The sequence below is a fragment of the Glycine soja genome, chromosome 11 (genome assembly GCF_004193775.1).
Source record: "Glycine soja cultivar W05 chromosome 11, ASM419377v2, whole genome shotgun sequence".
NCBI classification, from domain to species: Eukaryota; Viridiplantae; Streptophyta; class Magnoliopsida; order Fabales; family Fabaceae; genus Glycine; species Glycine soja.
This window is the reverse complement of record NC_041012.1, coordinates 40,794,882-40,866,258: the sequence shown is the minus strand read 5'-3', so window position 1 is coordinate 40,866,258 and position 71,377 is coordinate 40,794,882. Positions and strand designations below refer to the sequence as shown.

Below are 71,377 nucleotides of genomic sequence, written 5' to 3'. Positions count from 1 at the left end.
TGAGTCTCTTATTCCCTCTAATAGAATATGTTATGGAAGTGTATTCATAAAAATAAAAAGGGAATGACATCTTATTACCTTTCTTAGTGAAGGTAGCTGTGTTTACTCCAACAACATGGCCATACGAGTCAATCAATGGTCCACCTGAATTTCCTGTTCACATTCGTACACATATAAGATCATATACCTACACAGTCTTGTGAGAATGCAAGTTAGGAAAATACTAAATCCAAAATCATTTGGAGATTCCTAAGAAATGTAAACAAACAATGTTATTTCAAAATTGGCACTTCAGTGAACAGCAAAGTCATGATTTATGTATGACATTTTGACAGAAACATGATTAGATCTACTGATTTCTATTAACTAAAATGGTCTAACCAAGATTATTTTCAAGACATGATACCTATTTCCCTCATTTAGGTAAAATGAAATGAAGTGAATCTGACAGGTTTGATCTCACCAGGCAGTGTCTTTGCCAGGAATGATGCAGCCATCTAGACTAGATGTAGAGATAATTGGCTGGCATTGTGGATGTCCATGTCATATTTTTGCCAACATACTATATTTTCTCGTGTAGATTTCTACAAATTAACCTATAACCATTGTGTAATAAAATCAATTTTGTTGCAGCTGCTATGGTGCCTCTAAAATGAATTTAGCTTAACTGGTGAAATCGCATCAACAGCAGATAATACATGGACAAACCATATTTTAACAGGTGAAATGTTAATATTACCTAGTCTAAATCAATTCCCAAAAAGTTGTAGAGTACAGTTGAAAAGGTAGAAGTGATCATTTTTGTTAATGTGCGATTAGTCAGGGTATTTGTTAATGTGCGATTAGTCAGGGTACAGACTATGGTTTCCCCACATTATTATAGTTCTTTAATTTTTCTTAAAGGAGGAACAAATATTTGGGGTTGAAGTCCAAACATAATGAACCTCAATTAAGAGTATAGCTTACCTGCATTAATTGCTGCATCAGTTTGAATAGCTCCTCTAATGGCCCCTCCATTTGGTGAAGGTATCTCGCGGCCTAAACCACTGACCACCTGCATAGTTTTCCCATCAAATTATACAACTATCTTACATGATTGGATAGAGTTCATAGCAGATTCAGTGTTTTCTCATCAAATCCTACCATGTTAAGATACAAATTATTAAAAATTACCCCTGTTGTGAGAGTATTCTCGTATCCATAAGGATTCCCAATGGCAAAGCAACTCTGGCCAACACGTAAATCGTTAGACTGACCAAGAACAACTGGCTTTATTTCATATCCATCAACATCAACCTGCAAATAGAACACGTGTTATGCATTTCTGACAGCGGCCTATAGCAAAAGAAAAATGCAGAAGTTAAATGTAACATAGATTACCTTGTATTAAATGTAACACACTATTTTATTAGTTGAAATTTATTAGAAATCACAAAAAAATTGAGGGTCCTATATCTTATTTAATAAACCTCTCGTTTTTAATAAATTTTAACTAATAGTAGAGAATGTGTTAGAAATATTGTGTTAAAGAGTATGTTGCTATCACTCCTTTTAAGACAGTTAAATTATATGCTTAGGCAACTTGCCAAACTTGACTACACAAGGCACTATGGTGGACAACAGTTTAAAAAAAAATGCTGGTGTTTAAGTACCAAATGGAGGATGTGTCATGATAATGGATTGAAAGAGGAAAAGGGAAGGATGTATTTATGGGGGAGAGCATAGAGAAGATCTTGCAGAAGTGGCAGAGAAATCATATAGTTAAAACATATATGTCCTAACTCCTAAGTCCTAACATAGCTTTTAACACATGTTCTGAAAAGGAATAAAACGGAGAAAAAAGAAGAGGATTGGAATGTGTACCTTCAGAACAGCTAGATCATACGCTGGATCAAACCCAATTATCTTCCCTTCCCTGTCAAAGCTATTCCCTTTGGCATCAACTAGGAACACCTGTAGACAGTAGTATGAACGTGCGATACTATTACTACCCACATAAATGCTAATAAGACTAAATGATGGAAAAATGTGGGAAAACAGAATCATATTTTTCCCATCTAAAATATTATAAAAATTAAGGAGTTTAACGGAATTAACAGCATAAGGGAAAACCTTACAACGTTGTAAACCACTTGTGTCAGTAGCCAGTTTAGCAACAACATGATAATTGGTAACCTGTCCACCAGCAAAAACACATGACTACTATGAACTATTGATAACCTGTGCAATCAAAGACAATATCTATAGCATGCGACTATGCGAGAGTCTACAATTCCTTATTAAGATATCATGTCAAACTATGCATACATGTATTATTCACCGTCAAATTATTTTGATAATGATAAAAGGAATTTCAAACTCAATGAAACAGCATACCATTGTGACATTTTGCAACTTGCAAGTAATAATTTGTCCTATAAGCTACTCCCTCTGTTCTCATTGATAAGAAGAAGAAAAAACTATTTTACCCCATTAAGAAAATTAGTTAATTTAATTAAATTGTGCCAATCCCAATTAAAAAACAAACTTTTTTTCTAAACTACTCTTCATTGGAACTTGATATCAAGCATGGACCCCTTAGAAATGAAGGGTATTTTGAAGGTAGTCTTGTTAAATGAGTCAAAAGTAATTGAGATTTGCTTATTTAGAACAAAAAAACATTGAATTTTTTTGCTTATAAAAGAAAACAAAGGGAGTAACTATCTTCATAAATTTAAAACAAAAAACGCTCCACCATACAAGACTGACAAGAGTAAAATAAGATAAACAAGTAGAATAAAATCTAAGTGGGGCGAACAAAATCCACATTCTGATTTAATCATTTAACTTTTCTTACTATGTGACCAAATTTATCCCAAATGAAGCCCGAGCCAGTGCCTTCCACTTTTGCATCTTCATCATCATTCAACATGGCTCCCTTAGAAGAGGACTTGGGAACTTTGGTCAATTCAAGGTCTTTAATGAAAACAACCGACAGTGAAGCATCCTGCGATAAATCCCAAGTTCAATAAAAAAAGAACAAAAGGAAAGAAAGAAAAAAAAAAGAATCACCATTTGATAATGTTACTGAACAAATATAGGTATAAAACATGAGCATTTAACCAAAGAGTGTGTTAGTATTTAACCTGAAAGAGTTGCACAAGGTGGTCTTCTTGTTGCTGAAGCTCATCATGATCATTTGGCAGCTGCTGTGCAAGTGTGGGTGGTGTTGAGTTGAGAAGAACGAGGCTGGAACCAAAGATTGTGGCTCGACGCGTCGTAACAGAGGGAAAGCTCTTCGTTGAGGAAGGAGTAGTTGGCAATGGAAGTGGAAAGAGGTTGTTTTGGAGAGAAAACAGTGCCATGTATCAGAGACACGAGATACGATAAGAAAATTCCCTGGGATTTCTCGATTCCAATTTCCAGCTACTTTTATTTTCATTTGTCTATACTGCATTTTATCTCTATATATTTGTAACTAATAACAAAAAATAAATATTCACATAAATTATCTATATAAATAGAAATAAATACAATCTTTTGTTATATTTTTTTTAATAAGTGAAAGGTTTAAATAAGTTTTTGGTTTTTATAAGATGGATTTATTTTTTATTTTAGTTCTTTTAAAAAATTGTTTTGATTTTAGTCTTTTAAAGATTATTTTTTTATTCCTTGTTGTAAAAAAACAGGGTTATTTTGCATGTTAGTATTTTCACTCCTGTAATTTTTAAATTAGTGGGAAAATATAAGAATACTAAGTTTAAAACTTAAAGAAGTGTGAATACTAGCTTGCATAAATGAGACTATTGGCATGCACATGATGATAATTTTGTAATTAGGTCTGTGAATCATTTTCATTTATAAATAAGTCTCTGAATTATTATTTTTTTGAATTAGGTTCCTTAATTTGTAACATTTATTCTTAGTTAGGTCCAATAGAGATTAAAAAAAATACAAGTTAAAAAATTCAATTAAAAAAAGAAAACAAGTTCAGGAATATAACTAAAACATTGATAAAAGTTTATAGACCCACAAAATAATTAAACTAAAAAAAGTATATTAAAGAATAAGTTTCTAACATCAACTTATCACCTATTAATTGAGTCAAATGAAAATAGCCTAAAATAATGGGTCAACATTGTTTTAACTTTTTTAGTCTTGCAAGACAGTAATAACCTTTTTTTTAATGGCAATACATATTAACAAGTCCTAATTAAAGCCGTCTCACAGTGTACATGGTACATGCAAATCTTAATTGTTGGTTCAACCGTTGCTTTCACCTTTTACACGAATGCACAATAAAGATGCTCACCAATACAGATTAAGGCCCACAAAACTTCAATCAATAATAATTTCTGAATATGATATTATATGTTAATATATTGCTGATTTGGCACAATTCCAATAACAAATATCGATCTGTGTGGTCACAATTCGATCGCTGTAAATAGAAGGTTTATCAATTATCAGTTTTATTCTCCATTTTTCTGCTAATAACTTTTTTAGGCTATATATTTAATACAAAAAATGATAAAAGGAATGGTGATGGGAAGAAATTAAAGGTGTACACATTCCAAAGTAAATAGACGATACGAATATGTAAATACTACTTATATATCATAAGAGAAAATATAAGACTAGGCTATTCAACATATATATAAAACAAGTACAGAAGATACAAGACAAAATTTTTGGAATATTATAGTCTATAGATTCTAAAACTTGGTAGATCTTCTAATTTTGATAGACATTAATTTCTAGTTGCTTGAGATCTAAATTTCTGAATAAAGTCCTCTATCCTCCTATTAAGATCCTCATTTGACATCATAGAAAACTCATTTTCTTCTTCAACAACATTTGCTTCTACCTTCTTAGTCTCTGACCTTTGCACCTTGTTCACCCTCTCCTCACTCACCACATGCTTGGCTCTATTGGGTCTATCAGATTTACTTCGCCGGTAAATTCTAGTAGGCACTGCTTTGATCTCCTCAAATTTTTCACTGCCATCATCTACTTGCAAGTGAAGTGTTGGCTTTTTCTCATTGGAGCACTCACTAGGTTTATTAGGTTGATTGAGTACTGTCACAATTCCAAGTACACGTTCTGGGATGATATCTTGATCAGAAATAGTTTCTTTCTTTTTCTCTATCAGCTCACTACCTTGCTCTTGTTTGGGATAAATGCATTCTTTATCAAATTGTTCATGATCATATTTGGGCACGTATGATGACGAGACACAGTTTCTTGCTTGACTATGTTGCACATACTCTTCATAGAGATCTTGTTTATGTTTGTTTGAAGAGGATGCTCCATAGTCAGCAGCAATGATGAGAATGAGGGTATTGGACATGAAAAACCAAAAGATGTTGTTGTTGAGGAGAGAATAGGGAGATAGGTTGAAGGTATAGAAGACACATATGTAGATGAAAAGGGAAAAAATAGAGGCAAAGAAGGATAGACTTTTGGCTTTAGGGGTATAATCTTTTGGTTTGTAATCTTCCTCTAGATATAGTGGTTTGGCCATGCAGGAGTGTAGGGAAGTGACAGGAGTGAGTGTGTGAATCTTGTGCTGAGGCTTATTCTAGAGTGTTTATAAATTGAGGTTTGGTGGGAGTTCAAATGAGAAGTGTAGAACTTATATATATAATGTTTTAGAGTCATGATTAAGTATCAAATGATTGATCCCCTACAAATACAAATATACCCTCCTCTCGATCATTTGAATGATGATCCAATAAAATATCGAACAAAAATGTGCCAGCTAATTTGGCGAATAATTTAACCTATGTGTTTGAGTTGAATATTGGCTTCATCTGTATTTGTTGACAACTTGATAAACATGAATTATCTTATTAATGATCTTAGTTCTGTTAACTAGACAAATATACGTACGCACTAAATTCACGGAGAGCTGAATATGATTATTGATAGGGTGTTTATGTCGGTCAAATTTAAAATTTAATCTAATTAAATTTGATTAGTTTGGTTTGATTTGATTTTTATAATTTTTTTAAAATTTAATTTAACTAAATCTATTCATGAACGGTTTGATTCGATTCAGATCAACAAATTATTCATTTAAATTTATTTATTTTTCTTAAAATTACTATTTTATATCATATTTCATTCAAATACTCAATACAATTAACACAATATTATTAAATATCTAAAAGTAATAAAATTGATTGATTTAATATCATTAACATAATATTCTAAAATAGACTAATATAAATTAAAATAAAATATTCTTCAACGAGATTTACTATAATAGTTTTAATCACAACTATTTTCTAAACTAATTTATTGCAATAAACCTTGTTGCAATCAAATTTGTTGAAACAAATAAATAAAATATGATCTATTAATATTATAAACATGACAGAAAAAAATAAATATGAATAAAGATAAAACAAATAACAATGCACCTGAAATTAATACTTTAAGAAAATTCAGTACTAGTAGTCCCAACACTTCGAGTAATAATATTAGTAGTATTTAAAGTCAAACCAAATAACTCTAAAAATTTTGATCAGTTTGATTTGATTTTGATCAGATTTATAAATCTAAATACATGATCTAATCCGTATATGAACGGTTTTGATTAGTTCAATTTGGTTTTGACCCAAATACATCAATGATTCAACTCAAACGATTTGAATCGATTTAAGTCAATTCAGGTTCGTGAGTGAACCATATCCATAAACACTCCTAATTATTCAACTATATTTAAATATAAAACTTAATGTATTCACCTTTTGGTACAATTGGCATGATATCTGTAGAGTAGATACGAATATTTGAGTTTAACTATCAAAATGGCTATGATGTACCTTTTGGTCTCTAGTTTTAGGTATTTCGGCTCAGTTTTCTCTCAATTATTTTACATGATAGCTATGCAAACTAAAATTTATTATGCATGAAAATGAAAAGAAATTTGGATACAAGGGGAAGCCAAAATATCGTAACGTCATGCATGATAAGTTAGCATTGATTGTTCAAACGCATAGCAAAGTGTCCGCAAATCAAGTGTTCGTATTCAGCGATTATCAGGTTTGTTTGATAAATAATTAATTTAATAATTCCTCAAAAACATTCAATAAAGCCGAAAAGTTATTTTTATAAGTTATTAAGTTGAGATTAAGTTGCTTGTTTCATAAGGATTGTAAATGGTCTTTATTTATCCCTTTGACCCTTTCCGACCATTAGAGTAAACAGAAGCCTTTATGATGAGCATGCACTATATATAGCTTGAGGAATTCTCTAGAATAATGTATACATGGAAGATTGATGAGCGTATATATTTGTATTTCATTATATAATTCGTTCATATCATATCTATTTGTCTATTATGGAATTCTCTTTGATATTTATTTTCTATTTACATTAAGATTTATAATATGACGACTTTCGTGTGTAGACTTATATGCAAATCTACAGATTGAGCAAGATGCCTGAAAGGCAATTTTTTAAAAAAGATTTGGCGTTACCATCTTAAAAAAATTATTAGAAAGATCTCAGTTAGCCATCTCTTGGCACACCTCGTGTTAAGTTTTTGGTTACAATTATCAATGATAATCTTTTTTTGTCTATTAAAAACATTTTAAAAAGTTATTTACAACTTTTTCTCCTTAGTATTTCCATATGCTTCCATAGTTGTTTGGATCATTTTTGCAATTAATGAGGATTGAATCTAGCTTACGAACTTTAAATTTAAATTAATTAATATGGTTTAATAAGAAAATAACCATCCAATACAACTCAATTAATGATATGTTAAAAATATAGAAATATATTCCCGGTATAATTGTATTACTAGTAACTAGCCGTGATGAAAGTGAAACTAACATATGATTGAACCAAATGTCTGAACGTGTGTGAATATAATAACCCAAATAGACACTTGTGCGATGAAACGAAATTTTAAGATTCATATGAATGATGAATAGGATGACTAGTTATAGATGCTGTCTAGCTAGGTGTATCTTTATCCGCAGGATTGTTGAATTAAAACAAATAAACAAAAACCAAAAGCCAAGCAATCATTTACCAAAGTCTGCGTAACTCTTGCTGAACTTGGGCAATATAATGGTTTTTGTGGGTCCTTTCCAACAACTACTTTCGTTTGTATAAGATTCGAAGCTTAACACATGTAGCATGAAACCTTAAAATGACCAACATGTGGCAAACCCTCCTTGAGCAGCCGCTAGGGTTTGGGTCCCAATGCAATTGACTTAGTCATTTATCGTGTATGGCAAACAACTTTGCTTGATGAGTTTAAATATAGTTACATCCAACACCAAGATATTAGATTGTGTGGCACGCATATTTTTATTTAAAATTAATTCCAAAAACCATTGGAAAATAAAGGTTCATCAATTTATATATAGCTCGTGTGTTTAATGTTTTTTATACTTCTGCTTTGGTGCTGCTTTTGAAAATCACTACTAGATCTTTTGGACTGATCTGTGATAAACTTGGTTGTCATGTTAATTTATTTACCATAATAGTATAATGTTAGGGAACAAGAATTCGTGGGATACAACTTTGGAAAAAAAAAAAAAAAAGCGCTGTCATTTTAGAATTGGTTAATTATATCTTTCTTCGCGTGATCAAATCATCAAAAAGATTGTGCATTAATTATAAAACTATGCTTAACCGAATTTTGTAGTAACTAGAGGAACACATCTTGGACAGGGAGATAAAGATAGGGTTTCGTCTGTTTCATTAGGTTTAGTCTATTATATCACTGAAAGGGAGGCCATGATTTTGGGTTTGCCTCTCTCTCTATATATGATGGACCTCTGCTCAAGTTCATTAACATGTATTTTTTAAAATTAAAGAATATCAAAATCATATAAAAATGAAATTGATTAGATTTGATTCACAAATAAATTATTGTGTTTAAAATTTAATTAAAAATTATTTTAAAATCATTTTTGTCTTTAAAAGCTAGAAAATTGTGACAAAAAAAGAGAAAGCTAGCTAAATTTGAAGGTTTCATGTTGGCTAGGCTCAAAACTATTTATTATTTCATTATATTAATTCAAATTAACCTATAATATATATTTTTAAAAAGTATAAGTAAATATTGAATACAATATTACACAACAAGTATATGATTTATTTAAAATTTAGTGTGTAGTCATCTAATAATATCAAATATATTTTGTAATTAGATTTTAAAAATATTGAAATATTTGTATAATAATGATGTTATAATATTAATAATTTTTAATTTTTTTTATAGTTATATATAGTATTAAAAAACATTCTTATTTTCTTAATTTATAAAAAATTTAATATAAAAACAAAATGTTTTATTTAACAAAAATATGAGTATAATGGGTTTGGAGTTTAATATTTAAGTACTCATTGACTAAAGATACTAAAGTTTCTATTTCCAAGAGTATAAGGATAAATCTTTTCTGAAACTAAAGTATGAATACGTGTGTTGTATACTTTTTTCATTCCATTATAATAATTTTCTAAGAGAAAAAAATATCTTAAAAGAATTTTTTTTTATTTTTTAATATAATATTAATTATTTTTCATTTATATTTCTTATAATATTAATAATAGACAATAAAATTTATACATATATTAATGATTATATAAGATTAATTTTATAAAATTATTATTATTTATTTATTTATTATTTTTTTATCTTTATAAAATAAGTTAGGATGACAATTACTTTGTAACTAATTTTTTTACTAAGATGAAGAGAGTCAAGAGACCCTAATGGTCACATCATTAAGGCTTTTAACAAATAATTAAAACTCGACCACTAATGAATGTCATAATTTTTTATCATAAGACAGTTAATTGCTTAATTACCTGTTCTCACACGCGCGCATATATATATATATATATATATATATATATATATATATATATATATATATATATATATATATCACCAGGTTCAATATAATTGCTTACGTGTTTTGTTCATGATAATTCATAAGTACTGTTAAATGAACACATAATAAAATAGATCTCCCTGTATATATGATTTGTAAGTTAAGATTATATTGGATGTGAGAATAGAGTGAAGAAGGGACGGGTTTTGTCCTCCTCCTTACCTCCCCGAACCCACCATTATCTTATCTGCATCTTGTCCCATTCCATTGGGGTTAGGAAAACTTGTCTTGTCCTCCTTCTTAGTTTTTTTATTTATTTATCAGCAAATGAAAAACATCATTAAGACGGATACAAGATGTACCTCATTTCTTACAAATACAAAACAAAATGAAACCAATGTAGACCCCAGAAAGAATCCTACAAATGGTTAGTTAATTAATATATATTTAGAGACCTGCGAAATATAAAATAACCACCCATATCATATCCCCTCCCACCATACCCTACGATCCCATGCCCAGCACTAAGTCATATACCTTCAACTCCCCACGATCTAGCTTCAGAAGATATCCGCACCAACCAGAGGGCACATTAAGTTCATGATCAATTATTACTCCGTAGTAATAAGTATTATTGTTATAATTTAATTATAGTTAAAACGAGTTCTTTTATAACTCACACACATACTTAATCAATTTAGCTGAATTCATTGATGGAACGCGAATTTAATTGGTTTAAGATTTGATATGCATTATTTTAAAATTATCATGTTACTTGTTTATTGTTTAATCTCATCTAATACTAATCTCCTTGGTATTGAAATAAGGTCAAGCTAGGTATCAAAACGGGTAACTCACTATAGCATGGAATGATTAGAAATTTAAACCTGTTTGGTTTTAGAATTTGTTGTTATTATTTATTTCTGTTTTCATAAATAATAAAAAATATTTTTTTACTTTATTTTCATGCATTCATTGTTTCTTATTTATATAAATATTTGAATATAGAAAATGATTAGACATAATTGATAGATAACATTATCTATCTAATCATGACTTTCGATGGAGAAATACTTAGTTCATAAAAAAAGAAAATGAATTGAAAATAAGAAAAAAAATTGTATTTATTTATTAAAAAATAAAGACAAAAAACATTCTAATCTAAAATATCTTTTCTTTCTTAATAAATTTTAGAACCACTCCTACTGAGTTTAACTATCTTGTCACTTAAGACGAGAATTTAATTCCTAAAACAATAGTAATATTATCTTAGGAATTTGCCTAAAATATAAATATGATATCCATATAATATCCTCATCACTCGATTCCATGCATATATAATGGGCTTGAAGGGATCCTCTTGCCTTATCAGTTATCAGCATTAATTACCAGCTGATTCATATGACAGTCAAAAGTGGAAGGATGTAATAGAAAGAGGGAGAGGTTTAATATTCATCATAGTTGTACCTGTTTAGAATAAGATTAGTGTCTATTATGATCTTAAAAAAAAAAAAAAACTAGAGTAAAGAGTTGGATAAAATCTTGTGGATTTAGAATCTGTATTTTATAAGAGTGCTGAAACACTTGTGATAAAAACCTATCTTCAGCATCCCGCTAGTAACCAATTTCCAAAAAATGATCAAATAGCGTGTAAATTGTTCATTGAATATCATATTTCGTTTTTTTTTATATAATTAATGTCATTCAGGTTAAATCCGTGTGTGCCTAGATTGATCCCACCTCTTCGTATTTCTTTTTTGGAATTGCCCGAGCTACATGGTCCTTGAGAGTGTAATGTAATTTCGAGTAGTCAAATGATTCGATCGTCAAATAATATCCCATTTTATTAATTTTCTTTAGAATGGAGGTGCATGAAGGTGAATTTAAGCATGAATTATTTTGAAAGTGACTCTCTCAATGTGCATGGACTATGCAAATATTATTGAGTATAAAAGGTTTACCAAGTTTTCATTATTTGTTTTAAATCCTTTTGTGTATTTTTTTTAATGTTAAATGTCATATACCATCAATTTAGAATATGGTCCTACTAAAATTTGCAACGGTGGCCTTCCACGTGGATGGTGAAAAAGCTCAGTCTCCTTTTTTTATAGAATAAATATTTAATTTAATTTGATCTATGAAAAATAAATACTAAAGACATTCTAATCTTTAAAAAACTTTAATCACTTGTTTACTTAAAATTATAAATAGAAACGGAATGTTAACCAAATTGGGTTGATCCTTTGAAGTCACGTGTTCTCTGTATCTCGTCGTGGGAGTAATGTGACTCACGGTTGGAGGAGGGGACAAAGTGGTTCTTAGTCTTGGGCCAATATCCATCATACATTACAGCCCATCCCGCACTAATCGTTTTGAGTGGGAATGCAATTATGCTAACTTATTTTAGGATGTTTTTTTCGCCACTTCTCATGTTGCTCTCCAAATGTTCATTCTAGAAGCAATGTTAAAAATGCAGGAAATAATTGAGAGTGCATAAAACAACTGTCCTTATTTTAATATAAAGTTTCATATTCCTAAAACTATTATAGGATGCATACATATGTGTTTGGCAATAGATTTAATTTTAAAAAATAATCTTTTTAATTCCAGTAATTTTTTTTAAAAAAAATATAGTTTAGTCTCTCCGCCTTAAAGCCCGCTCTCTAAACGTTGTCAAAATGAATATTTTAAAAAGAAAATACACATATTACAACGTGTTTAGCAACAATAATACAAAATCAAAGAGGATTATCTTTTAAGAGATTGCAATTCTTTAGTTAAGTAACCAAAATCTTTAATTGCGTTTGGATAGAATGACTAAAATAAACTTTATTTAAACTACAGATACTAAAAACTCAATTTTAGGACATATTAGCTAATTGTAGAATATCTCTTTCCACTATTCAAAACTCAAGTGAGTTTAGTTAGGAGAGAATTTAATTTTGTTGCTCATAACCTTACAAGAGCATCAAAATTTCATGTTAGCTCTCATTATATTCCAACATGTGTACAAACTATTATCTTGAATGAAATGACATAAATTTTCTTTTTTTATAAAAAAAATTAATTTTATATTTAAAGGATAAAAATAAATTAACTTATCTTAAAAAACTAAAAATATATTTAAGCCAATAAATTAATACAATGATACTGCTACTAAATGTTATTTGCGAATTTGATTATTTGAATTTTGAATGTTATACTGCTACTAAAAGACAAAATTTTCTCTCAGAATTTTAATAAATAAAATTGGTAAATTATGTACTGCAGAACAAGGAAGACAGTAGTTGATCATAGTACACTGAGGAAAGGGTAAAGGATAGCAGTTAACTCGTCAATGAAGTGTTTTATTGACGTGGGTACTTCAGAAACTGAAAAAGGTTTGGCTTTGCATAAGTTGATGGATTGAACAGAGAAAGAATGTAGGTCCTTGCCTCAGTTTGATCATCCCTCCTTTTACTTTACTTTTGTTGCATTGCAGGCTTACACAGTCATGTCTTATCAATGCTATGCATTTATCTGCATATACTGCATTAACCATTAAACTCTTGTGGAAATGTGCATTGCCTTTTATAGTAACCCCTTTGTCTTTCCTCATCTCACTCTCCTTTTTCCATGCAAACTAACACTGTCATACTCACAATTGCAAATTTGGGAACCCAAATGAGACAGCAAGCCTTGTCTTTTTTTTTTCTTTGCAGCCTTCAGTGCTGACTCACACAAAAAATAAATGAGATGCTTAGACTCACCTTTCCATTCTTCTCCTTTGCCATCAACACTATTCAAGAAACCTTATTATATAGAGAAAGTAGTGGATCTTGGCCTTTTCAATTCCCTCCAAACCACTAAATTTTGCAACTCCATTTCGTGAGTAAAAATTTTCCAAGCTTGACCTTCTTCTAGTACTCACACATTGTCTCAAAAACATATGGCTTCTCTCTCTTTTCATCTTGTTGTGTTCCTTTTGTTTGCTTGTGAAATGGTGGGAATGAGAAGCAATATTGTACTTGGGGAAGAAATGGTAATGCAAGAGGAGGAGTTGTTGGGGTTGTTTGAAGTTATGCATACTCTTGTGGATGACCCTGACTGGGCCCAAGCACACCCTCAACCATGTACTGACACTCCATGGCCTGGAATTGAGTGTGAAGTTAGTAATGAACCACAAATTTTTCATGTCACAAAGATCCACATTGGTCCTGATATACTCTCCCCACCTTGCAAGTCTTCTGCTTACCTATCTCAGTCCTTGCTCAAACTCACTTACTTGAAAACACTTTCAATTTTCAACTGTTTTGTTTCTTCACCAGTCAACCTACCCTCAACTCTCTTTGGTCCTTTCTCTACCTTGGAACACCTGGCTTTGCAGTCTAATCCAACACTCTCTGGAGAAATACCTCCAAGTTTGGGTGCTGTTGCTAGTCTTAGAGTCCTGAGCCTGTCCCAGAACAGCTTCCAGGGAAGCATTCCTAGACAGATTGGTGGTTTGGTTTCTTTGGAGCAACTTGATCTGAGTTATAATAACTTCAGTGGTCAAATCCCCAAGGAAATTGGAGGTTTGAAAAGTATTGCCATTTTGGACCTAAGTTGGAATGAAATTGAAGGGAACCTTCCTAGCTCTCTTGGACAACATCAACTTCTTCAGAAGATGGATTTGAGCTCAAACATGCTTACTGGAAAAATACCTCCTGATTTAGGAAACCTCAAGAGGTTAGTCTTGCTTGATCTGAGTCATAATTGTATTGGTGGGCCTATTCCTGAAGCCCTTTCAAATTTAGAACTTTTAGAATATTTTCTCATTGATGACAACCCCATCAAATCAGAGATACCCCACTTCATAGGGAACCTTAGCAAGCTCAAGTCAGTGAGCTTCTCAGGGTGTGGATTGATTGGCTCCATTCCCAATTCTTTCTCCTCCTTGAAGAATCTCACAGCTCTCTCCCTAGATAACAATAGCCTCAGTGGATCAGTTCCTCCAAAGCTAGCTTTGCTCCCAAACTTAGATCAATTGAACATCAGCCACAACATGCTGAATGGAGTTCTTCAGCTCCCTGATGAGTTCATTGGAAAACTTGGTAAAAGGTTGGATGTAAGAGGAAATACGGAACTTTGCATCAGTAATAAGCCAAAGAAGAAGAATTTGTCTTCATATTTGGAAATCTCCTCTTGTGTGAACATGAAGCCAAGAAATGGCAAATCTTATGCTAAAGGACCACCAGAAGATCCAGCAGGAATCAAGCCATCTTTGTACCGAAGCAACATAAGTAATTCAAGTTCATCATCATCATGGCTAGATCTACAAGTCATATTTTTTCCCTTGGTTTTAAATTGTATCTTTAATTTGTTGTTGTGACACTACTGGGAATGTATTTTATAAAATTACTCATATCTACATTTGACTACTGAAATGAAACTCATGACTCTCATTAAAGTGCATTCATAGCTAGTGTGTTCTTGTTGGTGATGTCCATGGAAATTGAATTATTCACATAAAAAAAAAAAAGTTCCATGCAGTGTAAATTGTGTAATATTGGTCACTGCAGGCAGCTTATTAGCGGCTTCAATTAATAGGACAGGTTGCATCTGCATGCAATGGTGAAAGTAAAAGATTCACATTTGGATTTTTGTGTTTGATTTTTGTATGTTTTGGGAAAAAGCTACCTCTTAACTCCTAAGTCCCATCCCCGAGTGTTGTTGTCTGTAGCAGCCTTTAGAAAGAGAGAGTGGCAGGAACGCAGCACTGTCGGTGTCTGATATAAATGAGCATGCTGCAACCACCCTAGTTGCTGCCAACACAAAAAAGATGTACACCTCAGAGCTTGTTTTGGTAGAGAGAATCTTGTAAGAAATTCCCAATCTTTACCTGCAACTTGCAAAGTTTTAACACAATGAGTACTGGTGTAGAATACAACAGAGGAAAAAATAAAAAATAAAAGTGCATCCCATTGTGTTGGGGAGCTTTCTTTTATATAATTTTGTAAATTAATTTCTAGTTTGTGCTAGACTTTTATCATACCATGCTTACCTTAAGAGCCTTCAATTCAAAATATATTTTGTATTTTCAAACATGTATTTAGTACGTGTTTAGTTTGACAATGGAGAATTAATTATGATTTTAAAATTAATTTTGAATATATTTTAATATATTTGATTTTATGTTAAAAAAGAATTTAAAATTGATTTTTGATCGAACAAATAACTTTTAATAATTTTTGCGTTGAATTTAAAATTTTATACTGAATTTTATTTCTAATTTAATTTTATAATAAAACATTCAAATATAAATTACATTATTTCAAAATTAATTTTATTAAGGTGAATCTTAGTGTGTTAAATTTCATGTTTGAGGTATAATTTTCCACATTTAAAGTATGATTTTAAGAACAAATGCTATAGTTTTCACATCTCAGATATGATACCACCTTATTTTTGAACAAGTTTCTATACACAATCAATCTACTTTTTGGGGTCAACTATCCACTCTCCATGTATAGTATGTAACTTGGATGAGCCCCTAGATGTGTGTTGGCCTAATAATCAAAACCTACCAAGCCATGGTAGAAGTAGATGAATATGTTCCCGAGTACCATGAGAAGAATAGAGTTGTCATTGTCATCGTTGTACGCATGCAAGTTTTGTCTGAACCTAGATAGCTATTAAGGTGGGGACGCCTTTAGATTTGTGAGAAACGGGCACCAATCCTTGTCTCCTGTTGTTTTCTTTGTTTTTAACTGAGTCCATCCATTCATCTTATAGTACGTTAGGATTAATTTTCAAGAAAACAAATAAGTTTACAGTATAATTTTGCTTAAAAGATATTTTTAATTTTGATAAGAAAAACAACAATACAACAATATTGTTTTGGATATATTTAATATATATTTTATAAATTAAAAAGTACTTTTTCTTTATAAAAAAAACACTAACAAGTTGCCCTTTAATTAGTGTATGTTTAGCTTTCATTGTTTTTTAAGGAATTTAGAAAAAAAAATTGATAAGCTTTTTCCTTTGTAATTTCTTTTAATAAAGTTTTAATTGTAAACTATTTTGGAAATGAAAAAAGTTGCAGGTATACACTATAAAATTTTAATGTTTACAAGCAAGCACTGCAAAATTTTCACTTAATTTTAAAGATAAATACTGATTTTGATTCTCTAAAAGTATACTTACTTTTTTTTTTGTTACTTACTAATATCATACTTGATTTTCTCTCTCTTAATATCATACTTTATAATATATATATATATATATATATATATATATATATATATATATATATATATATCATACTTGATAGTACTACTTAGTAGAGCATAATTATGGCATCATTTTACTTAAAGTAGCATAAAAAAAGTTGTAGATAGATGTACTTATATTAAGATCATTTAAATATGTATTTACACTTGATTTGTCATATTTGCTATAAATTAATTTAATAAAACATTAGAGCCATTTTACTTGGGCTGATTGAGTTCGCATTTCGCAATACTTAATGAGGTGCTTGTCAGCGTTTGACTACAATTTTCCACAGAAGCACAGGCACAGTCATGGACGGGATTTTTTTTTATACATACTGGAATGGAAATTCATCAATTGCATATTTCTAAAGGATTTTAAACCCAACACTTTTTGAAATATTCTAAAATTACTCCTGTTAGTTTCTTCTTCCTTCCTTTCTTTATTTTTTTCATACACCATTTATTTCATTTTCGTTTTCTTTTGCCGGAGTTCCTCCTTTCTTATTGTAGCTGGTTTGATGGAGGTGTATTGTTGCGATGGTTTGTTGGTGGTTGTCATCGTGATTGATGTTGCGGTGTAACGGCTGAAGCATAATTTTTTTCTGCAACTTTGGTCTATCTATGCTAATAAACATATGAATTTGTAATTCGTATGAATCATATTGACAATTCATAAGATTGATAAGGATATGCTCACTACAGCACCCTACGAGGTCGAAACAACCAATTTGATTCCCCACTCCCAATTCTGTTATGCTTTCTGTTATGAGTGGATCCTTTCCCTTGCGTTCTGCTTTCTTCTTACAGCTGCTTAGTCTGGCTAAGCTTATCCCACTGCTGTATCAGTATAAATACCACCATCAGATGAATAAAAGAGTAGAGAAGAATTATACAATACCTGTTTAGTGTAGTTTAGCATAGTGTAGCTTAGTCATGTTCCAAACAAATTGTTTTAACTGTTATCGAGAAAAATGAAACAAAAACGCACTATATAACATATGGAGGAGAATATGTACCCGCTAGAGCCGCATCATTGCTGACAAAATTATAGCTTGGCTTTCACTCTAATAATGTATTCTTCCCGAGCATAATATATTTGCTTTCCTCGCATCTCTGTACATAATTGACTCTTACATGAAGACAATAAAGGCTTAGGCCTAGCCACCTGTTTCATTTTTTTCTACTAGTTAGGTCTCAACTGTCTGTGTTACAAATATGTTTAACTATTCTTATCTATTACCTAGGTGTACAAAGACAAGAGTTTAGTTAGACAGATTGTCACAACGAACATGGAAGTGTTAAATAATGCACTGTCATCAATGCTTAGTGGAGATATATTTAATAATGTGCTGTCACTTATTGGTATTAATGTTTAGTAGAATATTTAGCCATTAAGTGTGTGTGACTCTTTTATATTGTAACTGTTTTAGTAATGTAGGAATCACTTATCAGTACATAAATACTACATGTGTATGCACTATTGCAGAAAGAGGTGTGAAGAAAACAGAAAATTGTTCAGCCTTTAAACTACATAATTTGTTTTTCTGCATGATGTTGTAGGCTCTATAGCCCAACATATGCTATATTTTCTTGTGTTAGAGACTTTTATACCACCTCTAAAATACCGCCCGCATATAGTAATAGCAGCTATATGTTTAAGGACACCCTCGCAAAGATTAATAGCAGCTATATGTTTAGAGACTTTAAGCAAAGGATTTCATAAAATAAAAGATAATTAGCTTAAGGACAATTCTCAATACAAATAATGTCAAATTAAGTAGCAGCTATATGTTTAAGGACACCCTCCCAAGACCCACTAAACATTGATGTCCTATAACTATACCACCCAGCTAAGTGCATTTTGATGATGTCCATCAGTCACCATGTCAGACACATGTAGGCTGAAGTAGTAACTTGTTTTGTGGAATTGCGCCCCCAGGATTAGACCTCTCCAGAGGAGCATTCCGAAATAATTATTGATCTAGAAAAGGTACTGTGTAGTAATTATTTTTTTAAAAAAAAATCCTGTCAATTGAAGTAGAAATAAATCATATTTTGACTGTCTGATTTAGGTGACAAAATTGATAGGTTTTCTAACTTTTCTTTTCTTATAAACTCGCTGATAATTTAGTTTGTTTAACTAATACTAATGTATTAGAGATGTAATACTTCCAATCTTCCACGGATAAGCATATCAACCCTGATCTTAGATATTTCCTCGGAATTTGAATAGTTTATAGCTTTATATGCCAAGGAAATGTTATGGCTCCCTACTAACTTCAACCTAAGATATATTATTATCCGAAAGACTATTATTAATTTTTTCTCAAATTAAAAAAACCAACTATATGTTATATAAAGATGAAGATTGATATATAATAACTAAAACTTTATCTCTTATTTATACTCTAAGAATCTTTTAATGTAAACTTCATATCAAACTTTAATCTAAAATTTTATACCACACTTTAATTCATAATCTTAATATTCATGTTTATCAATTTTTGTTTCACTTATTGTTTAACCTTTTTGTTTTTATACCATATGGGACATCACCTTATGCTTATAGTCCAACATCTTGATTTCAAACTTTAGATTGCATGACCTGTGGCGTGGCGTTCTCATTCTGGTGATGGAGAGGTTGACCTCAGAAAAGCACTTGAGATGCTTTGGATGAGTTTGAACATAAGACTATGCCACTCACTAAGTGGTTGCCGTTCACTCAAAGAAATAACGAACTTTTGTCCACATTTTAACTTTGATGGCACTGCACAAAATTTGCCGTTCACTCCTTTCTTTTTTTCAACATAATTGGTTAATTATAATTGAAATAGATTTTAATTTCAAATAAATTATGTTCGTAATAATAGGATTTTAAATTCTAAAATTCCCAGTGTTAAATTTTATATACTTATTACCTTCCACTAAAAAATTGCGTGACAGTTGATTTTATTATAAAATAACAAAAAAGAATATTTTATATATATATAAAAATCATGGGCAACTGTATTTCTATTCCTTATAATAAGAATTGCATAGAAACATATGAAAGAAGTAGGAAGAAAGAGTTATGCAAGGGAATGAATCTTCTCATTTTCGAATTGCACATTATTATTTTTTTTTATCTTGACAGGCATTATATAAATAGTGTTTTATGAAAATTATAGAAAGAGAAAGAGAAATACAAAAATTACACATCATTTCTTTTGTGGAAATTCATCATATTACTTCCTCCTCAATTTTCTTTTTATTTCACGTCTTAGGAACTTTTTTTTCATTTTAATTGCTGTTTTATATTACTAGTGAGCGTTTTCCAAAAAGAAAATATATTACTAGTGAACAATTACTTTTTTTTTTAATTTGACTCACAACAATTAATGATGTGTGTTTTGAACAATTTGAAAGATTTTCATTATCAATAATACCAAGAATAAACTATATATAATTGGAAAATTTGGAAATTGTAATTAATAATTTCCATGAAAAAATATTAATTACATGTTCTGTGTAATAAAATTAAGTGGGAAAAATGGAGGGAAGAATTAATCAGAGAATAAAAAATATTATTATTACTAAAATTAATCAGTTTATATATGATTGCTTTTTTTTTTCTCTCCCTTTTTCTAAAGATAATAAAGATGAAACAAATGAGTTTGACTTATTTTTTGTTCATGATATAATTACGCGTCTTATGTATATATACGTACGGAAATTAATGTTAAGAAAAACATTATAAATTATAAATATTTGCTAAAATTAATAATTTGTCGTAATAAATGAAACAATTTTTTAATCGATTTTTTCTTCATTAAAATAAATGGACATATAGAAAATTAAATTAGTTGGAACATCAAAGCAGCCAGCTAAAAATTGGTGGGGCTTTACTTCACAGTTCACACCTTGCAACTTGCAAGTACGTGAATGATTAATGCTTTTAAAAACAAACTGAAATCAAGTTGTCATCGTTTCAAACACGGCCGAACAAATTACACACGTGATAAATCATGCATTATCTAAAAAGACTAGACGAACATCATAGGATATTTCTTAGAATGTGTTTGGATCGGATAATTTTAAATTTTAAGAAATTTTAAATTTTAAATATTTCAATTCAAATTCTTTTTATTTTTAAATTTTTGTGTTTGAATAAAAAAAAATAAAAAGTGTGAGGGTGAAAGAAAAAGAGAAGAATATTGATGCGGCATGAGGAGTCGCAGGGGAACTGGAACACGACGACGTACACTATCATATCCGACCATAGCATTTCAGTCAACAGCACAAGGTATGGCCCAAGCCCTCTGTGCCTGCGAACATCTCCACCGCGTGATAGGCAGCGACAGCTGCTTCCTTGACTAACAAGGTGCAGTTCTACATGTCCCTCTACGTCCGCACTCGATCGACGCTCTGCGAGCTTAGATGATGTTTCTTGAAGAAAAGGATCATTTGTGTGAGGAAAGTGTCGCGAGTTTGAGAACAGAATTTCAGGAACTTTCAGGTGAAAGAGAAGATGAAGGTTACAAAGGAAATACACAAACTTTTTTTAGGGTTCTTATACCAAAAAGAGAATTTTAATTTCTCACCTTTTAGAAGGAAATTAAAATTCTACATTCTTAATTGTTTAAAATCATGTTTTAAAATTTCAAAAATTTAAATTCTTTATAAAATAACATTCAAACAATGAATTTTAGATTAAAGAAACTTAAATTATCTGTTAAATTATTTTTCTCAATTAAAATTTTTTATCCAAACATATTCTTAAGTAATTTTCTTGTAAAGCATCCTTTATGGTTATTATTACTTGATAGTAAATTTGAGTTTTGTTTTTGAATTGGACCCATTAGTTTTATAGCAAAGCAAAACATGACAAACTGCATAGGTATCCGATTAATTCCCAAAAAAAAAAAAAGGGTTAATAAGAGAGAAGTCTAAAATCATTGGAGAAAATTAATTTAACTTGAAATGCTCATCTTTATTTTTTTAAAACTTAGCTATTTTTCTAAAATGAAATAAATTCCAATAATAGCATAGAAGTATATATACACATATGTATGTGTTGATATTATTTAATTTATTATGGTTATTTATGTTAATTTAAAATTGATCTAATTTAACATTTTAATTTTTTATGTTAAGTTACCAATTAATATGTTATATAATATTAAAAATTATTTATTAATCAATAGTTCAATTACCGTTGAACTATTGAGAATCACTACACTTATGCGAGTAACTAATTTTATATATAGGATAAAATTAATAATAAAACTCAGCCTTTAAAAAAAGTTTTTTTTATAAGAAAATCAACAATCAATATACATGCACATGCATAATTAATCATAGATGTAGTAGAATATTAATCACCCTTAATTTGATTTCTCATAAACTGGTGAGATTATTTATTTTAAATTTCTCATTTTAGTGAAGTTTTTGTTTAGAGGATTTTAGTGAAGTTAAATCTTAAGAAATATTCCTCTTATACTATCTAAACTGTCAAACTGAGCATACTATCTTAATATAAGTTTTTTTTTATATCATCAAACTGTAAAAGAAGAAGAAAAATAAAAGAAATTGAGCAAAGAAATAATTGGTGTGGATCTAGCTTAAAAATAAACAAAGTTAAATTAAGTTTTGCATTGTAAAAGAAGTATTTACAGCCTGTAAAAGAAGTACATGATGGTACAAAAATAATATTTCAAAAAAGGTGTGAACTAGTAAACCTAATAATTAAGGATATATTAAAGAAAGAATTTAAAGAACTAATTAATTCTAAATAGACTCTCCTTTCATACAGCAAAACAATTTTCATTTGGTTCCTCCTTTTCATGATCAACTAGTGATGGTATGGCGATGCTTCTTGGACCCGATTCTTTCTCTTCTGAAGGAACCTTTGCAACGATTTTCTCATGGAAAGGCCAGTGCCAGGACTATACAATTGATTGTTAGATTGCATCACTGCTGGTGAAGATGGCTCTGACCCAGTTGGTGTCCTCACTCTTTCCTCCAATTTTCTATTTGCAAGCAATAAAATCGATTTGGCCTGCACGTGATTCACGTAACCCACTAAGTATTATTCTTTGATTCCATGTATAAGTAAAAGAATATGCACCTTATTCTAAGTAACTACAAAGAATTGACGCCATTCACATGAAATTCATCACACAAAATAAACAGTGGTCTATACATTGGGTACTGACAAAATTGACCCATTAATTTAATTGTTTTTTTATCTTTATTAATAGTATAGCTAGATAATAAAGTATAACACAGCGACTTGAAAAAAATAAAAGCAAGCACCAAGAGTATATATATTGGTACCCATGCCACAAGTTGCGCGTGCAATTTTTGAAGTCAAAGAACAAGTCTACGGTGGATTCGAATCATGAAGTGAAGTTTCTAGGAAACTTGACGAGTATCAAATCAAAGTTGGGAGATATTTGCCAACACCAAACATGCCCAGTTTCACATCAAACTCGATTGAACATGTCACGTACCTACCGTTTTTTATCCTTAATTTTCTTCTACTGGTTTAACACCAACTTGTCGGCAACTACCATATCTTTGTAAAAATGTTTATGTCTCTCTCGGGTAAAAATTCCGTGCCACGCGGTTTCAAGTTTCATGTGTGATTAAGGCCCGTGTATTATATATATTTATGATCATTACCATTCTTAACTTTAATAGTGTCTGATTTGAAAGGAGAAACAGGAGTAAAAAAAATTCTAAAATTAGATTTTTCAAAACTTTTTCTTTAAACAATTTATGAGAGAAAGTTATGTTCCTTGTAAGTTTATTAACTTTATAAATAATTATTTTAAAATAATTTAAATAATAATATATGATTGAAGGACTGAATAACAATATAAAATATATAGACATTAAACTTAAAAATTAATCTTTTAAAATTCATTTTACTTAACATTATGTATGATTCAATATCCCTGTTTCTAAAGTAAAGAAAGAAGTCTAAAATAAAACACCATTAATTTTTGGTTATGTGTCTTTTCTTTGGAACTCCCAAGTAAACACTCCTTTGCATCCTTTAAATATAAGTGTCCTTAATTTAATCTCCAAAAAAAATTATTAATTTAATTATAATTAAGTGTCATCGGATTCTTTTTGTTGGACTTAAAGAAAGGAATGTAATTAAGCGACTAAATTGACAACATTTTTACATTGTTGATAGGCTACATCAATACTAAATCTTTTAAATACTAGTAAAGTAAAAATATTTTAAATGGTTGAGAAACAAAATTGATGACAAAATTTTTAGGATAACCAAAATAAATAATAACGATCATATTTTTTGAGATAAAAAATAATATGATGATATTTTACATGATTAAGTGACTAATAGGTAGGTTAAATTAGTACTAAAAATATTTTAAATTCTAAGTTTATACATTATCGAGGAACAAAATTAGTGATTTTAGAAAAACAAAATTTAAATGATGCTTGCATTTTTTATAGAGAACAAAAAAATACTCAAATTACCGGCTGATCTAAAATTTAAACCAAAAATACTTAAAGCTGACTGTGCACCTACTTTGTCGTTAGAATAAACCATTAAGTTCGACACAAAAATAAATGCAATAAATAAATAAACCACTCAGTTGATCCTGGATTTTTACTCCACACCTAGTTGCAGTAAATATTCCCCGAACCTGATTTATTGGTCCGACTAGCGATAAATTTTGCCATCTGTTTTCATTGTTTTGTACGAGGGTCTAATTACTAATTAATGATCACTACTAGAAAAAAAATAAAATTAATAGCAAAATAATTTGTTTACATTTTTAAAAATTTTGCCATTAAAATTTTTTAACCCTAAAATTAGTAAACATAATATTAACAATTTCCATCACTAAATTTTATCACTAATTCTGAGTTTTTATAACGAATCAATGATGGCTATATTATACGTCTCCTTAGGAGTTAGGAGCCAAATCCAATAACAACGACTTTCAATATTGTTTTGAGTAATTGTAGATGAGTAATGGGTTCAGTAATCCATAGTCTCTTACCGAAACATGACAACACATTCTCTATATCTGATTACATTGGAGGAAGAACCAATACTATATACAGATATATAATTAACTACGGTGGCCTAACCCTAGGACTTTTCAGGTAATTATCCAAATGAGTTAGAGTTACTAAAAATAACACATACCAACGTAATAGCTACTTAGTATAACCACAAACAAAGGCCGGCCCACACGAATGATTAAGGGTCAAAAACTAGAAATTAAAAAAAAAATCTACATATATACACATACCTGAAGCTCTGTGACATCCGCAACACAAATATTTCCATCATAGAAAATGGTGAGCGGCTGTTGCTGTTGCTGTTCCTGGCGGTGGTGGTGATGGAAGAAATTTTGGATTGGGCTTATTTCACTAGCTTCTTCAACCCTTCAATGAAGAAAAAAGCCATACCAAAAACAAAGTTAATTAATTTTCAATACCCAGATGGCAGTTATATATATATAGTTATAAACATAGATAAATAGATGAATAAAATGAAATGAAATTAACAAATTAAGTTGCTTACATTGAGTGGTGGTGGCGGGGGCCAGAATCAGAGGGAAGAAAAAGGGCAAGTTCCAAGTTGCAGTTCCTCCTCATACTTACAATCAAAAGGGCTTGAAGGTTTTTGAAAGATATAAAAGCGAAGATAACGTTAAAGGTGATGGAGATCGATTGAGAAGAGCGAAGTGGAGATATGTTTATATATAATGTGTGCGAAACGAGAGAGTTTGGTTTGTATTGAAGAACGAACACGTAAAGCACAAGGAAAACAAATATCGGCGGTGATGGAGCGAGCGACGAAAGGGACTTGGATGGAGGTTGGAGCGGTGTCTTGTGTTATATAGAATTTGAGCACGTGTTCCACGCTTTTTTAACATTCTCACTCACATGTCATGATAGTACTAGTGTGTATGTATGAGTGCCACCGAACACGAAACCGCCACACAACTTGTGATTCGTGTTGTTGACATGCTGTCACCGATTCCAAAATCAATATAATCGTGAATCAAATCCAAACCGCTATATTTTTTTATCACGATAAATAATTATTTTTATTTTTAAATTTATGATTTGTTGATAAATATGTTCTTTGAAAAATAAAAAATATAAAATTTAGTCTTCAAAAATGTAAAAAAATATGATAAATATATCGCTAATTTGAGTCTGTCCTCATTACTAATAAAATAACCAATAAAATAACCTATGTGTCATCTAAAAATGAATTGAAATGATTATCAATGTGATCATTTTTAATTCTGAACATAGAGACATATTTTATATAATATTTTCTGGACATTTTCATCTTCTCATCCCACTGACAAATATAACATATATAACATTAAAAGATGAAAATATAAAATTTAATCTCCAAAAGTATTATTATATTTGTTTTAAATTATGTTTGTCAATATAATTTGTTAAGTGATTATCATTGTTATTATATTTTACCTTTAAATTAAATGAGATTTTAGGTCTAACAAATTAGTCCAATAAAAACATAATGATATTTAGGTCCAATAAAAAATAATTGACATTTTCGTTCAATAATAATAAGTTATATTTTGATCCAATAGAATATACTAATATTTTGATCCAAAATAAATTACTAACATTTTTCTTAAATAAAACATATTGACATTTTTCATAAAAAACACACAAGTGACATTTACGTTCATGAATGATATCTTATTTAAATTTTCATCCAATCTAATTAACATAGTCACATTGACAATCATTTCAATGACAAAATCTTTCATTTGTGTCATGTAGATTATTTTATTAACAGTTATAGACGAAAGTTAATGTCATGATAAATATATTTGTCATATTTTTTATATTTCAAAAACTAAATTTTATATTTTTTTCTTTGCATTTGTTAGTAAATTACGAAAAAAAAATAATTATTTATTATTTTTATTATTACTCGAGGACCACGTACTTAACATTTTAGTTTCCATAAAGTAATTAACGAGAACCACACACTTTTTCTCTTCTTTTTTTCTGTGAAAACGAGAACCGCGCACTTAAAACATGTTAGGTTGATTTTCGTATAATTATAATATTTTTTAATTTATTTTTTTTATTAAAAATTTATTCATCTTTTATAATCTTCGTAGGAGAAAAAAATAATTCATCATATTTTAGTCAAGAAAATAATTAGTACACAAGAAAAGATAAAATAAAATTTTATAATAAAAGATACAAAAATTATTGACAATGTTTTTAAATAGGAACACTATATTATTATTTATTAAAAAACACTTGTACAATAAGACCGGGGTGGACCAAGGTAAGACTTTGAGGAACAATATAAGAAGTTTTGCATGGCAATTATAATTTATTATATATTATAAATTTATTAATTTTTAAAATAATTATTTTAAAAAATTCAAATGATAATTATAATTAAATAATAATATAAAATTATTTTAATACATATTCATTCAAATATATGTATATATATTTAAGGAGTTTTATCATATAAACAATATCATGCAACATAAATAAGTCATTTAAGTGTTATTTATTTTTCCTACTTTTTAACAAAATATTTTTATTTTTTTAATATTTATTGTAGAGATAATTATATTTTTCTTTTTCCAAATAAAATGTTTCAATATCATATATTTTTATTTCTAATAGTTAATATGTTATTACTATTTTAAAAGTTTTAAATAATTAATTTATAATCAAATGTTATTTATTAATCTTTATCAATAAGTAAAACTTACCAACACTATATAACAGATTGGTAAGTTAAATTTTAAAACATAATCTCAGTGTTCTTATTTGTAAGATTGATCCAAGTTTAAAATCATATTTTTTTATAAGACTTAATTTATAATCTTTTTTATATTAATTATTTTTATATTAGAAATACTCTTAATTAAAAAAAAAGAACATATTGAAAATCAATTAAAAAAGAAAAAAATTAATTATAAAGATACTTTTTGAAAAATTATAAATTTAAGACAAATTTATTATTATAAACTAAATTATTTATTTTTCTTAATTTTAATGAATGAGGTGATTAAGTCTTATAAATAAGAAAAGAGACAATATCTACTATTTTATCTTCCCATTATCATTCTTTCTATATGTTCTTTGCTTTTATTATCTCATCTTCGATCACTCACTAAGCAGGATGTTGAAATTTTAAAGGATTTTTATAAAATATTAATAATCACTAAGAACACATTACGTTAGATTATCATGAAGAGGTTTTAGGAATATTTAGATCCATTATGATTGATCAAACAAATGCAGCGGAATCTGAATTCATAAGTGGTTTCTGATCTATATACTCTTCTTAGGATCTATTACGGAACGAAACAGCGTAACCGGTGACTTCATGGTTCTTCCTCAATCACAACCTCTTTATTTTTTAATAGGACTTGATAACTCTTTATATGGAGAGAAGAGAAATTATATGTGATAGCTCGGTACATTGGAAATCATAACCTTTTTATAATGTGTTAACCTAATAGGATTTTCATTATCCCTTAATGGGTCTACTCATTTAAGTTCATATAATCTAATTTGGTGTCGTACTACAGATTCACTTAATTTAATTACATAAAATAAAACTTACTAATAATAAATAACTAATATAATTATTTTATAATATTAACTCACATTAATTAATCATTGAAATAAAAAATTCTCACACACGAGTCTATATACATGTACTGTGTAAATATATGAAATGTGTATTATATATCAAGTTGCATTAAAGTTCAGCCATGTTTTAGTGAGGAGTTTTAGCATTTGTTATGACACAATATTTTTATTTTATTTTTTAACTATTTGAAAGTAAATTATTCTTCAATATTGTTAGCTACTATTGTCGTGAAAGTTAATTTAGTCAGTAATATAAATTGTTCTAATTTAGTAGTTTTTTTAACATAATAAGATTTTTCATAAAAAAATGTTTAACGAAAATACTAATTTTATTATAAATTCATTAGGATTCTTGATAGAATATGAAATTAGTGATTATCATTTGTAATTACGGGTCTTTTTAAAATGCTTAATTTATACGCTATGTAAATATATTATTTATTATAGTTCTTAGATTATTTTGAAAAGATATAATTATGAATATTTTGTATGAATTTCGATGCTAGTTAATATATTTATTAGATTAATTTTAATTTTCATATTTGGTCCTCCCCAATTATTTAATCCTGGGTCTGCTCCTGCAACAAAATTATATGTTAGAAGTACATTTTTAATTGATGAATACCTACATATTTTTTATCGAAAGTTTTTGTCTTGAGTCATAGAAGATTATTGTAAATGAAAAATTATTTGACGGACCTATATTCACAGATCAAAAGTGATTAACTGTTGTAAAAGAACAATTAAATTCATTAACTAGCTCTTTTTCTCTCTTGATCAGGGCTGGCTAGCTAGTTGACTATGGTTATTGATTAGTTAATTGACACAAAGCTCATGTGGCTAAGAGGCCATGCCGACTTGCAATATTGTCAAAGAGGTGTGGCGTAACCATGACAATATGTTTACCCAAAGAAAGAAAAAGATAGTGACTTCAAAAGTAAAGCACGTGTGCCTCTTTCGATTGGAGAGGCTTTGCCAAATAAAACCCTATTTTTTATTTGCAGGAACAGACTACAAGTGGAATGCAGCAGCAACCCATTAACTCAACAGTCGGCTGTTATACGCCAGGAGTGTCAATAAAAAAAACCCAAGCAGAATTATAAAAATTAAACCAAACTGAGTTAGAAAGATTAAACTGTTTTGGAGAAAAAAATAAATAGAACCACTTTTTTAAAATAATTTGATTAACCGAATTATTTTTAAGAAGTCGTTTGGTTCAACTCAATTCAATTTGTTAGAATAACCGATCTATATGGATACAAAAATAATAGTATTATACTGAATTAAATCAAATCAAACCTAAAAAAATTCAAATTATTTTAGAAAAAAAACTGAAGGAACCGAACCAATTTTATAAAGTGGATTGAAAATGAATCGGTTTGAATTTTTACAAATGATTTTCCTTTTGTTTTCTTTTTCTTTTTTCTAACTATTAAAAGTAGGGTTCTTGTTTTTTGTGAGACTCCAAAATAGAACTCATTATAAGACTAATTTTCCTGTCCCAGATTTAGTTACTTACTCGAGGATAGAAATATGTTTGTTACAAAGGAACACTTAAAAAGTGAAAATAAATATTAATAGTATATTTTTCATATTTACAATAGATTTTCAGTAAATTACACTAATACTTTCTAGCTTCTTGAAATTGCTTAGAAACCTCTTGTTTTTTTTTTTTTTAATGTTTACGGCATCTTTCCATGTAGGAGTACATGGTGGTGTAATATTTTTTCAAACAATTAATTAAGAGATTAGTGTAATGTATTAAGGATGTCTATGTAATATTTTTCAAACAATTAAAAAAAGTTGACATGAAGGTAAAAAAATAAAGAAAAATATTGAGAAAAATTAGACAAAACTTCAGTAGTTTTAGTGTAATTTAATCTTTTTTTTTTAAGATGAAATAGATGTGAGCCCATTCAAAATCCAATTGTTGGAAGTGCCTAAAAAAACATACGCATCTATCTTTTTTTTCTCCATGTTCTATTCCTTTTGAATGTGAACCCTTGTTTGGTCGTAATTCCGTCAAACCGTGAGATTTCATTCAGCGTGGCGTGTCATATGCATATATAAATCTAGAAAAAGGAGATAGACAGAATTAAGTAATTAACTACAAACTTTCCCGGATCCTTCGTGCTGGGTTCAACCTAGTTTGGTTTTTTGTTTTTTAATTCCACAAAGTTAGGCCATTTGATTGCTCATGACTTTGCAAGAATTTGAGTTTTTCATTTTGTTTCTTTCCACTTCTTGTATGTTATTGCATGGAAATTATGGGATGCTTACATTTAACATATCATCATTTTATAAAATTAACTATTTATATTTTTAAAACAACTATTTTAGTTGTTACTGATTTAGTTTTAGAATAAAAAATTATATTTCCCTGCTTTGAGTGATGCTTAAATTACACGTATAAATTATATTTCATTATTTTCAATATATATAGTGAATTTTTTTAATGATGATAAATAATTGTGAAAGCATCTCCAAATGATATTTTGTCTTTTTCTTAAACTTTAATTTTCACCAACAAATTCATTTTGCACGTCTTGTTATATTGGTTTTAATGTTTTAAAAGGTGAAATGATAATTTGACTACTTTATATCGACTTTGAAAATTTATCTAAACTCTTTATTCCCTCTTTATGCAAACAAACATTATACAAACACTCCATATTTATAATTGTTATTGTCAAGCTTCTATTCAGTTAGCTAAGGATGCAAGATCTGTCATGGTAATTGTTAGCACCTATATAGCAGCACTCAATCAATCTTGCTTTATCACTTACCAACAATTATCGGAATCCTAGAATGTGTATTTGTATATAAAGTCTTCTCTTATAACTGTCCCTGACCGTAACCACTCAAATTTACCGTTTGTAGTGACTCAATAAAAAGAGGATGAGAAGTTTTATAACTTATAAGGTATATCTGTAAGAGAGAAAGAAGACCGGTGTTTATGTTTATTTCATTTTCTCACGATTTCTTCTTATACATGTGTTAGCATTTATAATATTTTTTGATATAATATTTTATTGATCAATTTTATTAATGATTAACTTACGCTTTGTATTTTTAATATATAAGCAAGAATGTTAAAAATAATATACCTACAACTAACTTCTAACTAAGATAAAAAATTTCACGATGCAGATAATCTTTGCCCGTTGAAAACTTGAAATATTATATAAGTTAAAAAATTATTTACAGTTACAGTTAATAATTTTTTTAAGTATTTCCAACACACTTATTTTCAACACATTTATTTCCAACAAAATTTGATCAATTAGAAATAATAATGGCTTTCCATCATTAAAAAACGATTTTTTTATTTTCATTAGTATCAAGCATTCTTAGTCTTCAGAAAATGGCTAATATAAAAAAAAATCAAAGATATCATTGACATAATTTCATCCATTTTTAAAATAAAAAAAAATTAAAAATTAATTCTATTCATCATAAAATATCAAAACAATGAAATGATAACTTTATTAGTACATTTTGTTTTACTACATTTCTAGCTCTAAAAGGTAACAAGCCAAAATCAAAACAAATAGGGAAAGCATTGACGACTTCGGCTATAGGGAATGAGGATGAAACGTTAGGTAGCTCAAAGTGGAAAGGAGATTAAGCTTTAAAATGAGTAATAATAATTGTCATGATGATCAACATGTTATTAACAAATGAGTAATCCTTATAAATCAAGGTAATAGTAACATATTTCAATTTTCAAGGGCCACAACTTGAACTAGTAATCTAACATATTACTATGACCATGGCCACTTAGCATCTCTCCATCTAAACCACCGGTTCTGGGGACTTAATTCAGCTAAACAACAACCTGGATCGCTTCCTCTTTGTTGCAGATGCTGCCTATTATCATCACTCAATCCACAACACTGCAACTTTTTGTCCCGCATCAAAGCTTCATCCTTATATGTGGGAATGCTATATCTAGGGTGTTGGACAAAACGCACGTTTTTCCACCAGAGTTTTATAGCCTGCAGAAAACAACATTGAGGAAGATTAACATATTGCACACAGTACAATCATAAATCAATTGAAAACATAAAACAGTTCCTAAACGGATTGATGGCGTTCAAAAGGTGACATGCTGATTTAACTAAAGCAAACAGATGCTTTAGTTATAATTGTCGTTTTTTATTAAGGAATCACTTTGTTTTGATGGAAGTAAAGATAGGATGCATTTCCCAATTGAAATGCAAAAATTGATTATGACTTCAGCCAAAACTTGTACATTCTAGTATTTTAATCTCAAGCCAAAAAAAAAAAAAACGTATACTGTTATCCTGGAAGAAAATGATGATGTCATGCCATCAAGTGTGAACAATCCAAACCAGTGGAAAAAAATTAATTGTCAAAGCAATCATTATTCAAATCCAAATCCAACGGAGTAGACAATAATATATTTTTAAGTATCAATTTCATATCTTTTCTATTAATGCACATGTTTTTATCTTTCAGAAGTAAAAAAATACCAGATTATAATTAGGTTGAATATAAAACTGTTAGATTTATAAAAAGAAAAATCATAAACCTTCAAGTACTAGCTTAAGCTTTTGGGAAGTTCATGCATGACATGGTACAAGTCCCAATGATGACATGGTCAACATTTTAGTCCCTATTGTCCCCATTTGTGTTCAGTATGGAAGCCTACCTCTGATTGCAGGGAGCTGGTCTCAGTAAATTTCAGTTCCAATCACACTTCAAATTTCAGTTATTTCAAGTTCAAGCCTCTTAAATTGCTTGCCAAAGAAAACTTATCATAGTCTGACAGCACCACAGCAGTTTCAAAAAATACTTATCATATAAAAACACCGTAAGAGGGAAGTATAGCAAAAAAGGAAGCTTACATGCCAATATATCCATACTGCAACTTTATGAGGCATCAACCAAAAGAAAACTGCATGATCTGACTCTGGGGATGAGCACAGCTTTTTGGCTTTCAGACTGGCAGTAAAATAGTTTCCATGCTCAGGATGATGAACAGAAATTGATATTGTAAGATTCTCTCCAGGATCATTTGCTTTGATATTCCAGCTTCCAAGCATATCCTAGTATAGCTCAAGGAGATGCTTATTAATAAAATGCAGAAAATTTATTGAAACTTATTGTGATTATCTTACAAATTAAATTTAACCATGTAGACAAGTATCTGAGGCAAAACAAGATATCTATTAGACATTGTAGTGTATATAGGAAATGTTCGTTTATTAATCCAGAGTCTTCATTACCATCATTTTGTTCCAGTTTCATTCCCCTAACATAGTGAATAATGCTATATTTACTCTCTGTATTCTGAGAATGACAGTATTTTATTTACATCCTGTTGAAAGAGAGAAAATGCAAGAGATGTTGAAACCTTGTGAATGTTATCCCATAGCAAGTCTGAGAGGTTTCCTCTTAAATATATGGAATTTACACGGCAACCAAACCATCTAAATGATAGTATACAGCAGACTGCCATATAACTTAATCCTTTTCTGGAACTTCCCAGACCTCAACAGGCAACATCATTTCAAGCTACTTTGGGCACATAAATAGGAGAACACGAGGAATCCAAAAACAAACAAGCAAGCTCGCAACTGATCAAACATTGATTAACTACTTGCAGTGCTATGTGAAAATATAATGTTCCATGTTATGCCTCCAAAAATATAGTTTTTCTCCTACCATTTCTATAAACACAAAGAAAGAAAACTTATCTCTTGTTATCTATATAACAGTGCAAATAGACTCAATATTAAGTTCAGGAAGATGAACACCAAACGGAAGTTGCAGAACAGTGTAAACCAATTCTCAAGAACCAGAAGAGGAAGAAAAAAAATTACAAGGGTAGAGTGGAACAGAGGAAGTAACTGTTGTTTTTTCAATCTGGATAGAATACAATAAAATAGAACAGATAATAGTTTTTGTGAACCATAATTTCCTGACCCCTAAATGCCGTAAAGGAAAAGCATAGTTTACATACCATAAAAGGACTAACATGCAAAGCCTTGGCCACTAGATCAGAGTGTGGGTTGAAAACAAAAGATACTCTTTCACCCCATGGTGTATTTGTCACCTGAAAAAAAAAAAAGCAGTACTGTCAGCATATAGCAAAAAATGGTGCAAAACATTGTATCTGATAGTAAGAGTGTAAGACAACAAGAACAAGACAACACTTGCACAAGGTTTCAGCCTAGAATTGGAGAAAGACATGTGATAACTGCGAAATTTGGATTTAACTGAGTCAATTTTTATTAAGAATGATTAAAATTCCTTTACTTTACTATTGTTTGTAATGAAATAATGAGGATTTTAATGTCATTTTAATGTTTTGACAAGCCGGATTCAAAAGAAGAAAATTACAAGTGCTTTTGAGGAAAAAATTGATGCAAAAACTTAAAAAAAAAGTTGAAGATTGGGTCAGCACAAACTTAGTGCAAAGAAGTTCAAATATGCGCTTAGGGAGAATCTTGCGTTAAGCGCGTGTGATCACCGCCAAGCTCAGAAGGTCCGTCCGCTTAGGACAAGGTCACGTGAAACTATAGGCCTATGAAAGGAGTAAGAAACAAAGGAGAAAGACATATCGAGACTCAGAGCTATCCAATGAATACATTCAAAGCCTTGGGCATCTCTAATATGGGAAACCCTCATTCTCTAGCCATTATTTCCTTCTTTTCTTTTATCTATCCCTTCTTCTATCCACACCAGTCCCTAAGTCTCTCATGAAATCGTTGCTATAAATAGAGTGAGATTTTTGCAAAAAACTTGGGAGAAAAAAAATAGATATAGACTCTTTAGCGGGAAATCAAGAGATAGAGTATCATAGTAGATGTGGGTGGGATAAATTGGAGAAAAATTATTAACATTACATCACAATAGTTTTGACATCCTAGACTCCAACACACTTTAAGTTACCTTTAAGCATTCAAGCGCATTATCATCATTTTTATTTTTTATCTTTATCATCTCTTACTTTAACTTCTTATCTTATTTTTTACCTCTCTTTATCTTCTATTTTAAATTCTTTATCTTTCTTATTCTTAACTTTCTCCCAATTTTTCATTCTTTGTATCTTCTATTGCTTGAAAATTGAATTTGCATCAATCTAAGTACAAACAAAGTCCATGTGGAGTCAACACTTGGACTTTCATTTTACTTTACTACTTATGATAAATTGATACACTTGCCAACGAGTTAACAACATGAACACTCTTCATATATCAAAATATTTGAAGTTCAAAATACATGTCCACCCCAACCCCCGAAAGAAAAAAAAAACTATTTCTCATTCAACAAAGAGAATTCTGGACAGAAATGAAAGCTGCTAAAATGCTATCAATTACTTAATTTCACAGAGAAGAACACATAAACTATAGGCCTAATTCTAACTGGTTTGAGCAAGTTGGATGGAGTTGGTGGTGAGAAAAGATTACTCACTAATGAATTTAGTCATGAATGAAGCATAAACTAGAAAAGTCACAGAAACTAAGAAAAGAGAGCATCTTTGTCACACACCTCAGCAATGCACTTCTTCAACCTTTTAGTAGAGCCTTCAACAGCATAACAATAATACACACTCAAAGGATTCTGTTCATAACCCACACTAGGAGGGATTGTCAGGAGCAAACTGCAGAATTGGGTTCAACATGAAGCAATTGCAAGTCAAAACTTCCACAACAGAGAAAAACAAATCATCTTGCATCCTCCGTAAATTTCTCCGTAAGCATTTACAAGAAAAGAAAATAAGAAACACAGGTGAATTGAGTATCTCTTGTAAACTGAAATCAACTTATGCAGCCAGCTTTCATCGAAGTTTTCTATCAAACTTCTCCAACAACTGAGATGCATAAACTGATATTAACATAAAAAAAAAAAAGAGTAAACAGTTTTCTTTTAAAAGTGCTTACAGTTAAGTTTATCCAAACAAACTCTAAGCTTAACAGTCGCTGAAAACAAAATTGAAACTTCAAGGTGAAATTTTGCATGACTCCGAGAGAACCCAATGGGGAAAAATGTAGAAATAAAGAAGAAGAATTACATGGGCCCATTGGTATCAGTAATTTGGCGAGCTTCATCGAGAGAAAGATGATCGTGAGGCGCATGAGGCGCACGATCGAGGTCAATGAGCGCATAGCGGACCTGGTATTGGAAGGAATGGTTGACTGGGTGGCGACGTTGGTGCCAAACTGTGCCTTCGTAGAGAGATATGGGTTCAGCTTCGTCATCGGAGAAGGAAGAAGCGGCGCGTGAGGAATTCCACCGCTGCAGTAGCGTGTGAAAGGGAAGGACAAGGGAGAGAAGAAGAGAGGTGAGGGAAGTGGAGACGATAGAGCAAAGGAGATAAAATATTTCCATTGTCAGCCTTCTTTTTTTTTAATTTTCCTTTTCCTTAGGTTCTAAAGTCTTTGACTACTCAAGTTTCTTCTTTTATGTAACACTGCAGCTTGGCCACGTTGGCCTCCAAGTTATCAAATTTGTTCTCGTAATTGTTTGACCCGTGTATTCCAACGGCATGGTGGCGTGTTACATGTTGAGCATTGTTTATTGATAAAAACATTTTTATTATTATTATTATTATAACTAAAGAAGAGTTTATTAAAGAATTCTACGAAATTCATTTTCAAAATGCATTTTAAATAAATATTTAGAAATTTATATATATATATATATATATATATATATATATATATATATATTTCAAAACTAATTGAGGGAATCATTTTGTCAAAAGTGCAAGTTGTATTTTCATATAATTTACTATGACTTATCACTTGAAATAACCTGATAACAAATATGACATACTTAATACTTTAATATTTTATGACAAACAAATGATATTGTTAATTATTTAGCAAATTTAGCACATACACAAGAATTTGAATTGCAAATTTTAGATAATCCCACAAAAGATAATGTGTTTTTCTATTTAAAGATGTTAAAAAGTTAACAATAATTCACAACATTTGTTTGTAATTTTGATTGGGCCCTTGTCCTTCCCACCAAAAAAACTTAAATATAAGAGTGTCACATCTTGCGTCCTTTAAAATGATTTTCAGAATCAAAAAACTGGTTTAGAAGTCAACTATGTATAAAAAAGACGCTGGCACCTTTCCACATTCGCCCTAAAAATGGTTACCTCTAATTAATTAAGAAGATTAGTCATAATTTTTAAAATATTTATCCCTCCCAAAAACCATTGAAAGCTAACTATTTCAAAGATTTATTTTATTTAGATGAAGCTCAAATTTTGTTATTACTTAAAAAAAAAAAAAGAGGATTAATATATTTTTTTAATTTTTTAGCTTGTTAAAGTGATCCTCTACTTTTACCTATCTTCCCATAAGGACGAATCCAACAAAAGAAATTAGGGGAGGCCAAATATAAATTTTATAACAAAAATTTACACTAACTATTTATTTTATATAAGAAAAAATCTAGAATATGTTAAAATGAATTTCAAAAAATGTATTATACAACTTAATGTTTTTTTATTATACCATATTATTGGTATAAAATATTTATCAACTTTATTAATAACTAATATTTATTAAAAAACTTAACTAATCACCTTTAATATGATTTTTCCTTCCAATCATATTTTTAATTATTATTTACAATATTCATACTTTAGACCTTATTTTAGGGGACTGAATTCACTATTATCTAAACCAACAATCATATATAACTTGATATTTAATTTGTTTTTTCTAAAGTTTGTATAATGATATTTAGATTCATAAGTTTTAAATTACACTTAAAATTCAAAAATACATATATATGAGCCTAATAATAATAAAAACAATGATAAAATATATAAGAGAAATAGATTAAAAAGGCAAGGGCCCCTTCTCAATACCTATGTCCACCTCTGGTTTGATAGAAAATCAGGATTATATAATTCTTTTTTAAGAAAATATCCGTGTGTTGTAATTTTTTAATTTTATTAATTATTAATTTTCTGTTTTTTAATTTACTTTTGTAGTGATTTAAATTTGATTAGATAGTGTAGAAAGAAGATTTAAAAAATCAAATCTTGTGTCTCAAAAATCTCAAGATTAAGAATATGTCAAATCCAATTAATCATTTCTCTAATGATCATTTTGTTGTTGTTATGATTGAAAATGATCAAAGAGAAATTTGAGTACTCACACCAAGTTATTACAATTTGTATCCCAAAATTTAACAAGGTTAAGAAGATGTACGTCCAATCAACCTTCTTTTTCCATTGACAATTTTAATTATTTAAATTTGCCATTATACTTTTTTTAAAGGCCCCCGAGATATTTGAAAACAACTCTTAAAACTTGATCATGAACATGATGCTGCAGCACCCGCCGGACTGACTAGCATTGTGAAACAAAAACAAGTGAAGTAAAAGAATATTACAGATGACTTGTGGTTTTGGGATGGGAAACAGATGGATGGCACACGGTGACTAGTTTCATGGAGGTTCATAGAGAATAGTAATGGCTTTTGTGTGTGAGAAATGTTGCAGGAGGTGGTGGTTGAGAAATGTTGGAATAAGATAAAGACTTTATTGTGCAGAAGCAAGTTTCTTTGATCAAAATGGTGGAGATAGGAACAAGGAAAAAGAGAATTTGGAAGGATACCTGAAATGGTCAGCTTAAAGTGAACGTTTATGTGTTTTTTTTTTTTTCTTTTTCTATCTGAAATGTTTCTTTTTTCTTTTTCTTGGGGGGATATGAACTTGATTGAGTTGCAAAATGGGAGTGAAAAAGAAACAAGCAAAATCAAATGATTCCCACCTTTTTTTTCAAATTATGATTTTTTTTGTTTTTCATTTTACTATTTTCTTTTTAAATTTTTTCATTTTTCTGCATACTTTATAATTTGTCAGGAGAAAATTGGATATCTACAATGAACATTATTTTCCATTTAAAAATTAATTTTTTTATAGATATAATCTATTTTTAGGAAAATAAGCTCCACGTGTAGGTTGGTGGGTTTTGGCATATGTGTTTGTGTTATGTATTTTATATGTAAAATTTGTCATATTTGTGAATTGAAATGTGATATTCTAAAAAGTTTTGCTCAAGTGAAGAAGAGAAAAACTCGTCCAAGTAGTTTATTCAAAAGATGCTTAAATATATTTTTATTTTTAATAAATATTTAAATTTTGTTTTTATTTTGTATTATTTTTTGTATAGTTCTTAATAAAATAATTATTTTATTTTTAGTTCTTATTATTTTGCAGTCTCTGATAAATTAGTAAATTTTATGTTTGTTATTTGATAAATTAATAAATTTGTTTTATTTTTTACTAATTATAAATAAATTATTTTTTATCATAGAACAAACAAAAAATTCACAAATTTATTAGAGATTAAAAAAATGTCAAGGATAAAAAAATAAAATAATTTTTTATTAGAAATTTAACGTAAAACAAAATTTATTAGGAAACAAACGTAAAAATAAATAATTTATTAAGAATCAAAAACATATTTAAATTTTAAAAAGCTACTCATTTTTAATTTTTGTTCTTTATGAAAAACTATTTACTATTTTAAGAATTTTTTTCTAATAAGTGTTTGGTACAACTTTTAATTATAATGAGAAACTAAGTTAAAAATAAGTTGGATTAAACACACTCTGACACTCGAGAGAACATAACTTATTTTGACTTATCAATTGAGTTAACCATTAAGGGTATAAAATATAGCATAATTCAATCCATAAATATGTTTAAAGAAGAAAATGATGTTGTTGATTGTCTAACTCATTGGTAGGAGTTTGAATTGCATATTTTAGATAGATCCCTGACGAGGGAGTACAATTTTTATGTTTAAAGATGTTAAAGGGTTATATAATTCACTTCTAGAATTATTTGGATTCTTGTCCTCCTTATACAAAAATAAAAAAATACGTCAATATATTAGCATTAATGGTTACTTTATAACTCATTTAAGTTTTTACTTTTTTAATCTCATTCTTGAATGTGATTTGTCTATCGTGGCATTATAAATTTTTATATTTAAACTTCATATCATAAGTGAATTTTATTAAAGTTTGTTGGTTTCACTATATAATATTCATTTACAATACATTTATATCCTTTCTTGAAACAAATATAAATAAATCAAACTTTTCTCATAAGCTAAAATAAACCAATGCATTTCAACTATAGAAACTATCATCTAGTTTCTCTATAAGTTGCGACAAAAGTTAATTTTAGGTTAAATTACAATTTCGGTCCTCTAGTTTCTTAAATTCATAATTTTGGTCTTCTTGAATTTTAATTGTAACATTTGGTTCCCTCTTATTCTTATAAATTGGTGATTATGATCCTCCTGATAGATTATTAATAAATAAATTTTGATTAATTGAGTTATTAAGTTAATTATAAATTAATCAAAACTATTAATTATTAAAAAAATTAATAAAAAATTATTAATTCTAATTTTCTACAACATTGTGTTCCTCTTCTTCTCTGCAAACATCTCTTCTATCTCCATTGTCACATGTGACTCCTCTTCTCCAACAATAACATCACATTAAGGTTAATAGTCTTTTATTAAAGTTTTTTAATGATTAATAATATTTATTTAATTTATAATTAATTTAATATTTCTAATGATTGTGATGATTAGTTAATAGTCTATCAGGGGTTCAAAATCAAAAATTTATAAAACTAGAAGGACCAAATGCTACAATTAAAAATTAAGGGGAGCAAAATCATGGATTTGGAAAATCAGGAGAATCAAAATTATAATTCAGTCTTAATTTTAATTAATGAGAGATGTTTGATAAACATATTTTTATTTTGTTCTCTTATAAGTTCTTATTGAGATCTTTTTCCTGGCATATCTCAATAGTATTAAAAAATTCAAATATGACATAATGTAAAATATTTAATGTTGGAAAAGTCACAATTCATTAAGAAACAATATATTGAGAAAAAAAATTATTCTTAAAAGTGTAGGATTAAGAGTTTTTTTTTGTTATACGTTCTTTAGGTCATTTGATATATGTCTAATCTTTATTAAAAGTATTGAGCTTAAACATTATACATGACAAATGTTTTTCATAAGTTTGAAATCTTAAAACTTGAAAGAACATAATTTATTTTTACTTACCAGGTGAATTAACCAATAAGGATAGAAAACATAACATAATTAATACTTAAATACATTTAAAGAAACAAATGATATTGTTGATTTATTAGTTTATAGGAAAGAGTTTGGATTGCATATTTTAGATAAACCCCCCAACGAGGGTTAGTTTTTCAATTTAAAGATGTCATGAGATTAACAATACTATATAGAAATGTTTTTAGATTTATTTGGGGTTTTGTCGTCCACGGTACAAAATAAAAAGCATAAATATATGAGCATTAATGGTTATACTATATAAATCATTTAAGATTGTGCTTCTTTACTATCACTCTTTAATATGATGTCTTTTTATTGTTGCTTTTTGACTTTTTATATTATTATTTTTTATCATAAATTACTTTTATTAAAGATTGTCGGTGATTTCACTATATTGTATTCACACTACGTCAACATCTTTCCTTGAAACAAATATAATTCACACCGGATGGTATTCAAACTTGGTAAAAGTAAATAAAACATATTTCATAAGATAAAACAAACTTATGCAATCCAATAATAGAAGCTCTTGTCTAATTTCTTTAAAAGTGTAGGCACCTATTAATTTTAACTTATAGGAGATGTTTGATTAATCTTGTTTTCAATTTGTTATCTTTTAAGTGCTTATTGGGATTTTTTCCAAGCATATTTCAATAGTATTAACAACAAAAATTCAAATATGACATAATGTGAAATGTTGAATGTTAAAAAAGTCATATGATTCATTAAGAGGTAGTATATTGAGAGAAATCTTTATTTTTAAGAGTAGTCAGTTGAGAGTTTTTTAAAGTCTAATCTACATTAAAAATAAAAATAATATTAAGTTTAAACCTTATTCATTACAAATATTTCTCATAAGCTTAAAATCTTAACACTTGAGAAAACATAATTTATTTCGACTTATCAGTTTAATTAACCATTAAGGGAAAAAATATGACAATATTCAATACTTAAATATGTTTAAAAAAGAAATGGTGTTGATTATTTATCTCACAAGTAGGAGTTTATATTGCATATTGTAGATAGACCCCCAATGATGTAAAGCCATTTTTTTGTTTATAAGTGTCACGAGGTTAACAATACACTATAGAATTTGTTTTAAATTTGTTTGGGCTCTTGCCTTCCTCAATACCAAAAAATATATAAGCATTAATGGTTATATTATATAAATAATTTAAGATATTGTTTCTTTAATACCCCTATTGAATATACGTGATGTCTTTAATTAATGTCACTATTGAATATACATGACGTCTTTCTATTAATGCCACCATTGTCGGTTTCCGTAAATAGTATTCCTATTGTATTTATATTTTTTTTTAAAGAAAATATAAATAAGTTTGAGGGGTAGGCATACTTCCTCACTCAAATAACTCATTTTGATCTGTTTAAATCTTTGCTGAAAGAGTTGGTTTTCTCATTCACGATGAATACTTCTTCAGCTTTCGATAAAGAAAATGCTAAGGGGAAAGAGAAATGCAATTGTTGCTCTTATTGTGACAGAGCATTTGACAATTATGAAGGTCTTGAAGATCATAAAAAAATGCATGAAGCTGAGTTTAAGCGACTTGTCAATCAAAGCAATCCTTTTCATAATTCAATGGATATCACCAAGCCCATTTTTGGTTATGGAAATGTCTCAATGAAAACTTTGTATGGAGGTACAACAATCAATCCTTGTGTAACAAAAGGTAAATCAATAATCATATTTTAGTTTAATAATTCTTCTAAATCAAGTCACTAATCATGCTAAATGTAGGAAATTGTTATGGTGACAATAACAGAGGAGACCATAATTCATTGTTCATGACTTCAAGTTATTCTTTTACAAGAACCAACAATGCATCCTTGGTAGCGTCACTTCCAAATAAGGAGATTGATCCTTGTGTAATGAAAGGTAAATTCATAATCACCTTTTAGCTTAATAATTTTTATAGTTCAAGCCACTAATCATTATAAATGTAGGAAATTGTTATGGTGGTAATAGCCGAGGAGACCATAATTCATTGTTCATGCCATCAAATTATTCTTTTACAAGTAGCAACAATGCATCCTTGGTAGCGCCAATTCCAACTAAGGGGATTCCTTGTGTAACAAAAGGTAAAACAATAATCATATTTTAGTTTAATAATTCTTCTAATTCAAAAAACTAATAATTGTAAATACAGGAAATTGTTATGGTGGTAATAGCCAAGGAGATCGTAATTCATTGTTCATACCTCCAAATTATTCTTTTACAAGAACCAACAATGAATCCTTGGTAGCAACAATTCCAACTAAAGGGACCATTCCTTTTTCTCAGTATGTGAACCATCCAATTTATATGGGTTCCTCTAATAATTATATAGGTCACACACCAAGTGCAAGTTCTGGTATAAGTCATCAATTTGATGCTAGCAATTCGCAATTTTTTATTGATGATTTTACCATACCTTTTAGAAGCAAATTTCAAAATATCAAACCTAATGGTAGCCATCTTCCATATCCAATCTCTGTTAGAAATCCTTCTTTACCAGGTTATCACATGACTGAACGTGGTTTATCCATATTCCCTTATTCTATTAAGCCTTTTTTTGTTGATACCCAAACACACTCTATTAGCTTAAACAATATTCACCAAATTTATGAGAGAGTGAAAAAACACAATAGAGATGAAGTCCAAGAAAAAAGTTCAATGATGAATCCACCCAAAAGGCCCAATATCAACTACGGTCCACTTGTCTGTCATGAAAGAGAGATGCTACAAAAGAATGAATCACTTTTTTCTACCAAAGATGCCAAGCTTAAAGCTATAGGTGCAATTGTCTTCAATGATGAAGGAAAGATTGGTTCTACTTCAGAGAGCAAAAATAATACAAAAGAACAAGAAGATGATGATTTGGATCTTTCCCTTCATTTATAGATATGTATTTCTTTGTTATGAATATCATGCATATGAGTTTAAATTAATCTAGTAAAATTTTTCTCTTTTTTATGTACTCAATAATGAAATATTTAGTTAATGCATTTGTATTTTATGCATCTTATCTTATTATGTATGTATTTTCTAGTGAATTATTAAAGTCTTGTTATGCATCTTATCTTATTATGTATGTATTTTCTAGTGAATTATAAAAAAACTACTAATTATTTTAAGATTTTTTTCTAATAAGTGTTTGGACTTTTACTTTTAAGAAGAAATTAAGTTAAAAATAAGTTGGGGTCAAACACATCTTAACAATAGAGAGAACACAATTTATTTTGACTTATCAATTGAATTAATCATTTAGGTTAGAAAACATGACAAAATTCAACACATAAATATGTTTAAAGAAGAGAATGATGTTGTTGATTATTTAGCTCATAGGTAGGAGTTTGGATTTGCATATTTTAGATAGAACCGTAATAAGGTCATATAATTTTTTTGTTTGAAGATGTTATGCGGTTAACAATATCTTATAAAATTCACTTCTAGAATTATTTGGGTTGTTGCTCTCCTCAATGCAAAAATAAAAAAAAAAATACGTCAATATATGAGCATTAATGGTTATGCTCTATAAATCATTTAAGATACTATTTCTTTAACGTCACTCTTAAATGTCGTTTGTCTATTGTGACATTGTAAATTTTTATATTTAAACTTCATACCATGTGACTTTTATTAATGTTTATCGATTTCACTATATAGTATTCATTTAGACTACATCTATATCTTTCCTTGAAACAAATATAAATGAATTAAAATTTCTCATAAGCTAAAATAAACTAATACACTTCAACTATAGAAACAATAATCTAATTTCTCTAAAAGTTGGGGCGCATAAGTTAATTTTAATTGATGGAAAATGTTTGACAAATATAGTTTTATTTTGTTCTCTTATGAGTTCTTATTGAGATGTTTTTCCAAGCATATCTCAATAGCGTTAAAAAAATTCAAATATTACACAATGTAAAATATTTAATGTTGGAAAAGTTGCACAATTCATTAAGAATCAATATATCGAGAACAATTTTTATTCTTAAAAGTATAGTGCTAAGAGTTTTTTTTGTTATACACACTTCAAGCCTTTTGATATAAGTCTAATTTTCATTAAAAATATAGAGCTTAAACCTTATACATGACAAATGTTTTCGTAGATTTGAAATCTTAACACCTGAGAGAACATACTTTATTTTTACTTATCACTTGAATTAACCATTAGGGATAGAAAACATGACATAATCAATACTTAAATACATTTAAAGAAGGAAATGGTGTTATTGATTAATTAGGTTGTAGGAAGGAGTTTGGATTGCATATTTTAGTTAAACTCCCGATGAGGGATAGTTTTTCAATTTAAAGATGTCACGAGGTTAACAATACTCCATAAAATTCTTTTTAGATTTGTTTAGGATTTTGTCATCCATGATACAAAATAAAAAGCTTAAATATATGAGCATTAATGGTTATACTATAAAAATCATTCAAGGGTGTGCTTCTTTAATGTCACTCTTTAATATGATGTCTTTCTATTGTGGCATTTTAATTTTTTATATTTTTTTTATCATAAATGACTTTTTATTACAGATTGTCAGTAGTTTAATATATTGTATTCACACTACATCAATATCTTTCCTTGAAATAATTATAATTCACACGGGATAGTATTAAAACTTGGTAAAAGTAAATCAAACTTTTTTCACAAGCTGAAAGAAACTTATACCCTTCAAAATAGAAACTCTCATCTAATTTCTTTAAAAGTTTAGGCATGTAGGTTAATTTTAACTTATAGGAGATACATTATCTTGTTTTTAATTTGTTATTTTTTTAAGTGCATATTGAGATGTTTTTCCAAGCATATCTTGATAGTGTTTACAAAAAAAATAATCAAATATGACATAATGTGAAATGTTTAATGTTAGAAAAGTCATACATTTCATTAGAGACAATATATTGAGAGAAGTCCTTATTTTTAAGAGTACTTAGTTAAGAGATTTATTTTTTGTTATGAGCACTTCTAATCTACATTAAAAATAAAAACGTTAAGTTTAAACCTTATCCATTACAAATATTTCTTATAAGCTTGAAATCTTAACACTCGAAAGAACATAATTTATTTTGATTTATCAGTTGAATTAATCATTAAGAAATAAAATGACATAATTCAACACTTAATATGTTTAAAAAAACAAATGGTGTTGTTGATTATTTAACTCACAAGTAAGAGTTTAAATTGCATATTATAGATAAACCATGATGATGTAGTGTCATTTTTCTATTTATAAGTGTCATGAGGTTAACAATACCTTGCAAAGTTTGTTTTAAATTTGTTTGGGCTCTTGCTCTCCTTAATACCAAAAATATGAGCATTAATGGTTATATTATATAAATAATAAATAATTTAAGATAATGTTTTTTAATGTCCTCATTGAATATACGTGACGTTTTTAATTAATGTCACTATTGAATATACATGATGTCTTTCATGCCACCATTTTTGGTTTCAATAGGTTACAAACACGTTGTATCTATATTTTTTTATTGAACCAAATATAAATAAGTTTGAAGCACAGATATACTTCTTCACTCAAATAACCCATTTTAATCTCTCCAAATCTTTGTTGAAAGTTGATTTTCTCATTCATGATATATACTTCTTCAACTTTTGATGAAGAAAATATCAAGGGGAAAGAGAAATGAAATTGTTACTCTTATTGTAAAAGAGTATTTGACAATTATAAAGGTCTTGAAGATCATAAAATATGTCAGAAGTTGAATTTGAGTGGCACTTCAATCAAAGTAGACCTTTTCATAATTCAATGGATACCACTAAGTCCATTATTGGACATGAAAATGTCTCAAAGAAAACTTTGTATGTAAGTACAACAATCAATTCTTATGTAACCAGATAAATCAATAATCATATTTTAGTTCAATAATAAGGTGATTTAACTAAAACTATCAATACTAACATAAGTTAGAGGATTTTTTTAACAATTCTATAGCTAAACATTATTTTTTCTTCAAAACTTCATTTCTATATTTAACATAAAAATATAATCTCTTTAAATTACTAGGGACTTCTTGTGGGTAAAAAATATAATGAGATACCAGCAATGTGATTTTATCTTTTCATTTTAACTCTAAAATAAATAAATAAATAAAAACTATAGTAACACTCATTAGAAAATCAATGAATTTATAATTTTCATATTAAAAAAATAAAGCCGCTCTAAATCTGTATGATTTATTTACTGGAGTTTTACTTAAATTTATAAATTTCTAAAATCAAATTTCTTGAAAAGAAATTGATTCTCTCTCTTTAAAATTTAATTAGTTTTGAAATCCTTTCCAATTTATGATAATTTAATTCTTGTGTTTATGGGAAAATCAAATAGCTAAGAAATTAAAAAATATAGTATTTAATTTTACCAATATATTTCTACTATTTATTTCTTAGCTAGAAGAATGTTAAGAGTTTAACAAGTGCAACAAATGTCTAAGTAGTAAAAACCCGTAAGTCTAAGTGTCGAATTTCACAGAGACTTTGTTTTATACTTGTATTGTATAATTTTCAATTTATAAGAGAAGAAATAAAGAGAGATAAAGGATAAATAAAGGGAATAAGAATTAGTAGAAAAAAAAATAATATGAAGCAAAATAATCAATAGAGAATTCAATGAGAGAGAATGTTAGGACCTAACATGTCTTGTTTGCCTAAGATGTATGATTTTTAGATTTTTCTTTATCAATTAGATAAATTTATCCTACTCACATCTATTAAATTATTTGCTCCTGATGTCTCACAATGACAAGTCTATTTTACCTAGTTATCTCCCAACTGCCTTTGAAAAGATTCAACAGATAAAATGCATGAAACTTTCATTCTAGACGTGTGTTTTGATGCATATGCATAATGCAATTATTCTATGTCTCACAATGATTTTATTATGACATCTTTTCCTTTTAGTTCTATTAGAAGTTATCATCCATTGAGCGTCGAACTCCTAAAACTGATGTATGCATACCTTCATTATATTATTATTAAGGATTACCCTTTGTCGATCATCTAACCCCTTAAACAATGTAAAGATGAGTAATGCATGAAAATGAAATAGGAAAAGATAATAGGATAGAAAACATATGTTGCATTGATAAATATGAAGTACATTATACATCTCTTGACCTTTTCGGTCTACCAAACCCTACCTAGGGGTTTAATCTCTCATGGTCATGAGGGTTTTACACTGATATAGGGGTATACGAACTGGTGGTGGCTTTAAGTATCTATTAGGACTTGGTGTGTCCTTTCCTTTTGCCTTGACTCTCTTTTCATAGTTGGTGGAGTGGACTTGGGCTTGTGTACTCACGCTTAGCGCGTTGTGCTCACTTAACACATGTGTCTGTCTTTACGCACATTGCTTGCTGAGCGCGTCTTGAGCTGGGCCTAATGCTAAAATCTTTATCTTTTTTCACATGTTCTACATCCTTTTGCTTTTAATCCCTCCATTTTTTTTATCTGTAGGCCGTAAACAAAAAACATCAATTCCTAAGAATTTAACATGAATAACGATTAAATAATTATTTTTAAAAATATTTTAACTTTATTTTCATTAAAAAAATAACTCTTATTTAATCATTATCAAAAGGACAATTAGTTACAATAAATAAAAACTAAAAGTACACCAATTGGCAAGATTTGTTAATTTATTCTCTTTCTTTATCATCCAATTGAATTTAATCTAATTTTTTCCAATTTAAGATTATTCAATTCAATTTTTACATAAAAGAAATTATTATTTTTATAACAATTTTAATAGTATTTAATTTTAACAATGATTTCCATTATATATTTTAATAAAACACTGCAGTTATTCATTTCTTAACTAGAAGGAAGAACACTAGTTTGGAAGCTTTATATTTGTTTTTATATTTATTGATTTAGTTTGAGTAAGTTGGACCATAGGCATAAATCAGATGCATGATTACCCTGAATTAACGCGAAGCAGTTCAAGATTTAGTCTTTTAGATGAGTAGAGATTAATCTTTGTCTGTCCTCACTGTTTTGCTTTTCCCAAGTGATGATAGTGATGAATAGAATAAAAAGGGTTGGTACAACCTGAAACACTAGAGCGTGGTGCCACGGCCATGCCATGTTTTGCATTTTTTTGTTGCGTGTCAAACCAAAACCCCCCAAAAGCGCGTGGTTTTGTCTGCATGAATCTGCACTACTGGCGTCATGTTTGCCACACAATAATCAAATCTTTCTCTGATCACAACAATCATCAAAAACGGGTCACTCTTTTTCTCTTTATCCCCTAATCTTGTTGTGCTAAAAAGCAAACTCTGCCCCTCAATCTCATCTTCTCTTTCTCCCTATCCTCTTTACCACTTCCTTGATTCTCTCTTGTAAGTTTTTTGTTTTTTGTCCACTTCATTTTTTTCCCCTTGTTTGTTCGTTGTGTCTTTGTTTGTTTGGCTCCAATATTTCTTCCCACCTTCATAAATTCCGGGTTGTCTTTATCTTATCCAGATATTTTAAGGGTAATGTCTAGTTTTTGATTTTTTGGTCTTCTTCACTGGTATTTTCAGATAAAGTTGAGATTTTTATTTGCTGCTTATGAGGTGTTGTTTTTAGGGGACCTGTGAATAGGGATATTTGCTGTTGGTGCAAATTAAGGATTTTTGGGTTTCCCAAAGTTGAAATATTGATGAATCTCATTTGGCAAAGGTGTTGGCTTTTGATGAAGAGAGCAGGTCCCCATATCTGTTGTGTGTGAAATGCCTTTTATAAAGTTGGAGATTTTAATGAGGGGAATTTTGTGTCTGTTGTATTCTGTTTCTGCTTTTTAGATCATTGTAGAGGAGGAATCAGTGCTTCTTCTCTTTATTGTGGATTTGATTTGGTGGATTCCTTTTATTTGTCATAAAAATCTATGAGGGAATCAGTTGAAGTAACTTTGGAATAGATTCTTAACCCCCCGGATTGAAATTTTGGTGTTACTAATTGGTGGGACATTGTTTCAATCCATTTGAGAATACCAGAACATGAACCAGAAATTTGCAAATTAGAGAAGGTAAATTTTAGTGTTTTATTAAGGGTTTTAGGTGTCTACTTGAGATTTAAAAGATGCAGCGTGTTAGATTTTCATCTCAGCAGGCACCAGTACACAAGCTAGGAGATCCTCAAATGACATTATCTCCTAAGTTTAGGTTAGCTGTGATCCAATCTGCTTTGGCAAATCCATCACCTGAGTTAGAGCTTTCTCTCAGAGAAGAACCCTTAATTCCTGGTCTTCCTGATGATGTTGCTCTCAATTGTCTTCTCCGGCTTCCGGTTCAGAGTCACTCATCTTGTAGAGCTGTGTGCAAGAGGTGGCATATGCTACTTGGTAACAAAGAGAGGTTTTTCACCAATAGGAAGCAATTTGGTTTGAAAGACCCTTGGCTTTTTGTATTTGCTTACCATAAGTGCACTGGGAAGATCCAGTGGCAGGTGCTTGACCTCACACACTTTTCTTGGCACACTATCCCTGCGATGCCTTGCAAGGACAAGGTTTGCCCTCATGGTTTTAGGTGTGTTTCGATCCCCCCTGATGGCACGCTGTTTGTTTGTGGTGGCATGGTCTCTGATGTGGATTGCCCTCTTGACTTGGTGTTGAAATACGAGATGCAGAAGAATAGATGGACTGTGATGAATAGGATGATCACTGCTAGGTCATTTTTTGCTAGTGGAGTGATTGATGGTATGATTTATGTAGCTGGGGGAAATAGTACCGATCTTTATGAGCTTGATTCTGCTGAGGTGTTGGATCCTTTCAATGGGAGTTGGCACCCTATTGCCAACATGGGAACGAACATGGCATCTTATGATGCTGCAGTGCTCAATGGGAAACTTCTGGTTACTGAAGGATGGTTGTGGCCTTTTTATGTCTCACCAAGAGGCCAGGTCTATGATCCTAGAACTAATAACTGGGAAAATATGGCTGTTGGTCTCAGAGAAGGGTGGACCGGTTCAAGTGTGGTTGTTTACGGGCACTTATTTGTTGTTTCGGAGCTCGAAAGAATGAAGCTAAAGGTTTATGAACCGGAAAATGATTCCTGGGAAGCCATAGAAGGGCCTCCTTTGCCTGAGCAAATATGCAAGCCTTTTGCTGTGAATGCTTGTGATTGTCATATTTATGTTGTGGGTCGAAATCTTCTGGTTGCCGTTGGCCATATCACTAGACTGAACCCAAAAGAAAGCTGTAAGGAAAAATGGAACTTCAGTGTTCGATGGCATGTAATTGATGCACCAGAAAGCTTGTCAGATCTGACTCCTTCAAGCTCTCAGGTGCTGTTTGCTTAGTTTTTTCATTATCCTGTAATATTATGCTCACGAATGTTGTATCAATAAAATGTAATTAATATAATTATTAGAGGTCTAAAAGTTGTAATAGCTGTGTGAAGGAACACTTTAAATCAGTTTTTTGAATTGTATCAGTGATGGTATCTTCTTGTGGTTGCTTGGCAGTGTTAGTTGTACATCAATAATTATATTTTCTCCTTGATGAATATCTCTATGACTTGATTCCATTGTCAGAAATTACACTTGTATTTGTTTCTAAAACCACATCACATGCAATCTTTGAAAGGATATAAGCAGGATAGTACTTGTTTGAATAAGGCCTTTTTCCTTATCAATGTGCTGGGTTCTGAGACTGGAACTCCATCGTGTTATATAATATGATACCAGTACGAAATGTTCAAAATGTTCTGTAATTTGGTAATTATTACGTAATTAAAAAGTCAAGATCAAATTGTTGGTCTAACTAGAAGATGTATTAACAATAACATCTTTACCTACGTCGGCTAAAACTATTTGTGAAACCGGTAGATTGTGGGATTACATTATGTTGTATGCACGGCCGATTTAACATTATAAAGTATAAAGAGTTTAATCTACTATTCCTATTCTTTAATATTGTTCAGTTAACTTAGGCATAGTTGACAATTTTCAGTTTTATCTAGACATGTAAATGTCACTTTCAAGTGAATTTTGGTTTTTATTCCATCCTTGTATATGTGCATTGGGGTTTCTACATTCTGTCTCTTTTGTTGTTTGTTTCCACATTGATCCTCTATTCGTAAGGACACAAAGGCTATCTTTATCACCTCGTTTCTCTTGATGGTAGTCACTTTCAATTGAGTGATGTTATGACTTTTGATTTTGGGGTTGCGTTTGATGTATAAAGAGAGCCGTGTAGATAATAAAAGTTAGTGCAGTTGGTGTGCAAGTGGAAGTAGTGGTGCACCTCTAAGTGCATAAAGCAAGTCAATGCAAGTTGACCAAAAGGTGAATGTAGTGAGATGCACGTAAAGCTTGATTTGAGTTAGGTGGGCAAATTCTTAACGCTACAATGAACGTTCTTCTAATGCATTTAAGGGCATATGAGAAAAAGAGAGGTGCTTGCTTGTTACGATGGATACATATATCAGTTAATATTATAGAGGGTGAATGCTGCAGCTTTTTAAGTTGAGGTGGATGATTATATTAAAGGGCACGAATTCTTTTTAATGTGCATGATTCGATTCTTGTCACGTAATTATAATATATTCCACGTGATGAAGTATTATTCATTGCTTGAATTTTTTTTATTGTTTTGATATTTGAAGTTTTTTCTTGAAGAATGAAAATATCTCTGAGCCATTAAACAGTTTGCGCAATTGGATCCTCCGTATTGGTTTTGGTTGGTGGAGGTAGTTTGGTGGTTGAAATTAGACGCAACTTTTGGGTGAGATATATATTTTTATTCTTTTGGGTGAGTTAATGTACGAATGAAAATATCCTATTTGCTTGACTCTTCTGAAAAGAGCTATTACTCTCTTTTTTAATGTACGAATCTATTAATTTTTTTCTGAAGAGGGTGAGCATCTATTAATTTAGTTTGATAAGATTATGATCTGATTGAGTTATATAATAATATAAAGCAAAATGCAAAGATTGGTCCAACCCCAGCTTTGTCAAGGGTTTGCAAATCAGTCAGTGGATGTATATTGTAAAACTAATGGCGCATTAAGTTGATCAAATAGAAGATGAGAGTTTGATTGAATTCTTTATTTATTTGGTTTAGACAAGAAGTATTTTTCATGGGAAACAATCTTGTTTGAGGATTGGTGGTTTAAATTCTTTATTCTGACAGCAGGGACTACGGAGTATACTCTTGGGAATTATTTATTCGACATTTTTTCAGTGGTTTTAATCCACAATAAAGTGTAAAGAAAAAAGCGGGGGGAGAGAGGAGTGTAAAGAGAAAAGTGAGACATAGTGTGTTGCCTGTTCCTGGGCCCAAATAGTGGCCCAATGGGAAGCAACAACACAACAAAGGGACTTGATAGTTTGATTGATGATGGTGAGTGTAACAGTGATAATAAATTTGAGGTTGAGAGAGTGAAAGAGGAGATGGGTGCGATAACGAGCGCGGTGATAGCAGTTGTAGGAGTTCTTCTAGGTTGGATCACAATAGAGATCGCATGTAAACCTTGTCTTGAAAAGGGTCGCGAAGCCATCGATCGAAGTCTCGATCCAGATTACGATCCCGACGACACCGCCATTCGCGCCCCACTCAACCCCACCGCCGCCTCCGCCACCGTCAAAGCCGTTTGAGAAATTGATGTCCCATCTTCTCACGTTTCCGCCTGGTATTCAATTCGGTGTCTAAATCAAAAGGCTATTTTTTTTCTTTTTTTGATGTTTGTGTATTTGCGCGCTTTTGATGGCGCTATTAAATGGCGAATTTAGGATATAAAGTGTGTGGAGACTTGTTATTATGTGAATGGAGATTGTAATTTATCTCAATTGTTGGCGCTCTTCATGTTTTCATCATCATAGTGAATGTATAATTGCTTACATTTGTTAAAAGGGATTATCTTAACAAGGAGAATTATATTTATAACATTGTTGGCTTCACGCAGAGAATCCCTTAACTCGCACTGAAACTAACCCTTTATCTCCACCAATAACTCCATAGATACAGATGGTATTGGTAGAGGGGATGATACCCAATTATCAATATGAAACATCAGATTCTGAAAGTCGAAGACATTTTTAGTTTTCTTTTTCAAAATCTATAGCTATTATATCAGGTAGTATCATATTCCCTTTAATTTTTATTTAACTGAAAAAACACAAAATAATTTGAAATCTGTAGTTATTGAATGAAGGTTTCAAAGTTGAGAAGAAAAATATAAAAATAAATTACTTGAATCAAAACATATAATCTTTATTGATGTAATTCATTAAAATTCAAAATATAATTAATTAAATTTCAATAATTTTAAAATATTGTTCATTAAAAAAAACTTCAAATTAGTCGTATGCGAACGTTTAAAATTTTAACTTAAATTAAAATTAAGTTATAATATTTTAAAAAATAAAATTAGATAATACATGAAAAGTTGGATAATATTGTTCATTAAGTTACAATATACATGAAAAAAATATAACTTAAAAATACTCTTTCAAGAGGGATACTCCACTGAAATTTGAGAATTGAGAAATACAAAGTTGGAATGGCGGATAATACCTTAGGAGGAACAAGCGCAAAAGGAAAAAAAATATAGTTGAAAAGAAAATATATAGTACAATTGTGAAAAATATTCTCAATATTATAAATTATAATTATATTAATTTTTTTTTCAATTTACACAAACAAACATGTATATACATAAAAAAATCTAACTCATTTGATAGAACAAAGTTATAAATCCTGTTCCTACTGATTAAAAAAAACAAACATGCACAACATATAAAATAATTTCTTGGCGACGTCTAGCGTGCCTGACTCGAACAAGTTTCACACGATATGAAAGAATTCTGCCTATTAGATTTTTAAAACTTTGGATGGATGGTTGTGATTTTTTTTTTTTTCTCTTTTAGATAATCATCTTTCCCGTTTTGTCCTTATCACCCTCCCTACAACTCTTCACCTTTCCCCTCTTTTGTGATTGCCCGTTGCCACTTACCTAAAATTCCACGCTTCTCTCATCAAGCCCATGAATCATACATACTCTTCCTTTTCAAGACCAAACTACCATGGAGACCGATGGTCTCCACCGCAGACAACCCAAAATGCCAGAACCACAAGCTGATGACGGCAACCTACAACCACGACATCACAGTGCATCCATTCAAAAGTCACTGACCAAGCCCACATTGTACAACCATCGTTTTGCTATGCTTGGAGCCACCAATGTCAATTTTGAAGGGAGGCAGAGGGGCATCACCAACTGGGGGAGTGGTTCAAACACCAAATCTAACAAAATCAATCACAAATCTAACTATCAAACACAAATATAACAAAATAAAGCTTGGATCTAACGAAACACAAATCCAACAAAATAAACCACAAATCTCCCTCTTGAAATTTTGTGAAAGGAGTGGGGGGAGGTGGCGACGGCAACACTTTGGTTGCATGCGGTGGAGAAGATCCAGAGCCTTTGATTAAAAAAAGCGCAATTTATCTGACATTTGAAATGAGCTCTCGATGCATAACGAGTTTGGCTCTTGCACACTAGACACCGTCCAATTTCTTATACTTCTCGAGCAAAGAATAAACTATCCCGGTGTTCTCTAAGTATTATACATCCAGAGGAACATAAAAAAAACAAGTAAAGGAAAAAAAAAACCATTACCTCAGTCCTTGAGAAGAAACCTACCTTGTTAATCACCAATTCCTTTCTAATTTCTCGATCACTTTTGGGAACAATTTTGAATTCTCAACTAATGAAAAGAAATTCAAGGGGGAGGATAATATGCTTTACAATTACAGTACAATGGTCCATAAATGAAAGGAAAAGAAAAATAGAGGGGTGGGGAGAATCTGTTGTTACTGTACATATATGACAAAGGAGTAAACATCTAGCTTTACCCATGTCATTTAAGAAAATAAACTTTTAAGGTAAAATAAATTATGCAAGGTAATTGTATATTTGAGGGTTGTTCTTGTCTCTCTCCAGATACTCCCTATCAATCAGGCTTTCGATCCTTTTCTTCAAGTCAGCTGGTTTTATTGGAAATTTGAGCTGTTCACATGAAAAAAATCACTTCCTTAAATCAGTATTATCTTAACAATCAGACAGAAAACAGTCTGCATCAAAAGAGATAACTTGTACACAACATAAGGAAGCATAACATATTGTAGAACATTATCAGTAATCACTCCGTTAAGTAGTTTTATGTAACTACTTGGGAGTTCACAGACTCCATTTTGAATTAAAGAACCAAAAGGTAATAATGTCACCTGTTGGAAGAGTTCAGTAATAAGAAGCGTGTGACTAAGCACTTTCCTAGTCTTCATTATCCTCACAATAGCAGCATCAACCTGCAAACCGTGCCAGTAAGAATAGTAAGAATAATGCGTTACAGATCGTAATCATCATTATATGGTTAGTACATAGACATTCAAAACACCTAAGTATCTTGGATACCTGGGCAGATGGGATAATATTGATTGCCTATAACAAGATGCCCAACCAAAAGGCATCTTCCTTTGTTTGGTTACAGTCAACAATCTTAGATATTCAAAAAGTTTAATATCTAAATTATCATTTCCTAAATTTGGGAACTAAAAGATCAAATATTATATTTATATCACAATTTATGAATTTTCATAACATAATAATAATTAAAAACCTTTGTTAACAACATCTTTTCTCATTAATATATCTACAGAGTTTATTGTTCATTCCAAATAGGGATGTTGATATAGTTTATTATGACACATATGTTAGTGAAATAAAACTTATGAGTGTAAACTTGGCCATTCATAAAAATATCCAGTATGATGCCAAGCATATTAGTTTCGTATGGATTTAAGGCACCTCATATTCTTTTGTGCATTGGTGCTCTGAAGTCTGAGCTAAGTTGAGGGTTTTGGAGAAAAAGAAAATTGACCTGATATTGACGGTCTTGGAAAACTCTTTCAGTGGTGCTTGTGTTCTCCTCTACTGTCTCCTTCAACTGAATTGCATTCACCTGCAATCCCCAACACCAAATTAGTTGGAAAAAGAACCTCAATCATTATTTAGAGGAGAGCTAAACTATAAAACGCAAATGAAATTTTAAGATTCACTTAATCTGATCCCTAATGCTCCCAAGTCCTAAGCATCAGGTATAGTACCTTTATACGATAAAGAGGAGCTGTAAACCCTTCATTAAAAACAAATGAGTCATCATCCTCCACATCTCTACCCTTTGGCAACTGTTGCATGTTCAACAAAGGGAATCAACATTAGAAAATTAAAAGAAACCATAGTAATTAAAAAAAATTATAAACTGGTAATTCTCCAAATGATTGCAAACACACCTTTTGTAGGACACGAACTTTTCCACATGCAAGTGATTGCAGAGTCCTTCTCAGTTCCTTGTCCTCTATACCAGTAGAGTCCTTGATATCTTGAAAGCTTAGTTTCTCAGCATCATTGAATAACATCAGAACAACAGTCTGGAGCACAACCAGGCATGCAGAATTAATCACAGAAAAATATGTGCAACACAATATAGACTATGATATAAATGAAAATATAGATAATGATTTTATAACAGGCCAACCTGAAATAGGGAGACAGCCAACTCTTTTTTCCCTTTAGGAAACTCTGCCTTTAAGACACAGTGACCTAATGAATTTTGCCACATCAGACGCCTTCCACTATATTTACTTAGATAGAACTCTTTGAAAATATCCTGAAGGAAGAATAATGGAAAGGAAAGGGACCATGTCAGGGAAGTCACTCAAAGTATCCCTTGCAGTTACAAAAGCATTCATGGTTTGTGCTGAACCTGGTAAACATTCAATTCATGAGGAAGTCTAACATCCATGGGTGGATACGTCCAGTACCTGCACCCATCCAATAATTGCAATTAGATTCACTGGGGGAAAAAAGTAGCACATGAAAATTATCAATAATGAGAAAGGGAAAACACAGTTTACCCAGTTGTCAAAACATGAACACTCATTTCAATCCCGGATGGGAGTTTTGTCCTAGCCTGGGATGACTGTTTGAAGGACTCGTTTATTTCTTTTGATAATTCAATGTCCTGAATTAGAAAAAAAATAATGTAGTTATAAAAAACAATGGATAAAAAAAAGCTATAGTAATTCATGAAGTTTGTCAGATCATCATAACTCATATAGTCCTAATTATTGTAACTAGGAAAACTAATGATTATAATAAAATAATCAGGAGGAATAATAAGGAAATAATTATAATCAACAATTTCATGACCAAAAAGGAATTTATAAATAAAAATCCAAGTTCAACCTTACTGTTGAATCTTAAATGTAACCAAAAAATTCTGACCAGGTTCAAATTTCCAGTGAACTTCCAAGCCAAAAATAGAGATGTGGATAACAGCTGAGGTTTGATTCAAATATGTGTACCTTAAACATCCCTTCTAGTTTGTTTGTGAACTGGCTGCCACACTCGGTCTTCAACTGTATTAATGAAAGAAAAGTTTTAATATTACTAAAACTTTGAAAAATCGTTATTTCAGAAGTTAAATTAGAAAGAGAAGTCCTAACCTTGGAGATCATAGATTTCTCTGCATCAATAGAAGCACTCTTTCCCAACAACAGTCTTTTTGCAAGATCTTTCTTATAAAATGCCTCAAACACATCCTTGCCCTTTAACAACAAAACGTCAAGTAATCTTGCCAATATCAGTATGGAAGAGAAAAATCAGTAGAAGTGCAGGATAACACCATGAGCACTAATACTGTATAGTAGATACAGCTGAGTCATTGCTGACTCAGCATAAGAGTTAGTTAGTTAAGCTAACTACTACTGTAGTTAGAACTCTCTACATATATCCTACTGTGTAATTCTGTTGTAACTAACTCATTTATAATACACTAACAGTTTCATAATATTACAGTTTTCTCTCTTTCTATCTCACCTCCATGGGTTTCTTCATGGTATTCAGAGCTTCCTAAAGCCTTCAATGGCAGTTTGATCCTAATTTTTTGCTTCCGAAAGCACATTCTACTCGTGTTTCGGTTTTATCTGTTCGTGTGATTCAAACGAATCCACAATTTCTTTTGTTCCATTTGGTTTTCTGATCTGGAAACTGTGTTTCTTCGATCATTGTATCTCTTCAATCACGTTTTTAGTTTTGTTTGGATTTTTTTTTTGGATCGCGATTCTGTTTTCTCTGTGCTCACGATTTCTGTTTGTGCGATATCTCTGTTCATCGCACTTCTCTGGACTCATTTCTGGCTGAGTGCGATTTGCTAGTGTTCGCTGCATCTCTCTTTGTTCTTCCTTAATCGTGACTTCTCTAATCGTGGTCTCATATTCGTGTTCTCTTTGCTTGCGATTTCAGAATCAGGTTTTATGCTTCTGGTTCTTGTGTTTGCTATGTCATTGTTGCCAATTAATGCAATTACAGTGACCGGAGGTCTGGTAAACTCCTCCTCCGGCGCTGCCAATAATTTCACATATCATGTTACGGCTAAACTTACGGATGATAACTTTCTGCTTTGGAAGCAGCAAATTGAACCATTTCTAAAGGTTCATCGACCTCAATGTTTTGTTGTCAGTCCACTAATTCCCCCAAAGTATCTTATACAAGAAGATGCAGACATGGATGAATAAAATCCAGCATATGCAACATGGGCATATCAAGATCAATCACTGCTAGTTTGGCTTCAGTCGTTCTTATCTGAGGCAATTCTGTCAAAAGTTGTTGGTTGTGTTCATGAACATCAAGTGCGGGAAAAGATACATGAAAAGGTGAACACTCCATAGGTGAATTTCTCACTCGTATAAAAACAATTGTTGATTCTTTACTAGCCATTGGACAAACTGTTTCTGTTCAGGAACAAATAGATGTTATTCCTGCCAGTTTGCCAAGTGAATAAGAGTCACTGGTTACTGCAATCAGCAGTAAGATTGATCAGATCGAATTCGAGGAGATCCAATCTCTTCTTTTGGCTCAAGAACAAAGGCTTGAAAAGTTAAGAGAAAGTGTTGTTGCTCCTGCACTGAATTTGACTTGAGCTCAAACAGCAAAGGAAGAGGATACTGATTCAGATTCAGCACCTCAAGTGCAGTTTACTCAACACAATGATGGGGGCAGATCTTCTAATTCCAGAGGAAGAGGTGGCAGATCTGGTTATGTATATAGAGGAGGCAGAAATTATGGTAACAATGATAACAGGAATTTTGAAAATGGTTACTTCAGGAATTATGGAAATGCTGGAAATTATGGAAATACTGATAGTATAAAATACAGTGTCAAGTCTGCTACAAGTTTGGCCACAGTGCAGCTGATTGCTATCACAAGTTTAATCCAAATTATGTAGCTCAACAGTATAATCAGAATCATTTTGGGAATCAGAACAGAAACTACTCGTATCAGAGGCCTAATTCTGAGCCTCAGAACAATAACTCTCAGTCACAGCACAATGCACAAGCTCCTCAAGCTTACTTAGCCAATGTTAATCCTACTCAGCAGTCATAAAATTAGTACATTGATTCTGGAGCAACTCATCATGTCACTGCATCTCCTCAGAACTTGATGAATGAAGTTCCAACCTCGGGCAATAAGCATGCTTTCCTTGGCAATGATCAAGGTTTGCCTATTATTTCCACTAGTTCAACAGTTTTCCAGTTTCCTTTTGCCTTTAATGTTAAACTAACCCTAAATAATCTATTGCATGTTCCTCACATAACTAAGAAGTTAGTCAGTGTGAGACAGTTTGTCAAAGATAGTAATGTTTTTTGAGTTTCACTCATCTCATTGTGTTGTCAAATCTCAGGTTGATAGTTCCATACTCCTTAGAGGTGCTCTTAAACAAGCTGGCCTCTATGTCTTCTCAAATCTTCTGAATTCTTTTGTCAAGTCTATTGTTGGAGTGGTTGCTGCCTCTGTTCATGTCTTCATTTTCAGCTTTGTCTTCTCATTGTAATGTCAGTACTAGTGAAATCAATACTAGTAACTCTAGTTTAGTTTCCCTTTGGCATAACAGGCCAGGTCATCCTAGTTCTGCTGTTGTAACTCATGTTCTTAGGACTTGCAACATACCTTGTTTCAATAAAATGACAGAAGAATTGTGTACTGCTCATTGTATTGGCAAATCTCACAGACTTCCCTCTCTTCCTTCTGATTCTATTGTGCTCCTCTTGAGTTAATATTCTGTGATCTATGGGGACCTGCACCTATGCTTTCTTCTATGGGTTTCAATTACTATGTCTCATTTGTTGATGCTTACAGCCGTTACACTTGGATCTATTTTTTAAAACAGAAATCTGAAACTCTTTCTGTGTTCAAACAGTTTAAGAGCCTTGTTGAATTACAGTTAAACCAGAAAATGAAAAGTATTCAAACTGATTGGGGGGTGAGTATAGACCTTTTACTCAATATCTTGATCAAATAGGCATTCATCATAGGCTTATCTGTCCTCATACTCACCATCAAAATGGTGTAGTGGAAAGAAAACACAAGCACATTGTTGAAATGGGTTTGACTCTTTTGTCACAGGCTTCCATGCCTCTTTCTTACTGGGATCATGCTTTTCATACAGAAGTTTATCTCATTAATAGACTTCCTTCTGCCTATCACAAAAATACCATCCCTTATGAGATGATCTTTAACAAATATCCTGATTATTCTTTTCTAAAGGTGTTTGGGTGTATGTGTTTTCCTCATCTAAGGCCCTTTAACAAACATAAACTTGATTTCAGGTCAAGTCCATGTACTTTTTTGGGATAATCACCTCATCATAAAGGATATAAATGTCTTGATTCAAAGGGTACAATTTTTCTGCCTCGTGATGCTGTTTTCAATGAGTCCAGCTTCCCTTTTTCTGTTGCTAAGCCTCATGTTTCATCCCCTCCTTCAAGTGTTCCCTCTCAATTACTTCCTCTTGGTGTCCTTCCTATACCCACTGCTCATCCTAATCCTCCTTCTCATTCTATGGAGTCTTTAGAGTCCCTTAGTTCATTGTCTCAACCTGTTGAGTTGAATTCTCCTCAGCTTGTTCCCACTGAACAAGCTACATCTTCTGTTCTAACGAATGATGAGTCTAGTCCCTCTGCTTTACCCTCTACTCCTCCCCCTCAACCTCAAAATACACATTCCATGCAAACTAGACCAAAGTCAGGTATTGTACGACCTCGGTTACATCCTACTTTACTTCTAATTACTGCTGACCCTACTTCTGTTAAACATGCTCTCTCATCTCCTGAGTGGAAGGAAGCTATGCAGCAAGAGTACATTGCTCTTATGGCCAATAACACTTGGTCTCTGATCCCATTACCCTCAGGCAGAAAAGCCATTGGATGCAAGTGGGTTTTCAGGGTAAAACAGAATCCTGATGGCTCTCTTAAAAGTATGGTCTGCAAACTCAAAAAAGCTATCTATGGGTTAAAACAAGCACCTAGGGCCTGGTATGAAAGGTTAACCAAAACACTACTGACTTTTGGCTTTGTTCAAAGCAAGTGTGATCCATCACTTCTAGTGTTCAAGACTGATTCTGAGTGCCTTTATCTGTTGATATATGTTGATGATATTATCATCACAGGGTCATCTCCTGTTCTTATTCAAAAATTAATTACCAAACAAAATGTTGTCTTTGCTCTTAAACAACTAGAAAATTTGGATTATTTTCTGGGTATTGAAGTAAAACATTTGAGTAATGGTTCTCTACTGTTATCTCAAGCTAAATACATTTGTGATCTGCTTGGAAAGGCTAAGATGGTTGATGCCAAACCAATACTCACTCCTCTGTCCTCTGATCTTAAGTTGATTAAACATGGTACAACTAAGCTTGTTTTAGTCCCTGCTGCTGATGCTACTCTCTATCAGTCGGTTGTTGGGGCACTTCAGTACATTACTGTAACTAGGCTAGAACTGAGCTACAGTGTAAACAAGGTCTGTCAGTTTATGTCAAAACCTGTGGAGGAACATTGGAAGGATGTCAAGCATATTTTGAGGTATCTAAAGGGTACTATAGACTATGGGTTGTCTTTAAAATCTGCTCCTCAGGGAGAACCCTATACTTTGGAAGCTTTCTGTGATGCTTATTGGGGAATGGATATGGTTGATAGAAGATCAATATCAGGGGGATGTATTTTCTTTGGTCCTAATCCTGTTTCTTGGTGGTCAAAGAAGCAGTCCTCTGTTGCTCGATCGACTACAGAAGCTGAATGTTGAAGCTTGGCTGTTACTGCATCAAAACTTCTACGGATTCAATCCTTACTAAGAGAACTCTATTAAAATTACTACTCCAGCTGTCTATTATGATAATCTCAGTACTGTTGCTTTGAGTCACAATCCTGTTCTTCATTCAAGGACCAAATACATGGAATTAGACATCTTTTTTGTGAGAGAAAAAGTTTTGGATAAATCCCTGCTGGTGGGTCATGTTCCTGCCTATGCTCAACTTGATGTGTTGACAAAACCTCTTGCCAAACAATCTTTTCTGGATTTGCGATCCAAACTCAGAGTGCTTTCTTTCACTGAGTTTCAGAGCACTCTGCGTTTGAGGGGGGAATAATAGTGTATAGTAGATACAAAAAATACATGAAATAAGGTTTAATTGTTAGCTACTCCACCAATGAAACACCAAGCATACCTGAATGAACCTGAATAAAACAAGGACTTTATCAAGTGTACCCTCCAACTCTTCTTCTGAAGTGCCCTTGTTACCTGCACGAAGTTTCTCATCCAAAAACTTGGCAATCAATTCAGCAGGTCGGTTCTGGCAAGGGGAAAAAATAGAAGTCAGTTGATTGCATGTAAAATAAATCTCACATAAATGTAGAAAAATAAAAACATAAGCCGAGGATCGAAAAGCACATCACAGCTATTTCACAAGTCCATTGATGGACAATATACTATGATCAATCAACAACTTGCACATGAATTCAATAACAAGAATTGGAATGGCCAAAATGGATCTTTTAAGTTTAACACACAAGGTATAAGAGACAAGATATTATAGGAAATTCATTCACAACGGTAGACCCTTGAAGTCAAAAAAGCATTTGAAGAAGTTATAAGGACTGGTTCATCATCACTGGTGTTGGCTTATCTAAATTTCAATCTTCCTTTTGAAATAGAATATGATGCAAGCAACAGAGGATTTGCCATTCACACAGATCAAAAAAGCTTAAAACATTTGTGGGAACATAATATTACCACTGCTGACAAACAATGGTGGATGGCTAAGTTATTAGGCTTTCACTGAGATATTGATTACAAGCCCAGGAAAAATAATAGTGCAGCAGATGCGTTATCAGAAATACAAGAAGAAGCGGATCTATAGATCATTAGTTCTGCCTCAGTAAAGTAGCAAGGAAGAGATATTTATGAGGAAATATGAAAAAATCCAGAGTCGATGAAGTTCATTTCAGAATTACAGCAAGAAGATATAGTTTAACCCAAACAGGTTTTGGACAGGAGGGAAGTCAGGATAGCTGGACAACAGATCAAACAATTTTTGGTTTGTGGAAAGGCAAACCAGTTGAAGATGCTACAGGGGAGGATGAGCTCACCTTGCGAGGCCAGTTTCCTACTCAGCCTTGGGGACAAGGCAGCATTTATACCAGGAGGCAATGATGGGTACCAAGGCTCAGACATGGCAGAAAATGAAAGACAAGCAGAGAATCCAAGTCCAAACAAACCACCCATTTGGAGAGTTTACTCCAGGAGATGTGGGGATAGAGCACAACAACTGCCATGCATGAAGCGGTTATTGATAGTGCTTTCAGAATGTATAGTGCAATAACTATGTAAGGAAATTATTGTAGGACTTTTAGGATGCTTTACAGGAATAAGTAGGGAATCAGATTTGGTGTGTGTAGTACTCTGAAATTTAGGGCTGGAAGTCTCTTGTAATGTAAGTCATTCTGTAGGAGCTTTATGCTCTGGATGAGCCTTGGCCCAGTATTTACTAAATAAAATCAGTGTTATTGTGGAATTCTATCACCATGTTTGGGATTATTGCCAAACAGTGGGTATGTACAATCCGCTTGAGTAATTTCTAATTTTAAACTTGAAAGGCTTTGGCAGGAAAAGGATGATTTTTATACCAATGCACAATTTATGGCAATGCTGCACAAAGAAGTTAATTGTTCAGGGAAAACATATAGATCTGTGGGCTTAGGGGTGGTGGGGACCAGATAGATACACAGATCCCTGTCTCCATTCAAGATTTGGAAAGATTATATGTAAGACTAGACAGAGCTTCAACAAATGTATAGTAGGGAGATGTTCTTAAGGTTCTTCCCATAGTGATGTTCTCAGACCACTACCCTATCCTATATGAGATTGGTATAGAATGAATCAAGAAGAATTACCATGGCATTAAAAAACCAGAACCCAATGGATAAGAGATGGGAATAGGACTACTCAGTATTATCACATAAAAAATATTGCATGACGACAAAGAAACACAATCCTAATGTTGAGTGACGATAAAAGTGAGGAATGACATGAGAACTGGAAAATTTGTAAAGGCTAGCCTCAAGAGAACACTATAAAATTCTATTGCTGATGAGCAAGGAAATTGGATTGCCTTGAATTTTCTTCAAACACATTGTCTTAATCTTTTCTCTTTTTGGAGAATTTACCATCCTCCACTCCTCAACAGCTCTACTTTTTCTAATATTTTCTCTTTTTTAGGAGGATTTGTCCTCAGCACTAATGTCCATGCTCTCCTTCTATTAATGTATATTTTAATTAAAAAATATATCAAGGAAACTGCTACACTGCCATAACATGTAGACAACAAGGAAAGGAATTCAATGGCCAGAAAAGGATATTAATTAGCTTTATTGATCTTTGCAGCAATGGCATCTATCATTATCAGATTCCAGTTTTATAAGGCTATAGAAGGTATACTTAGGTAGAGGATAAAATTATCAGCCTTCCTTTTAACATTACTACCTTAGAGACACAGATTCTGTTGTAGAGGTCATCGAGCTACAAACTTGGAAGTTTGAACAAGAACTAATATAGTAATTTAGCTTTGAAATGTTTAAAAAAACAAAGCAGAAAAATCAAGTAAACGCATCTTTTACAACCATTATGTTTGCACAATTAGGATTGCCAGTAACTATACATAATCATGTAGCAGATAAGAATTTTTATTTACATCAATATCTGGTTGAGATATTTCCTGAAGATTGGTTGGAGCTTTCTATTTGAGATATTTATTAAATTTCAGTATGGAAACTAGCCAACAAAAAATGAGAAGTACCTGACGAAGATTGATGAGATGCTCAAACGAATCTTTGATGGTGTTACAGAATGCTTCATTCTTGGAAAAGCTTTCTTCCCATGTTGTGTCAAGAGAAGCCTTAAATTCCAAAAGGGATGAAACCATATCCTTATCTTTCTCCTCGTCCAAAACAATGCCCTGACCAGTTCTCCTGATATATGAACTAATGGCCTGCCTCAATGACTCGAGGGCATTGACCCTTGAAAAGAGTGAGTACATTCTCTGAAGGTCTTCAATACGATTCCCATCCATAAGCATTGCAAAGCCCTATTATAACACAGGAAATAAAATAGAAGCAATGAAAAAAAAAAACAGAAATTACCAGTTCAAAATCCAGAAGTGATCAAAACCTTATCAAGAATGGCAGGTATATGACGTTCAAGAAGTTGTTTTTCTGCTGTTGCTATCAATGGCTTCCTAGTACTTGCATCCAAGTAGATCAAACATCTTTCATGTTCTTCTTGCAATCGTATCTGCAGAAATGAGTACCCAAAAAATACCTGCAGTGAGTATACAATGTGGACAAGGGAAAGATAGACAAAGAAAGATAACTTTTATTGTCAGAGTGTCAGATAAAACTGACATTGAATGACATAATCCATTTATTAAAGAATTACCAAAATAACTAAAGACAATAAGATAATACAATGGGTTAAGGAAAAGAAAACACCTCCACATGCTTCAAGTAATCTGGAACATCTGATTGCTGCATGTATTTCACACCTTCAGCAGCATAAAATTCAGATGTGCATTCAAGGAATGGCTTCTCAAAGCTTTCTGCATAAATTCCCAGAGCAGTAAACATCTTCAAAAGGTGGTTTAGAAGAGTTCTATCCACTGCTTCACCTTTTCTGAAAAGCAAAACAATAAAAGTGAAAAATCTAAGGACAACACAGATGGATCTGCCAGCTAACTTTCCTATACTGAGAGAGAAAGAATAATTGGAATAAGAAAATGAAGCCTTATATTTTATGCAATGGATGTAAAACATCAAAGATGTTAATAAAACCCAAATGTTTGCATATTCCACATACAAAAGTTGCAATAGATTTAAGAGAGGAAATAAATAGCATAAAGAATTGCATTCTAACCCCTCTAGACCTCTCCAATCCTACCCTTTCATGTGCAAGTGATTATCCCTTGCTTTTGGGAATAAAAAGCATAAAGAATAGTCACCCTAGGACATTTTGCTAACCTAAAATTTAAACAGCCACTCCCTGTCCCAGGAATTATATGCAGATTTGAATAGCTAGTTCCACAAGCAAAACATGCCTGATTAATATTCTTCCTCATTAAATTAACTGCAAAAATCTGAAAAAATATAAAGGAAGAGAATGTGTTTAGTCCTGAGCTTGAATAGAAAACAAATTAGTAATTGTAGTTTGGAGAATGATATTCACTATTGGCAAGTATATTCACTATTCAGTGTGTATGCATTTCATTAAATACAAAAATGAATTTTGAAAAGGAATGGAAGCACAAACATAAAAAAAATAAAAATAAAATAAAAGCAAAGAGAAGAGCCAACAAACCCCCCATCCCACGGCACCCATGTATACATGGATGAAAGTGTGGAGCTTTAAAACTACAAGCTGCAAGTATTTAAAGGTACAAAATTGAATTGCAAAAAATGGACTTACCTTTCACTTTCAATCATTCGTAGAAGACCTGTAACAGTTTTGTGTTCTACTTCAGGAGACAATGAAAGATGTTTGCGGAAAAGTTGTAAGCCCATGTCCCATAATGATCGGACATTTGCTGTTTGCTTCACATATGTCCTATCTAGATACAAGGCTATACCACGAATCATCAACATTTGGTCACAAAGATCCTGCCAACATCTCTCAACTAGAGACAGAAAAACAACCAAATCTGGGCTTTGGCCAACCAAAGACTGCAGTGCAGCAGATATATGTGCTTCACACTCCTTTTCAATCCGTTGATAAAGATTTCCACCCATTTTATAAAGGCAGAGATCGTTCACAGCCTATGGAATGGAGATTATGAGTTCACCATGAAATACCAATAAGCTAGTGCAACATAAATATTCACATGGCTAAATCAATCATGTTAGAAAAATAATAATAATTAGAGAATTTCCATGATTACCTGATAAAGCTTCTCCAAGTCACAAGAGTTAGGTTGCTTCAAAAATATAGCACAAATGGCAGACTTTAGTTTTGCCCATGTATCCTCCTCGAAATTTGTGGGCAATGTTGGTTTAGCTACAAAAGGAAAACAGAAAAGTATGAAAAAAGATATTTAAAAGCCATCCTATTCAGAAGCTAAAAATTAGATATTGTTTATATAAACTTCCATGTGAATGGATTTTCAACAAAAGAGAATGAAGCTAGAAATATATGCAAAATAAGGAAAACAAACTTGCAGTACAGCCATGTTTAAAAGGCACATTCGACATAATAATAAGACAATCATGAGACACTTAAAGTTTCAGACATAGAATCTAGTGAGGGAGGTGATAAAAGATATCTCAAAATTAAATAACATCATGCAAGAGGTTAACGTAATGGTAAGTTTGAAACCGAACCTATAATCATTATCTTGGAAATGTCGATATGCTATCATGAATCATGTCAACAAAAAATAAGCTCAAAACCACAAGGACAACAACATATCAGAAAAAGACAGACAATAGATACATCAACATCTGATAGCTCGAACCAGATTATCATCATTCCTCATAATAACGGAGCTCTCCAGAACAGTAAGATTCACAAGACTCACTCAGTAGCATCTATAAAACAGAATTTCCCTGGGAGGAAAATACAAAACACATACAGAACTTATAAAAGCTCCCTTATCTAACTTCTCCAAAAGCTGAAGTGCATAACTTAATTTTAGCTAATAGAAAAAGGTTCAATCCATGTTATCTTCCTATTTTCTTCTCCTATAAGTGTTCATTGAGAAGCTCATCCAAACAAAGCCATAATAATCTTACAATAGGAACTAGCTTTAGCTCAGACTCACTTAGGTTACTAATATTAGGCACACAAGAGTCCAGAAATAACAAATAACTAGCTAGAGCAAAGAAAAAGGAAGTTCAATTCGACGCAGAAAAGAAACTTAGATGAAGAATCGTGCAAGGCAGTTGGGGAACAAATTAATCACAGATCAAAAGCAATAATTAAAGTGCAAAAACCTAATTTTTAAGTAGCAGGAATTAAGCAAAGGAAGAGATATTGGCGAATCGGAGAGAGAGAAAGCCTATTTTGAAGGGTTAGTTGAATCGGAAGGAAGCGGAGTGACCTTTGTGGAGCTTGATGAGGAGCTTCTTGGCGGGTTGGGGCGGGGTGGCTTTCTTGCGGGCGAGATTGGCGGCGCGGGCATTGGGGAGATCGTCGTCGAGAGGCATGGAGGAAGGGTCCAAAACGGCGTCGTGGTCGTCGGAGGAGGAGCGGAGGAGGAGGGACTTGGCCTTTTTCATAGGAGGTGGCGGCGACAGGGAGGAACCAGCGGTGCTCGACCGTTTGGTGGGGAGAGACATCAAATGGAAAGAGAGAAAGAGAAGACAGAGTGATCAACACACCATTGTGTTTTGTTTTGTCACCCGAACCAAACTAAAGAGGAAAGGAATGGAACAAACACTCACCCTTGCCAGAGCCCAGAAGCCTGTAGGCTAGTTCAGATTTTGCACATAGGATACACACAACACAGCTCTTTTTTTTATTTAATTTTAATTTGGTGATATTTTTATTTTTATTTTATTGTCTTTGTTTGAAATTTAGAATTTTAATTAGAATTTGAAAATAAAATAATAATTAATGAGTAGTTTTTGAGGTAAGAATAAAATTATATTTAAAAGACTTTTGAATATTTTTATAAAATTAAAACATGTCGTGTCTTTAACTTATCACAAGTTAAGAATATCTGTGTCTTTATCCTTAATTTTTGCTAAGTTAATGACAATTTATCAGAAGTTAAGGACAAATGGACCTTTGGTTTGCAGATTATGGATAAAGAAATAAAAGGTGTGTTTAATTATTATTTTTAATGTTTTTTTAGTAGAAAAATGATAGCAATATATTATTTAATTTATTCTTTTTAACACACTTTTTATTATTAATTAAAAATTTTAAAATTTTGTGAATTTCACTCATTATTTAATTAGTCTCATTAGCTTTTTTTATACATAGATCATGTCTAAAAGAATATGTTACTAATAAAATAAATGTTTGAAAAGGTATTTTATATTTACTTTTTTTTGCAAACTTGTTTTTGTTTTTATTTTTCAAAACAAAAAAAGTAGGAATAACTCAAGTGCTTGTTTGAATGTGTTTGGTTTTTCATTTTTA

The 71,377-nt window shown here is 31.1% G+C and overlaps 9 protein-coding genes across 10 annotated transcripts in view; 4 read left to right on the top strand and 5 right to left on the bottom strand.

Annotated features, from left to right (window-relative positions):
- The window catches only part of LOC114377238 (protease Do-like 5, chloroplastic), a 4,204-nt gene extending 794 nt beyond the window's left edge, over window positions 1-3,410 (bottom strand). Inside the window, exons 1-7 of the mRNA XM_028335668.1 lie at window positions 3,126-3,410; window positions 2,837-2,986; window positions 2,113-2,175; window positions 1,864-1,953; window positions 1,174-1,296; window positions 967-1,054; window positions 79-153 (exon numbers count right to left, since the gene is read on the bottom strand). Coding sequence (XP_028191469.1) covers window positions 79-153; window positions 967-1,054; window positions 1,174-1,296; window positions 1,864-1,953; window positions 2,113-2,175; window positions 2,837-2,986; window positions 3,126-3,344 — 808 coding nt within the window. The 5' untranslated portion in view covers window positions 3,345-3,410. The remainder of the gene's footprint in view (window positions 1-78; window positions 154-966; window positions 1,055-1,173; window positions 1,297-1,863; window positions 1,954-2,112; window positions 2,176-2,836; window positions 2,987-3,125) is intronic.
- Window positions 3,411-4,602: 1,192 nt separating this feature from the next.
- Window positions 4,603-5,584, bottom strand: LOC114374386. The gene has a single exon (XM_028332030.1). It carries the CDS (start codon window positions 5,501-5,503, stop codon window positions 4,730-4,732), a length of 774 nt encoding a protein of 257 aa, XP_028187831.1. The 5' UTR covers window positions 5,504-5,584; the 3' UTR covers window positions 4,603-4,729.
- A 7,567-nt stretch (window positions 5,585-13,151) lies between these two features.
- LOC114374385 (receptor like protein 29-like) lies at window positions 13,152-15,225 on the top strand. The gene has a single exon (XM_028332029.1). It carries the CDS (start codon window positions 13,771-13,773, stop codon window positions 15,190-15,192), a length of 1,422 nt encoding a protein of 473 aa, XP_028187830.1. The 5' UTR covers window positions 13,152-13,770; the 3' UTR covers window positions 15,193-15,225.
- A 7,465-nt stretch (window positions 15,226-22,690) lies between these two features.
- Window positions 22,691-25,918, bottom strand: LOC114374387 (protein TIFY 5A-like). Its single transcript, XM_028332031.1, has 3 exons — window positions 25,629-25,918; window positions 25,354-25,489; window positions 22,691-23,114 (listed from the first exon to the last, which is right to left on the bottom strand). Exons 1-3 carry the CDS (start codon window positions 25,700-25,702, stop codon window positions 22,908-22,910), a joined length of 417 nt encoding a protein of 138 aa, XP_028187832.1. The 5' UTR covers window positions 25,703-25,918; the 3' UTR covers window positions 22,691-22,907.
- A 6,411-nt stretch (window positions 25,919-32,329) lies between these two features.
- LOC114373920 lies at window positions 32,330-37,150 on the bottom strand. The gene is made up of 5 exons (XM_028331495.1): window positions 36,771-37,150; window positions 36,248-36,359; window positions 34,716-34,808; window positions 33,598-33,798; window positions 32,330-32,724 (listed from the first exon to the last, which is right to left on the bottom strand). The coding sequence occupies exons 1-5, from the start codon at window positions 37,085-37,087 to the stop codon at window positions 32,491-32,493; spliced, it is 957 nt and encodes a 318-aa protein (XP_028187296.1). The 5' UTR covers window positions 37,088-37,150; the 3' UTR covers window positions 32,330-32,490.
- A 6,060-nt stretch (window positions 37,151-43,210) lies between these two features.
- On the top strand, window positions 43,211-44,862 carry LOC114373602. The gene is made up of 4 exons (XM_028331099.1): window positions 43,211-43,532; window positions 43,601-43,738; window positions 43,807-43,941; window positions 44,010-44,862. Exons 1-4 carry the CDS (start codon window positions 43,268-43,270, stop codon window positions 44,741-44,743), a joined length of 1,272 nt encoding a protein of 423 aa, XP_028186900.1. The 5' UTR covers window positions 43,211-43,267; the 3' UTR covers window positions 44,744-44,862.
- Window positions 44,863-49,847: 4,985 nt separating this feature from the next.
- LOC114374616 (F-box/kelch-repeat protein At1g30090-like) lies at window positions 49,848-52,356 on the top strand. The gene has a single exon (XM_028332282.1). The coding sequence runs from the start codon at window positions 50,931-50,933 to the stop codon at window positions 52,146-52,148; it is 1,218 nt and encodes a 405-aa protein (XP_028188083.1). The 5' UTR covers window positions 49,848-50,930; the 3' UTR covers window positions 52,149-52,356.
- Window positions 52,357-54,050: 1,694 nt separating this feature from the next.
- Window positions 54,051-54,735, top strand: LOC114374618. Its single transcript, XM_028332283.1, has one exon. It carries the CDS (start codon window positions 54,144-54,146, stop codon window positions 54,444-54,446), a length of 303 nt encoding a protein of 100 aa, XP_028188084.1. The 5' UTR covers window positions 54,051-54,143; the 3' UTR covers window positions 54,447-54,735.
- Window positions 54,736-56,481: 1,746 nt separating this feature from the next.
- LOC114374231 (cullin-4) lies at window positions 56,482-70,720 on the bottom strand. 2 transcript variants are annotated; one of them, XM_028331849.1, is made up of 17 exons: window positions 70,332-70,720; window positions 69,174-69,289; window positions 68,705-69,051; window positions 67,735-67,915; window positions 67,415-67,537; window positions 67,044-67,331; window positions 64,416-64,541; window positions 59,362-59,463; window positions 59,221-59,274; window positions 58,771-58,877; window positions 58,620-58,677; window positions 58,392-58,523; window positions 58,147-58,284; window positions 57,961-58,041; window positions 57,735-57,815; window positions 57,082-57,162; window positions 56,482-56,863 (listed from the first exon to the last, which is right to left on the bottom strand). In XM_028331849.1, exons 1-17 carry the CDS (start codon window positions 70,567-70,569, stop codon window positions 56,750-56,752), a joined length of 2,367 nt encoding a protein of 788 aa, XP_028187650.1. In that variant the 5' UTR covers window positions 70,570-70,720; the 3' UTR covers window positions 56,482-56,749. The 2 variants fall into 2 exon arrangements, with proteins under 2 accessions (XP_028187650.1, XP_028187651.1); XM_028331850.1 differs by lacking the exon at window positions 70,332-70,720 and adding an exon at window positions 70,225-70,327.
- Between the last annotated feature and the right edge of the window lie 657 nt (window positions 70,721-71,377).

What these genes read in the sequence shown, in the direction of transcription:
- LOC114374616 (XM_028332282.1), top strand. Translation starts at nt 50,931, where the DNA reads ATGCAGCGTGTTAGATTTTCATCTCAGCAGGCACCAGTACACAAGCTA.
- LOC114374618 (XM_028332283.1), top strand. Translation starts at nt 54,144, where the DNA reads ATGGGAAGCAACAACACAACAAAGGGACTTGATAGTTTGATTGATGAT.
- LOC114374386 (XM_028332030.1), bottom strand. Translation starts at nt 5,503, where the DNA reads ATGGCCAAACCACTATATCTAGAGGAAGATTACAAACCAAAAGATTAT.
- LOC114374385 (XM_028332029.1), top strand. Translation starts at nt 13,771, where the DNA reads ATGGCTTCTCTCTCTTTTCATCTTGTTGTGTTCCTTTTGTTTGCTTGT.
- LOC114373920 (XM_028331495.1), bottom strand. Translation starts at nt 37,087, where the DNA reads ATGGAAATATTTTATCTCCTTTGCTCTATCGTCTCCACTTCCCTCACC. An exon ending in ACTGATACCAATGGGCCCAT is followed by an intron (nt 36,360 to 36,770) that starts GTAATTCTTCTT and finishes CCAATTCTGCAG; the next exon opens with TTTGCTCCTGACAATCCCTC. An exon ending in TGAAGAAGTGCATTGCTGAG is followed by an intron (nt 34,809 to 36,247) that starts GTGTGTGACAAA and finishes TTTTTTTTTCAG; the next exon opens with GTGACAAATACACCATGGGG.
- LOC114374231 (XM_028331849.1), bottom strand. Translation starts at nt 70,569, where the DNA reads ATGTCTCTCCCCACCAAACGGTCGAGCACCGCTGGTTCCTCCCTGTCG. An exon ending in ATGAATTGAATGTTTACCAG is followed by an intron (nt 58,524 to 58,619) that starts GTTCAGCACAAA and finishes TTCTTCCTTCAG; the next exon opens with GATATTTTCAAAGAGTTCTA. An exon ending in TTACTGAACTCTTCCAACAG is followed by an intron (nt 56,864 to 57,081) that starts GTGACATTATTA and finishes TCATGTGAACAG; the next exon opens with CTCAAATTTCCAATAAAACC.
- LOC114374387 (XM_028332031.1), bottom strand. Translation starts at nt 25,702, where the DNA reads ATGAGGAGGAACTGCAACTTGGAACTTGCCCTTTTTCTTCCCTCTGAT. An exon ending in CCCCGCCACCACCACTCAAT is followed by an intron (nt 25,490 to 25,628) that starts GTAAGCAACTTA and finishes TCTTCATTGAAG; the next exon opens with GGTTGAAGAAGCTAGTGAAA. An exon ending in CGGATGTCACAGAGCTTCAG is followed by an intron (nt 23,115 to 25,353) that starts GTATGTGTATAT and finishes AATCACGTGCAG; the next exon opens with GCCAAATCGATTTTATTGCT.
- LOC114373602 (XM_028331099.1), top strand. Translation starts at nt 43,268, where the DNA reads ATGAATACTTCTTCAGCTTTCGATAAAGAAAATGCTAAGGGGAAAGAG. An exon ending in TGATCCTTGTGTAATGAAAG is followed by an intron (nt 43,739 to 43,806) that starts GTAAATTCATAA and finishes TTATAAATGTAG; the next exon opens with GAAATTGTTATGGTGGTAAT. An exon ending in GATTCCTTGTGTAACAAAAG is followed by an intron (nt 43,942 to 44,009) that starts GTAAAACAATAA and finishes TTGTAAATACAG; the next exon opens with GAAATTGTTATGGTGGTAAT.